General features: G+C 39.3%; 1 protein-coding gene and 5 pseudogenes across 1 annotated transcript; 2 read left to right on the top strand and 4 right to left on the bottom strand.

Moving 5' to 3' along the window:
- Nucleotides 1-18,486: 18,486 nt before the first annotated feature.
- Nucleotides 18,487-23,850, bottom strand: LOC106025638 (olfactory receptor 2M4-like; annotated as a pseudogene).
- A 3,577-nt stretch (nucleotides 23,851-27,427) lies between these two features.
- Nucleotides 27,428-28,364, bottom strand: LOC101789172 (olfactory receptor 2M2-like; annotated as a pseudogene).
- Nucleotides 28,365-32,655: 4,291 nt separating this feature from the next.
- LOC100727178 (olfactory receptor 14C36-like) lies at nucleotides 32,656-33,660 on the top strand. Its single transcript, XM_003479536.1, has one exon. It carries the CDS (start codon nucleotides 32,656-32,658, stop codon nucleotides 33,658-33,660), a length of 1,005 nt encoding a protein of 334 aa, XP_003479584.1.
- Nucleotides 33,661-38,497: 4,837 nt separating this feature from the next.
- LOC100727460 (olfactory receptor 2L13-like) lies at nucleotides 38,498-39,413 on the top strand (annotated as a pseudogene).
- Nucleotides 39,414-42,887: 3,474 nt separating this feature from the next.
- On the bottom strand, nucleotides 42,888-43,869 carry LOC106025639 (olfactory receptor 2L8-like; annotated as a pseudogene).
- A 19,118-nt stretch (nucleotides 43,870-62,987) lies between these two features.
- Nucleotides 62,988-66,017, bottom strand: LOC100728015 (olfactory receptor 2L3-like; annotated as a pseudogene).
- Between the last annotated feature and the right edge of the window lie 6,072 nt (nucleotides 66,018-72,089).

The raw sequence follows: 72,089 nt of genomic DNA, 5'->3' as shown, positions 1-72,089 counted from the left end.
CTCAGTTGATTATTATTTGAGTTGTTTTCAAGATCTGGGTATGACAAACTGAGAAGCTTTTATGACAAACAGGGGTGCACATTTGTCATGGTGGTATGGTGTTTTCAGTTCTTCTGGGAAGATACCCAGAAGGGGAAGAGCTGGGTCAAGTGGAAACCCTAATCCTAGTTTTTGAGGAATATACATGTAGATTTCAACAGTGGCTGTACTAGTCTACACTCCCACCAATGAGAAGGGTTTGTTTTTTCCCTGCAGGACCTGTATCCTTTGTTATTCATTGATTTCTTGGGTTAGCCATTCTTTCTGGAGTGAGATGATAGCTAAGTGTTGTTTTAATTCATATTTCTTGAGTGATCATTCTTTCATATTGTTTTTGCCGTTTTTATTTATTCATCTGAGAATTTCAAGTTCATCTTAGATGCCCATTTTTGGATTGGGTCTTTGAATTTGTAGGTCCTGATTTTTTTCAGTTCTGTATACATTCTAAATAAAAGTCCTTTGTCTAAGGGACATTTTGAAAACAATATTTTCCCAATTCGTTTGTTGGTGTCTTATTTCAATGCACATTTTTTTAAATGAGATGAGATCCTAGTTGCTGTTTCTTTGAAGTATTTCCCATGCAGTTTGGTTTTTGTTCATGAAGTTTTTGTCTACCACTATGTCCTCAATATTTCTACCTACTTTATCTTGCAGAAGGTTTAGTGTTTCTGTCTTAACATTTAGATCTTTGATCCATTTTGACTTTAGTTTAGTGCATTGTGATACTCATGAGTTTAGTTCAAGTCTTCAGCTTGTAGAAAATCAGTTTTTCAGCACCACATATTAAAGAGGCTATCTTTCTTTCAATGAACATATTTGGCCCCTTTGTCAAAGAGCAGGTGGTTGAATGTGTTTGTATTTGTTCTCTATGTCTATGAATCTATTTTAATGATTCTCAGGTCTGTTTTATTTCCAGTACCACACTGATTTTTTTTTTGTAGCAGCTTTGTAGTATAATTTCAAGTCTGGAATTTCAAGTCTGCATTGCCTTTGTTACCCAGCATTGCCTTTGCTACTGTAGGTAAGAGTAGAATATATTAAAAGTAAGGAATTTTCAAAAGGAAGAAAATTCTGAACACACCTATTGAGTACAACTGAGTTATACAGTAGTGTAATTATATTGATTCTTGTTGATTTAGGGGGAAGGTTCTGGATGATTCATGTATTTTTGACAGTGGAGTATGGAGTTTAACCATAAGTATTGTACTGGAGCTCATCTTTTATGTTCATTGATGTTAGTTACAAAAAGTTGAAATTAACAAAATACACTGTATATACATGTACAATCATGTCAGGTTCTAATTGGATTTTTCCATGATGGCATGCAGTGTGTTTATGTCTTTTCTTATTAAATTTAGCTTGACTGCTGTTTTATCTGATAGCAGCATAAGTATTCTGGTTTGCTTTTAAAAGTCATTGGCAGAGAATATCATTTTCCATTCTTTTATTCTCAGTACATGTGTATGTGTGTTGGTGATATATTTCTAGCAGGAAGGATGTGGTGGACTCCTTGTTTTGCCCTGAATTGTCAGTATGTGTCTTTTAACTATAAATTATCAGTTTTAATTGTTCAAAAATATTCCTTGTTTTCTTGGTTTATTCTTCTAATGATATTTATTCTTTACTCTGTACTATTGTGTGTTTATATTCCCTGTAAAGAATATTATCCCTTTCACTACTCCATGCAAAGTTGCTTGAGTATTCATGAATTCCCTTAATTTCTCATTATGTGAAATGTTGGAAACAACTACAAAGCAGGTCTGAGCAGGATTTAAATTTTACTAATTGGCTTTCTGTGTTTATCTGTGAATCTGTCCTAGGCCTAGGCCCCTTGCCTAGTGATAGAAGCTGATTCATAGTAAGTGAACCTCTATGAATCACTGGTCCAGGCTGAGACCTATAGTGGCCTGTAAGGCCAGAGATACCTCAAAGGACAAGATAAGATCACAGCTGCAGACACTATGTCTCTAACTGCAATTAACAAGACAGAGGTTAGAGCTCAATTAGACAAATTAGTTGAAGAACAATTACAGCAAGGCCATTTAGAAAGCTCAGTTATGGACTTATGTCCCTAATTCACCATTTCTCAGACCCACTAGTATCTGGTCTACTTTATAGAATATCCCATTCGCTTTATAGAATATCCCATGTACATTCTGATGTTGTTGGATGGAACACTCTGTATATGTCTACCAAGTCCATTTGTTCACAGGCGTGATTCAGTTCTGTTATTTCTTTGCTGATTTTCTAACTGGTTGATCTGTCCCTTGGTGTCAATGGTGCATTAAGGTCTCCTATTATAATTGTGTTAAAACTAATTTGGTTTTTCATTTCTATTAATATTTGCTTTGTATAGCTGGGTGCTCTGGAATTACATACGTGTGTGTGTGTGTGTGTGTGTGTGTGTGTGTGTGTGTGATATGATAGTTTTCTCTTCCTCTTTAAGTTTTCCCCTAACCAGTAGGTAGTGATCTTCTTTATCTCTTAGGATCATTCTTGGTTTGAAGTTCATATTAACTGCAAACAAAATTTCTACCCCTGCCTTTTTTCAGTTCCTGTCACATAAAGTATTGTTTTCCATCCTTTGACTTTCAGTCTGTGAGTTTCCTTTTGGGTTAGATGGGTTTCTTGAAGACAGCATAAAGCTGTCAGAGAGAAAAGATAGATCACCTGTAAAGGAAAGACTATGAGAATCTGAGCAGACTTCTCAATACAAATAATGAAGTCAATAATAGCATGGAGTGAAGTATTTCAGATCCTAAAGGAAATGCTTTTCAACCTAGACTGGTGTACCCTGCAAAAATGTCCTTCAAAATAGGTGGAGAAATAAGATACTTCCATGACAAAAAACAGCTGAAGAATTTCATGAACAGCAAGCCAACCCTCTAAAGAATACTGAAAGATAGTCGAGATATACTTAGGTAAAAACCACTAAGCAAGGTCGACAACTAAAAAGAATGGAATGATAAAGATGCAACAGCAGAAAAATAATATGTCAACAATAAGCCAATATATAACAGTTATAATGATTAATGTAAGTGATCTCAATTCACCAATAAAATGAAACAGACTGGCAGAATGGATCAAGAAACAACATCCAATCTATCTTGTTTTTGTTCCTCTAATTTTTAACTGTATCTTCTTTGGATGTGTTCAGCATCTCTTTCATTACTTTTATCATTTCTTCTTTTACATGGGTGATTATTTCTAGTTTGAATTCCTTTAAGGCTTCCAAGAGTTGTTTTTTTTTTTTTTATTTCAGTTGCTATTATACCAGATATATCAGGTGTATGGCATACATTTTCTTCTGTGATATTAGCTCCTAAGCTTTCTTGGGATGGGCTGGAGATTTGAGATTTCACTTTTGTCTTTCATTTTGTCATTTTCCTATGTTTCTCTGTTCAAGTGTTGTTCCAAGGCCTCCCCTGGGCATGTTCAGAATCATCTCCTATGCCCTTGGCTCTTGGGACTGAATGGAGGTTGCTGAATGTGGTCCAGTCAGGCCCACCGGACATCCCATGCCACCTCTAGTGTTCCAGGAAGCTGGGTGGGCAACTATCCACTGTGGATGATGGTCCAAAGCCATCCATGGGCATGGACCAATGCTCTGGAACCCACTTCACATGCCCTCAACTCACCTGATTGAAGAAGGTCACTGGATGTATTCTAGTGAGGCCATAAAACCTCCCACAAAACCTAGTCTAGTCTACGTGGCTGGAAGCTGGGTGGGTACTTGACCCATGGTGGTGATGATCTTAAACTCCCCTGGGGCCTGGGATGGTGCCCAGATACTCACCTCGGGCCACCCAGTTCCTTAGAATGAGAGAAGTTCACTATGCATGGCCAGGCAGTCCCAAAACCTGCGGAGCTGTTCTAGTGTGGCAGGAAGCTGAGTGATTCCTTGACCACTGGGAGCGATAATCTTAAACTCCCAGGGCTCTGGATGGTGCAGGGATACTCACCTCCAGTAGCACAGTTTCTTGCATTGAGAGAGAGTCACTGGTGGTTGCCCAGGCAGGCTGAAAACCTACAGAGCCAGTTTGAGTGTGCCTGGAAGCTGGGCCAAAAATTCTTAACAGTAAGGTTTATCATTAAAAGTAGTCCAGTGAGACACATAGTTGGGAGAGAGAGAATATCTTATAAAGCTATAAAAAATGAAAAAAGCCATTAAGTACAAGAAAGTTAAAAATAATAGAGGAGCTAGACAACAGCATGCAATAAAGATTCTGAGTCCGCCTGCAGAGGTGAAGGAATCAGTCTCTTTGTCATGGTTGTGCCCACTATTCTCGGGCCTATGGTCACTGTCTGCAGGGAAAGACAAAGGGCTGGCCCCAGGAGGGCCTCACACCAGCAAAGCTGAACACACCATGGAAGTGTGAGGTGGCAGCCGCTTTTCTGCACACAGGCTCCTGTCTGTGTGCCTGGCTTTGGGGCAGATGCCCAGGCCTCCCCAATTCCACCCACATACACAACTTCAGTCCACACAGCTGTGCCAGGTCACAGCACTTACTTGGTTGCTGACTTGAGTGTGTCCTCTATGGGGCAGCACATGGTACACAGCAAATGTCCCTGTGCCTCTCCAGCCCTCTTACAAGCAGAGCCTTGGGGTTATATGAACCACACTAAGGGGACAGGATGCACTGAGACCACAGACCACAGGGTACAATCAATCTGTGTTTCTGGAGGGGTGGCACCACTCCACACTCAGAAACCCTTCAGTCAAGGAGCTCAGGGCCACAGGAGCCACCCCGGTGAGTGGTGCTCAGTTGGCCTACAAGTCCCAGCCCCTGCACTTGAGAAGTGACAAGGTGTGTGCCATATTTAGCCCCTCACATACAAAGGTTCAGTGTTTCATGGATCAGGCACAGAGGTGGTGGACACACAGCTCCTGGCTTTCAGAACATCAGTGTGTGCACCTTGGGCATCATAGGTGTTTAAGCCATGTCTTGTCCTGGTGATGATCAGAGTGAGGAAACAGAACTGTGGGAAGCCCTGCAATTGGCTACCACCTTATATCTGCAGGCCACACCACCTTAACCCCCTCTAGGTGTTAAGTTTGGTAGTTAGGTAGCTCCTTGCCTAGCCTGTTTGGCTCATAAAGGGATTACGTTAATCAGCCCGCCTTATGAGCGGGCATGGGAAATTTGAAAATTTGATTTAACCTATAACCCTCATTCTTGCCACTGTTGCTAAGTTACCTGCTGATATCTCAGAATCCAACTTCCTCCTCCCCCAATATCATATATATTTGTTACTTTTTCCTTGAATAAATGAGACTTGATCAGACTTCTGTCTTGTCTCCATTCTTTAAGAGTCTTGTGCCCTTTCATACCCACTCCTCTTCTAGGGTCTCCATGGACTTACCCACAGCCCAGAGCACAGCACCTGACCTCTGATTTGTGCACTTATCAGTGAACACAGACAACAAGTCATCTACCTCCCAGAGTCTGGGCACCACTCACTCTGGCTCCTTACTGACACCTCACGTACCCAGGTTTCTTCCTACTCACGTGTGGTGTGAGCACCAAGCATGGTGCCCCCCATTCCATCACAGCTGTGCTCCCCAGAGTCACACAGGTGAGGCAGCTTTCCAGCCACTGCTGCCCTGTCCAGCCCTGTTTCCTATATAACCACTTCTTTAATAATTATTGCATATCATTATGGTAATTATTAATAACAATTAATATTAACATATTTCAAGGCTTATAAGGTAACATATTTCAAGGCTTATAACTTAACTATTTAAGTTACCATTTAATAACTCATTATGAAAACAGTAATGCAGATGTATTCAAGCAATAGCACAATACTGTGCAATGCTTTTGTTGAATGCTGACCTTATGTAATTCATCCTCCTTTGATGTTGAAGTGTTCAAAATAGTTTGCAGAAACTACAACTTATTAATAAACACATTCAGAGAGGTACCATAGAAACAAACACAATACCCATATAATTAAAATATTATTACATTTCTGAGTTACTGTGTTATTACTCTGACTACATTTAATAATCAGGACATAATGAAATATCTCTTAATTGTCTTAAAATCACATGTGTAGTTGATGGATCAAAGTAGTCACCTCTTTCAGACCTGTGAGCTGAGTGTTGTGGCCATGATCTTGAGCTATAGCTGGGTGTGAGGGTGATTACTGGGAGTGGTGAGTAGTGAGGTGCTTTTGGTTACAATGAGGAAAGAGTGACATTGTACTCTGTCCCTCTGCTGGCTGAGGTCATGATCTGCTCAGATCTCTCAGCACACAAGGATGCAGGTGTTGTCCACAGCAGTGAGGGTGATGAGAGTTTTTAGATGGGATGGTTACTGGTGTTGCTCTGACTTTGGCTCTTTGGCAGGGGAAAATGCAATCAAGGGCACCAGGTTTGCCCATGAATCTGTTCCCTGGGAAGCTCACAGTGGAAGTAGCACTACTGCCTGGACCATAGCCTCTGTGAAGCACTGATAAGCCTGTGGTCTGGAGCAGGCACTCATGTGGAAAGACCACAGATCTTGGATCTGAACAGCAGTGGTAACAATGACCAGGATATGGGATCCCTGATGCTATGTTAACCACTGTGGGTAATTCATTCTAATGAAGGAAAGCTGGCTGACCTGTAGGGTAAAGTCAGCCTGTAGTGGCCACAACCAAGGATTCTGAAGAAGGCACCCTGAGCTCAGCTATAGTAATGATGTGGAGGATGAGTGTGTGCAGAACAGCCATGGTGCAAGATTCGGGGTGTGCATGTGGAGATTTGAGGAGTGGTGCACCTTTTGTAGGAGGCAGTGAGTGGCTTCTTCTGGAGGGCAGGCAAGGATGCTGGTCATTCTGTGGTAAAATTTGCTAAGGTGTATGACAGGACAAGTAGCTGGAAGTCACAATGTCACTGCCATGTGTGGGTGAGGACCAGTCCTGACTCTTCTTTTTCCCTGAATTTTTCTGGGTATCCCAGGTAGCTCTGTGCCCCTCTGATTATTCTCCACTTTCTACTCCCTTGCATTGCTGCAGGGGGCTAGCTGAGTCACTCAGTCTACTAAGGAGTATTTCTAAGCATTAGTCACTGTCTACCTGCATTTTATAGGAAGATGAGAGACAGAATTTCTCACTCTACCATCCTATTGTACTATTTAAAACATCCTATTGTACTATTATTTACACTATTATGCTATGATAAGATTGTCTTTGAAAACATTAACACAATACTTCTCTGTTTACCAGGAGTCATTTTCCAACCCATGAACAGAAAACTCACAGGAAATGAAGATTCAAATTCTTATTTTTCACTTCAGTAGTGATAAATTATTGGCAAATTGCTGTAGCATTTCAATATTTATGAGAATTATTTTCTTTTTTTAAAATTTTATTTAAGAGGACAAAGAGAAAAACACAAAACAAAACAAAGCGGTGTAAGGGTACACATAATACAGAACTACAAAAAAAAAAAACCATAACAGTAAAAAATCACCTGTTAATAGATTACATATTATCATCTTGGAAATAGTTGCTCAAATCACAGTATCAAAGAATACAAAGTGGACATTCAAACAGAGACTGCAAACAGCTGTGTTCAATGATCCAAAAACATTAATATAGTCAGTTATTTAACACCCCTAAACACACTTGCTGTTATATCCGTTAGAGCTCTTTTTTTCCCCTCTCTTTTTTACAACAAAATTTACACATTTTGGATTTTATTACTCCTTAGTTCTTATTACTTTTTTGGGGGGAGAGAGTAAAGTCAAATATGGCAAAACAAAGCTGTCAGTCAAAACCAAGGATAGACATAGCACATGATGTAAAACAGAGTACAAGGTTATCAACAATGGTTATCAACGTTGTCTCTTGTGGGAACAAAGTTTCACATCTCTGTTGTGGCAATTCATGAACACATGGTCTGATTTATAAAATGAAATGCAGTGCAGAAATTCATGTGGAATCACAAACGCACTGCCTTACTCTAGAGCCACCACACTGAAATCTGTTACGAAAAATTTCAAGTTTACAACACTACACATGACACATCATATGTTTAAAAACTAAACTCTGTAAAGTAATATTAATAAAGCTTTAGGCATTATACCCATTTTAGGTAAGCTTTAAACCCATACAAATTCGCTACAATTAATGGTAAAATCCACGTATTGAAGGGAAATTTTGTTTTGATTTAAACCTGCAGAGCTACTCTAATTTCTGTTGCATCTGTGAGTTTAAATTATCCCCTATTGGCATTAAGCCTTCATAGTAGGCAGGAGGAGGGCATATTTTAACGTTAGAAGCTTCCCATGGAAGCTGTGACTGCTGAATACCAAGCAGAAGCTGGAAGCATTTAGTGTGGCTTTTTTCAGAGAAAAGTAACTTCCCTGTGTGAGACTCTCTCTCCACCAGCTCTCACCATGGAGACCACACATCCCTGTTTGCCTTTGAGTTTGGAAATAAAAGTCTCTTATTGATCCCTGACATTTTCCCTCTATTCTTCTATATTAAGGCTTCAATTAACCTGGGAGGAAAAAGCCCAGGTTTCACTCTTACTAGTTAACCAGGGAAGCTGTTAACTACTCACTACAGACACTCAGATTTAACAAACTCATTAGAAGTCTGCAGCCACATTCCCAGAGGGCTGATTAATGGGTCTCTGAATAAGACTCTTACCATTAAGGCCTCTCCCTCCATCCTTCCTACAGGACTGCGTTTGGCAGGGTTAGTGCCATTGGCCTTATTAGTCACCACCTCCATTCCCACTGCTCCAAAGGAAAAAAAAATAATGAAACTCTCTGCAGATCTAGGCTTCTAGGCAGTCAGATGTGTCCTCATAGATTCTTCCCCACTTTACTGATGGCCTCATGCGCAGTAGGGCTCACAAATCCTCAGTTTAGATTGCATTGAAATTTACACATGTTCAGGGCAATACAGGGCCAGAAACACACCCAGCAGTGGTTAGGAGGGACTGCAGTGCCCACCTAGCTCCCTAGAGAGCTGGTATAATGTTGTTATTCCTAGTATTTCCTAGTATTCTTAGTATTTCTTGATGTCTTATTACTTAATATGGGAGAATTTAATGACACTAAATAGTCATCTGATAGCCTTTTAACCAATGTTTTTCAGTTGTATTAATTAGTACGAAAAGCAAGAGAGTAGAAAGCATTTATCCTGAGATGGTTTTCACCTCTAGTAATTGCAGCACTGCTGACCATTTGCCTTCTATGTAAAACAGACTTCGGAGTGCTAAGACACTGCAGGGGAGTGTGAGTCATCATGTGCATCTGTCTTCTTTTACCCCTTGTGCTAATTTATCCTTTGCTTCCTCTTATCCCCTCACTCCAATGGGATCCCTAAAAAACAAATACACTTGTTGCTCGCTGCAGGCCGAGGGGTCCTGTGCAATCACACTGTTCACATCCAGCCCTCAGAGAGGAGGGATCTTCAGGCAGATGAGCAACTCCTGCCCCTTGGTTTCCTCCTGAACCACAGGCAGGCTGGCTCTACAGGAGCCCGGCTGAGATGGGTGAGGAGGGCCCCCAGGATCTCAGGGAGGATGGCACTGCAAGGACATTTCTCATAACAACTAAAACTCAAAATCTTTTTTTGTTTTAAAATTTGAATTTCAAACATCAGCTGAATCATTCAATTTATGGTTTCACAACTCTGCAGTCTGCTCATAATGGAACACAGCAACGGAAACTCCTAGCCATGCAACCCTGTTTTATGATCCTATCCCAGGTGTCAGGAGAGGAGAGGTGTTTTTGTGCATAGGAGGGGTGCAGTCACCTGCAGTCTCTCTGTGCATCTTGGTTTCTAATCATTGATACTACTGTATGCGCAGGAAGGACATCTCCTAAGGGAAATGCCCTCATCAGCCTTTGTATCACTGGGAACCAGAATCCACAGCAGCACAACTGGAAACACAAGGATTGGACCATTTACCACCCACACTTAAAGATCTACTTCCTCCATATATGATCTTCCCCGATTTCTTTATCTGAGTCAAGCCACCCATTTTCCTTTTTGTTAAAGAGAGAAGGAGAACCAACCCTGTAGACCAGTATTGTCCTTTGCACGGTCACGTTTCATGGACACCGCTGAGCGCTGGCTTCTAGGGCTGTGTGCGGCTATGTCAGAGCTTCAAATGGATCACCGAGGCAGCAGTGCTGAGTCTGCTTATCGTGGATTTATAAGGACGACTGTCCACATGGCGTCCCTATGGTTCCAGGGAAACATGTGCAGGCTCATTTCCTCCCTAGTGGAAATGTTATTAAAAATGATCTCATGTAAACCTTGTACATGCTTCCTGGAGGCCAGGTACATGAGGTTTGTGAATGCATGTAACTAAAAGTTAAATTTTAAATCAGCCCATTAAAGCACTCATTTTCACATGATGTCTGCTGCTTTCCAAAAACAGTTTGCATACACTATCAAGTACAAGATGTTGATTCTTAAAGAACTCTTGATGTCACACAAAATTAATGTGATTTTTAAGTTTGATTGCATTATTGTCTCTTTTAATGTTTATTCCCTCATTATTGCTGCTGACTGACTTCATCTACTTACCTGAAATTTTTATTTCCTTTTCAGGAATGTCTGTATATGAATTTAATCTTTTATTCATCGCATTCTTCTTGTACCCACTGATTTGGCACTGTTGTTTTCATTTCGGGAGAGCAGACCTTCAGGCTCTGTAGACAAGTAGTGTCCCATCTCACACCACAGTACCCTTTATTTCCCTGTTCTGAGACCCTGAACTCTGGGCAAGTTGGGAGCCAGGGCCTACAAACTAGTGCAGCACTATCAGGAGAGGAGACTTCCTCCTTCTCCCCCAGGAGCCTCCTAGTGAATGCATCTTAGGCAGTCTACTCATTAGTGCCACCCAGTGGTGGCTGTCTACACATGCCTGTGTGTCCCTGCCTCACACATTCTACCTGCAGCACCCTAAGGTGGTGCTCTAAGGAAACAGGGGTACCTAAGCTTTTGTAGCAGCTTCACCTCCTGCGGATGCTAGGCTAAGGAGTATGTTAGGAGAAATGACCACGAAGGACAGCACTCAAGAGGGGTAATGGTGCTAAGGCTGATGCCTAAGGCATGTGGTAATCTAGCCTGGGACTGAACTAGAGAAACAGTGGAAATATACAGAATTTGAACCAGCCGTGGCAAATATGAGTGTGTGCTGCTGTGTCCCCCATTGCCTCCTCCCTCCCCAAGGCCGTTTATCTCCGTGCTCATCGCGTTGCTGCAGCCAAGGCTGATGACAGAGAACACTGGAAATCCACAGGCAACGTCATTTTTCTCGAGATATTTAGCACCTCTTCCATGGGAGTGTGTTAAATAGGTGTAAAATATTTTACACTTCCTCTCCCCTAGACTAGATACTTCTTATGTCCACTCTAAACCTCCCTGATTCCAGCCTTACTAACTTTTTACCCTCCCAGCTGTTCAAGTGTTTGTGCCCCTTCACTGCAGACCCTGATGTCTAACCTGAAAGCATCCTCTCTCCGCACAGGAAGGACCACATGTGAAAATGCTGTGCTTTGGGAGGGTTCTCCTGACTACTGACTTCGGAGTCAGCCCTGCAGGAGTCACACTCCTGCTTCCCTCATGTGTACCCTGCTTTCCTGTGCCAACTCTAATCAGTAGACCGCACTCAGGGATGCTCCCCATGTCCTGCTGTCAGGAGTGTCCTTGTGGAGGAAGATGAGGCAGATGTGAGCTGTCTGCGAGAACTTTCTGATCCTGCTCCTGATCCATCTAAAAAATTCCTTTTAACTTACTAGGCCTTGCTGCTGAGTCTAACCTCAGGGCTTGGTGGGTATGAAAAAAAAAATCTCCTCCTCCCAGGATCTGTGGCTGTGTATTCACTGACTCTCACAGATTCACGGTTCCTGGGTCTGCAAAGCCCTGTATCATTTATTTTAGGAAAAACAGAATGTCCTTGTGAATGACATGTTTCTTTTCTGGGATTTTAGTCACTTGACTCTAGGCATGCAATAAATGCCACATGACACCAATCTGAATGATAATTTGGTTCATATTGCAGAGAATTTTAGCTTTTCTACTTCTGCCTTGTGGTTAAGATGACATAATCTGTCTTTTATTTTGGAAATTCCATCTCTACTTGAATAGCATAACCTGCAATTTTAAATTTGAACTTTTGTGCCAAAGCTCTGAATTTAATAAGTCTCATCTCTCATTTGAAGGAAACTTTTTCACAAGGGGTCCAGTACATTAACCAAGTTTTATTCACCAAAGCTATGCAGTGTATTTTAAATAATTTAGTGACTGATTTGTATTTTCTGTTGTGTAACAGGGTGGTTTAGATTTCTCTAACCTATATAAAGGTAGATATAATGCAAAAAAATATGTATTTAAAAAATATCCTAGTGTTTTCCATTTAAAAACAAAATGAAATATAATATTATTTATGTATGATATAGTATTACACTACTGTATATACTATATATAATATATATTATGCTATGCATGTGAATTAACAATACATTTATTAAAACTAATACATCCAAATTATTACTATTTCAATGGGTAAAACATATCAAAATTAATGAAGGGTTATATTACATTATGAAATATTTACAGGTAGGTCATACATTTTATGTTTCTAGTTTATATCAAGTCAATGCAATTTTTTCAAATATAAAATCTATACTTCAATTTACTGAAATTTACTGTTGAAAATGTTATTCACATGTCCACAATATTTAAAATATATTGAAAAGGACTCTTTGATTTGATAAGAGTAACCGAAAGTCGCTTGCAATATTTACAGTACATGATAACACAACTTATTCCTCTTTTTAAATATTATTCGATGTTATTTTGAAGAAAAAGCATATTCATTTCAAAACTTGGCTTTTACAAGTCATTAATGTTAAATTTTTAAAAATTAATAGATATATTAAATAGTAAATTTGTTAATATCAGTAATGTTTTTGAAATATTTTGTAGAATTTAAACAGAATTTGCATAGTTGTATATTAAAATTAATCTCTTCTTTATATCAAGTATGCTATTATTAAAGGTGTAAGACTATTATTGTTAAATATCATAAATATATCAACTTCAACATAAACCTTGACACTTCACCAGAACACTAATAAGTTTTAGCTGCTGTTAGTTCTGTTGATTTCAGTTCTGAGGCACATACAGTAAGACATAGATGAAACCACCTACAGCATGTTGGCACATGTCAAATTATTGATGTTTTTGCTCTACATTTTGTTTGAAGAATTTAAATTATAATAAAAACACATGATCTTGGCAAAATTATTGATTCAGTGTTGATACTGCTATACTGCTACTACAAAAATCATTAAATTCACATATTGTTATAAAATTTAATTGATTTATTAATAAAATTGTGTTGTTTGAATTATTTCTAATTCTATAATTACAGCAATGAGAAATTAATACAGTTAACAGCTACATGCAGGATAGGACCTCCTGGAAACTGGGCAATAATAATCTCTAGTGTGATGCATGTGAGGTGAAGCAAATAGGAAGGAATACTTGTTACAGTAAAAACTATTTTTATGTGCAGCAAAAACACATTTGAAACATAAGGTGAACTTCTAAAAATATGAGTCCACATATTTTAGCTAGATTTGATTATGCTACAATTAAAAATAAGTATGGAAACTTAATTGATCCCAAAGAGCCCCTCCACAGTCCTGCTCAGCATTCAAAGGACAACCAGTCCCATTTTATTCACAGCATATAAAGATGTATTCCAGTTCGGGGGGTTACATTCCCATTCCTTAAATCCAATGCATTTCATGTAGGATGATTCATTTGCTTTCCAGTATCATCTCAGTTCTCTACCGTTCAGTATATTAAAGTTGGAAGAGGACATGGTGCTTCACACCTGTGACGCCAGCACTCTAAGAAAGCTGGAACAGAAGAGTCACAAGTTTCAGCTTAGTCTGGTATCTCAGCAACTCAGCAAAATCCTGTCTCTAAATAAAAGAAGCTTTTGAAATAGCAGAGAGTGTAACTGAATGCATAGGCCCTAGGTTCTTTTTCTAGTATTGCAAAATAATAGAGTAAAATAATACCATAGCCCTCTGGTTTGTCCCAGGGACTTTGTGTGATTTGCGTGTGGCTCAAGCTGGATTTTTCATTGACATCTGGTGATCAGTTGTAAAGCTCTCAAAAGCTTTGGCATTGTGGACAGAAACCTTGGAGATGGGGCAGTGCTCTCACGATTTCCTGAGTTGACTCTCAAAGCCACACTAAGCAGGCATACTTGTCTTCCTGCGCAGGCAGCTCTGCAGCTAAAGCAGCATCTGTGGTGGAAATTCATTCATAAAAGCTGAGAAACAAATCCTTCAGGCACAGGGAAGTCACAGCGCACTTGAGTAGTTAAATATTTTGGAGTTTTATCAGTCTCAGTATGACTGGCACTGCCCACATTTACAGCTTGAGCATACACATCGTGCCTCAGATTTCCTCACAAATGTTCCCATTTGTGTGAAAGTGATATCGGAAATGACAAGTCTTCAGAGAACAAGGGTTCTGGATTTCATGTACACAACGTAAGATCGAGGACACAGAGAAGAGCAATCCTGTAACCCTTTAAGAATGTGGTGCTGCTTGTTTCTCAAGGCTGTCCTGAAGGGTGCATCTCCTGGACCATCTCACTGCTAAGCAACATGCTGTACCTGGCAAATCCGCCCAGCATTCCCAGTTTCCTGAGCCTCTGAATAGCCTCACCAAAATTGACCTGAGTAATAGCAGTGACCTGAGGAATATCAGTTCATTCCCTGTGGGCTGGCTCTTCATCCATGCTTCAGCCAACCAACACAATAAACTGTGAACACTGTTTCTAACCTCCACACACTGACATTAAACCAGAACCCTTGCTTAATGGGACCATATAACAAATGTCAACCTATTGCATGTTTATGTTCCTTCTGTTGTTACCTACCCCATGCCTCTTTCCTGGTTCTAATACTATCCCTATTTTGCTCACTGTTTGTGGAAATTTCACTGTATCATCAGCTGGCTCCAAGGCAGGGTAGCATGGCACAGAGGCAACACTTTAATGCAGCAGACAAGAAAAGCAGCCAGAACAAAAAGGAGCAAGAGCAAGCCTTTACTTATCCTTTACATTGTACACAGGACACACATCCCACTTCCTACCCATCACCCCTGGGCCAGGGGAGGTGTAGCACTCACAAAATCTCTGTGTCCTCCTCTTGCACAGGATAAGAATATTTACAGTGTAAGAATCCTGGAACCCTGCTGAGTCTTAGTTAAACTTCTAAACTTCTCAAGTTAACACAATGTACCAACCATTAAAATCCATCCCTTGTCAACATGGAAGCAAAAATATTTTTAAGCCCATTTGTGGACATAAGACATATTTTTATTAGCATTTTGCAACTTTAACCACAGTTAACAATCATTAAGAACCAATAATATCAACATTATGTACATTAGAAAAGCCATGTTTTGTCCTAGGACCCCCAAAACTCACGTGCATTCCATTATTAAAAAGGTCTTTAGTTGCCAAAATCCTAAAAGCTTCAACATTGCTGAAGAGTCTCATGTCTCCCCTGAGACATAAGGCAAACCTTAGCTGCAAGCCCCTGTACAAATGGAAACAAACACTTCCAACTGCAGTGGCACACAGTACACATTCCCATTTTAAAAGTTACATGTGGGAATACAAAGGATTGGGACCAAAATAATTATAAAACCCAGCAGGCAAATGTTAAGTTTAAAGTGTATGCTCCTTCTGTCACATCTGGGATGCCATCACTCTAAGAAAGCTAGAGAAGGATCACAAATTCCAGCACATGAAGCAACCTGTGGCAAATTGTGAGCTCTACAGGGTTCACGTGGTTTTACCCCATGTCACTTCAGGTGGATAAATCTCATGGATTTTTTTTTTGTGGTGAGGGCTGGCTTTGCTCCTTCCTTGCAGAATTTTTTTATATGATTCACATTTTTGACTTTTTAAACTGTTAGGATCTCCACTGTACCTTTGGATTTTCTCTCACTGCTTTTTACACTGCCCTCTCAGGCACTCACTGTCTGGTATCCCAGGCCTTTTGAAATTGAGGTGGAAGCCTTTTTAGCCTCAGACCTTGTGTATTCTGTATGCACCTGAAACAGTGCCATGTGGATGATGCTGAAGTCTGCTGCCAGCTGGAGCAGTGGCCAGGCTTTTGTTTTTCTCTTGGTTGCAGAGGTCCAGTGCCTGGATCACTAAGCAAACTAAACCTGATTTTAAGGAATAGACTTCTTACTTGCATTCCTAGAATTTGGAGTCGTGTCAGTGGTAGTCACTCAGTGGACTTCCTTACAGTCCAGTGTGAGTCTGTCTGCACACTCTGGGAGGGGAGGTTTGAAATTAACTGGATCTACATTTAACTATAGTGGTGAGCAAGTCCCGTGAGAGGTGGGCAAAGCCATGCCAATCAGTGTAAATGAGACTTCCCTGGAACAGACTCACTAGAATTTAACTTGGGGTTTTGTCTCAAAGTGGGACTGTGTGAATCTAAATTTGTCAGACAACCTAAGTGTGGAGGTTTCAAGGAGGTTGAATGTGCCCTTCTTAGGAAGACAAGAAGTTTTCTCTCAGTATCCTGTTGTTGGTTTTCCAAATCCAGGTTATTTTTGGCTACCTATTCTTTCAAATTGTCCTTACAGGACAAATTGAAAGGAATTAGAGTCCATCATGCCAAGATCCATGTTTCCTTATATGAGTTGAAGAGAGAGAGAGAGAGAGAGAGAGAGAGAGAGAGAGAGAGAGAGAGAGAGCGCAACAGTGAAAGTGGTGCATTTGCTATGTGAAAGGAGAACAGAGGAAGCAAAGAAAAAAAGAGAAGAGTATTAGGGGTAAAATAATAAAAATATTCTGTGTGCATGTGCCAATATTCCAAAGTGAATTTCTTAGTTACATCTTGTTAATATGACATAATAATATAAACTTGGAAACAAGGAAAAATACAGTGATTGCTAAGAACAAGGGCAGGAGTGAACAGGACATAAATGCTAACACTTGTGAGTTCCTGCCTCAGAATAATAAAACTGTAAATAGATTCATGTTAATGTTCACACAAGTATAGGAATATATTCAAAACTACTGAATTATGAACACTAACTATTGCAATTTTGATGTTTGAACTTTACTAAAAATAAAAATAGTGAAACTATTCTACTAGCCACAAAATATTTTGTAGTTGCCTGAGTTGCAATCCATTGTTACCAATGGTTATGTCATTTATCATAAAATTTAGATTTAGTAAGAACATGAAATTAAAATACAAAATATTATTAAATGAAAGACTGGATTGCAAGATAGAAAAATTAAGGCAATTGCTGTGAAGGGATAATTGCTATTTTCATTTCTTGAGGAGCAGGGTCTTTGGGTATGCAGATTATAATCTTGTGATACCACTGGAAAAATAAATGTTTTATCACAGGATAGATCATTGCAGAACATTAAGACAGCTGACTTGGATCGATTTAGAAACCAGAAATATTGAAGAATCATTTTTAACCAGGTTGTGTGGTACATTCCTGTAATTTCAGGAGGCTGAGGCAAGAAAAATTCAAGTTCAAGGACAGCTGGATCCTATTTCAAAATACAAAGCAAAAGGAATGAAAATATAGCTCCAAGGTACTACCACATGTGAGACCTTGGTTTCCATCTCTAGCATGTAAAAGAGGAGGATAGAAAGAGGGAGAGGGAGAGAGAAGATTTTTAAAGTTAATTTATAACAAATGCTTTTATTTAAATTTTATTTAAAAACAAGGTTATCAATTCCAGAAACTGATAGTTCTCTAATATCTCAGGCACATTCTCTTCTGTAAGAATGAAAGATAAATAAAAATAAACACGATAACAAGGGTGACTCTGATGCCAAATGGAAGAGATGTTTTATCCAAACTCATTAAAAATCTACACTTATCATAAAGGTGAAATAGAATACTTGATAGGAGTCATTTTATATAGAATCTTAATTAAAAGAAGTGCCCACACTGATTCCCCACTCCTGTTTGGGAATTAAGTAGAGAAGGATAAAGGTAAAAATATCCCATACAAATTTTGGACACCATGAAAACTGAAGGCACACACTGCCAGGTGATTGATCCATGAACAGAGATGCATGTGTTCAAAGCCTGCACCAGCTGGGACCCTTACTTGCATATGAGACACATGGCATTCAGATGTATTCCCGCCTAGAAATGCAGCATCTCAGAAACAACCAGCATTCATAGCTGAGGACTGAGGAAATGACTGACATTGGAAGAGGTGGACAAAGCTTGATGACTGCCTCAGCTCCTCTCAGTTAAAAGGGTAATGTGTTAACTCCTAAGTCCCAAAGAACAAGAGCAGAAATAAGGAAAGCAACCTTGGATAGGGTAACACACGGGACTCGAGTCTTCTTGCTGTCCAGAATGGACTTTCCTGTGATTGCTACAGAATCATAGGATCTTTCATCCCCCCAGCAGCTTCCTAAGCCACCCAGAGACCTCCTTGTTCCTCAGTCTGTAGATGAGCAGGTTCAGCATGGGTGTGAGTATGGTGTAGAAGGCTGACACCATCTTGTCCTGCTCTAGGGTGTGTGAGGAGGGCGGTCTCATGTACATGAACATGGCAGCGCTGTAGTAGAGCCCAACCTCTACCAGGTGTGAAGAGCAGATAGCAAAGGCTTTGCAGCGACTCTCCAGAGAGCCCATATGGATGACAGCTCATAGGACACAGGAGTAGAAAGTGATGAAGACTGTGATAGCGAATATGAGCATCACCATGCAGGAGATGAACAATAGCCTTTCAAATGTAGATGTATCTGTGTATGAGAGAGTTAGCAGGGCCGCCACATTGCAGAAAAAGTGATGAATTTACAGAGAGTGGCAGTAGGAGAACAACAGGGCAGCTGTGAACAAGATGATACCATCCAGAGAGCCCAAGATGCAGCAACAACAGTCAGGAGCACACAGAGCTTCTGGGTCATCAGGACAGGGTACCTCAGAGAATGGCAAGTGGCAGCATAGTGGTCATAGGCCATTGCAGCAAGCAGGAAACACTCAGCTCCAAACAGGGACACATAGAAGAAGATCTGGGTCACATAGCCTGCCAGAGAGATGGACTTCCTGCCAGACAGGAAGTTGACGGCCATATTGGGCACAGTGGTGCAGATGAGTATGAGGTAGGCAGCTTTATTAGTTCAATTTCCAAAGGTATAACTTCAGCCTGGGCAGGGTATGCAGTTTACATGTGAGTTTCTCTCATCAATGCTTAGTGATCTCCTTTAGAGACGAGGTAGCTCCAAGATTGTATGCTCTTGGATATGCTGGGAAACGTAGTCTATGGTTATTTTCACTGTTTTCATTCATCCTTCACATAGAAAATCTCCAGTAACACTTCCTTAATGTTCCCATGCAAGGCTACTGGAGCTCATGAGAATACATTCATTTACTAAATGGTAGAGTAAATAGAAAGCTTAGGAGACATTTAATATATTTGTGTATACTAAATTATCCCTACCATTGGAGACTCCCTTGTAGATTTTCATTTTGTTAGACTCCTCAACAAGGTAATCACTGTCCTTTTTGTGTTAAAAAAGGCTAAAATGCAAAGTTAAAAACATTGTTATTAGCAAAAAGAGCTTGTCATTCTGTGCTATGCTTATCACCCTGATAACCATGTAACTGGAGCACCGACCATATAGTTATAAATTAACTGAGGCATCACCATACTGTTCTGTATATGTCATCATCTCAGTAACCTGTTTGCTATGTCAAACTTTGTTCCCTTTTGTGAGTCAGAGACAAATGATGCTGTGTCAACCTTCATTCACTTTGTGAGAAACAAATGTTCCTGGAATTAGCAGACCAAAGGTTGTAAATTAAGGAAAGAAAGGGCTAACCACCAACTTCAAAATGTCTCTGACCCCAAACAAAGGGGAACAAAGACCTTCCCCATTTATGCCCTCATCATGTCACTCTTTACTTTGTGGTTTAGTTGCTATAAAAATCTGTCAAAATGCTACCCAATTGCACAGTTATGCAAACTCCATCTACACTGTGTTGCTGGTGCCAGCTTAAATAAAAGTGCTTCTTTTTAAAAGACATCTTGCCCCACTTTTTAATAATATCTCGGGACCTTGTTTTTGGTTTACATTTGGGGGTTTGTCGAGGATTACATGGCGGACCCCTCCCTACATTATTTTTTCACTGATCGATCAGCTTGAACCATCTGTAAGTGTTTGAGTCTTTTGTTCTTTGTAATTATAGTGTGCACATTTAAAGTTGCAGATGAGCCCAGTGCTCCTTCTGCACTGGAACAGAATGCCCTCTGGGAAAGGGCTTCTAGTCCATTTTTGATTTGAGAAGTTTTGCCTTTTTGGTTTTGTGCTTGGTATATTTTTACAGTGAAGCCATTTAATTGTTTGAATCTGTTATCTCAGTACTAACATTAGGATTTCTTTTATTTCTCTTAAACTATTGCTGCAGGTTCCATGTGGTTTATTGGATTTAAGGGTCATAATAAAAATTTATTTCCCTTTAAATCACCAAACCATAGACAGAGAAACCTTTGTGTCCTTAATGATGGTCTTTTCTTTTGTGGCACCTTGTTTAATGTTTTAGTCCTCAACTAATTACTTACAACCTCAGCATGCCTTTAAAAAGTATTTTTCTTTCTGCTTAAAATGTAACTATATATTTACACACACACACACACACACACACACACACACACACACATATGGTTTTTTAAAATCATTAACTTTACAAAGTGAAACCAGGTCATACTGTTATTGAGCTAGTTAAGAAAGTTACAGTTTTTTAAAATGTCGCATTTTAAGGTGGTAAAAAGACAATAAAGTATTCAATATATTTTAGATTACTAAAAGATAGTCAGTTCAAGGATTTTGTTGAAAGTTTTAATGTTGTATAAAGAGTTAGAGAAAAGATAATTGGCTGGTAATAAGTAAAATATACAGAAAAACAAATGTGTTCAGAATTTGACAGAATTGGATCAGTAAACCTTTACTGCAAAATATTTCCATTAAAATAAGATTATATTCCAAAAAGGGGGAGGACAAACTATAGCCCTTGTCATCCCAAGTTTATATAGTGATAAAAAGTCAGTATTTATCTTTACATAAAATATATTTGCCAATGAAAATAAAAATTAAAAATGACTGCAATTCTCAGTCCCTTTTGTACTAGGAGTCATCATCATTCAGAATTGTCAGACTCCTCTCCCTCAATACCCTTTTTTAAAAGACCCTCAGGGCCTTATTTCTCTTTTGAAATCTGTCTTCTCCATTCATCACCCCACTTAGGACAACTGCTAGCAGATTTTGCAGGTTCTGTTTACAGCAGAAGGGAGAGAGAACATTTGTACTGTGGGATAAAAAGTAGTGTGTGATCCAGATGAAAATTCGTGCTCTGATCACGAATGCCAGAACTGTGTTTTCCCTTTGTCCCACCCCTATTGGACAACCAGAGGTAAGAAAGCTCTCCATCAGTATCTCCAGTTGTTATCAGAAGCCCTTAAGAGTGCTGCCAGAAAACCTACCAATTTGTCCAAGGTAGCAGGCATGGGAAAATTGGCTGATGAATCCCCCTTGGGGTTTCTGAAAAGATTGCTAGAGGTCTGTTACATTTATACACCCATAGACCTGGTAGCACCTAAAAAGCAAGGTCCATTAATATTGCCTCTGTAATTGTCGGTGCCTGATATTAAGCAAAAATTGCAAAGCCTTGAGAGATTTGAGGGAATGACTCTCAGTTAGTTATTAGAGATTGCTTAAAAGATATTTGACAACCAGGAGGAACCTAAAGACCAGAAGCAGACGAAGGTATTGGGGATGCTAGCCAACAAAGTCACCCAGTCCAATGAGAAGTCTCCTCCACCCCTAGATAAAGATCAATGTGCTTATTACAAAGAGAAGAGGCATTGGCAAAAGGACTGTCCCAAGCTCTTCCATGGGCTTTAGATCTTTCCAATGTGGCAGCCAGATGGCCGCTTTGTCTGTGGGTGATTTCCTCAGTGGCCCTCCTAGTAAAGGAGGCTAAAAAAATGACTTTTGGATGGAAACTCTTAATTATCTTCTCCCATTTGCTGGAGACTCTCATCAAGGCTCCACTGGACCAATGGCTGCCTAACTCCTGAGTCATGCACCATCAGGCATTACTTCTGGATCTGACTACCATCAGTTCAAGGTGACAGTGGCTTTAAACCCAGATACTCTGCTTCCTGATGATGACCCATCCTTGCCCCTCTGATCATCTCATGAGGCTTTGACCATATTTGACAGGTGAGTCACTATCCAGAGTTACACCATATTTCTCCAATGGAAGAAGTTACATCTATCAAGGTAAGCAGGTCACGGGAGCCACAGTCACTACAGACTTTCAGATTCTATGGGAAAAAACGTTGGAGCCAGGAACATTGGCCCAATGCAATGAACTCATTGCCCTCACTGAGGCCCTCAAGTTGTCAGACTGATGGCAGATACGTACTTACTACTGCCCATGTTCTTGGGGCCATTTATTAAGAGTGGGGTGTATTGACTTCAGCGGGCCAAAAGATCAAAAATGCTTCCAAATTTTGGATTTGTTAGCTGCCATTTAGAGGACAAAGAGGTTGGCTATTCGATATTATTCTAGCAGATGCCACTGCCTGAAAGGCATCCATAAAATAAGTGGGGATTGAGACAGCCCCAGCATTGCTGTTGATTCCACTTACTCTGTCAGAGCCCTTTTGTCAAAAAGACTTGCATTTGCCAGCTCAACTCCAAGTGAAGCCTGATATCCCAGGGGGCTCATACCAACTGCCTGGTAAGCGAGTCCTCCTTCACAAGGGCTGGGGATGAGAACTCATCCAACAAGCTCATCAGTCCACTTACATGGGAGGATCAAAACTAGCTGCCCTTTTTGAGATCATTTATGTTATTGAAGCTTACTCAGTCTGTGAGCCTTAGATGCCCTCATTGCAAGTTCATGAACCCAAAGTGCCCACAAAAATTGGAAACCACTTGTTATCATGGGACTATGCCTAGAAAACTTTGTGAAATAGATTTCACAAAAATGGGAAAGCCTGGACTTCAAAGGAACAAGTACTTATTCATAGTGGTAGATACTTTCACTGGGTGGGTCAAAGAATTTCCTAAGTCTGAGTCACCCCTGATAGCAGTTTCCCTGATTTGGACTCCCTTTATCCATGGGATCTGACAATGGTCCAGATTTATAGCCCAGATAACTCAAAAACTAATGCAAGCTTTGCAGATCAATTGGAAATTCTATTGTACTTACTGCCCTCAAAGTTCAGGACAAGTAGAAAGGAGAACCAGACCTTTAAAAAAGTAATAACGAAAATAGCATTGGAAACTGGCAAGAACTGGATGATTCTTTTACTTTTGGCCCTCTTGCATGTGTGATGAACCCACTATGTTGCAGATGTTTCCCCTTTTGAAGCTCTATATGGGCTTGCCTCTGGACATTGCTTACTAGTGTCTCAATCTTAGTGCCCCAAATTTCACTGCTGACTGTTGGCTATGCTTTCCATCTCGACTTCCCTTCTATATCTCACCAGTTTCCAATGCTATCTTAGTTATAATAGTCCTAGTCCCTCCAGGCCCTTCAACTAGTTCTGACTTATTCTGACAACAACATTCCTCCACTTACAGTCCACTCTGAAAATGAAGTGCAGTGGAACCTGGGACACTATTCCTCATCAAGAGACATTACCATAAATCCCTTGAACCCCGGTGAAAAGGCCCCTATAGCATGGTCCTCAGCATTCCGACCACTGTCAAAGTCGCTAGAAAGTCTGCCTGGATTCATCATTCCGACTTCAATCCAGTTCTGGCCTCTGACAGCAATCAACTTACAGATAAGTGGACTTTTGTCCCCTCCAAGGATCCTTTAAAGCTTAAAATTGCCAAATATATCTGATAATCTTGTTCTTATGTGTTATTCCTTATGGACACCCCAAGGAGATACCTCATAATCCACTGTTTGGAACTTGGAAAATGACTATTTCACTGGTGAATTATTGATTGCCAACACTACTGTCCATGGGATAATTAAGATAGATTTATGTGCCCTATTAAATAACATCCAAGCAAAAATTAGACAGAAGAGAATTTTTTTTTTTGGTCTGCTTGCCATGCTGCATGATTGTTTGCTAATGGAGCCTTGCAGGGACCTCCTTGGACAAAAGAAATTACAGTCCACTGGCAGGTATCTTTGCCCCTAAAAGCAATAGCCAGCCTCTGATCACATTAGTAGGTTTTCACAGTCTGTAGAGGCAAAATATTTTTGTAGACATTTGTGTTAGGAATCTATATCTCCTTGGCAGAGGAACAAAAGAGATCGTTACCTTTTCCTCACTCAGAAGACCTCATTTTCCTGCACCCTCAACCAGTTTAATCTTATGACTTTCAGAACCAAAATTCCAAATGATTCTGTTTAAAAAGCAGGATTACATTATGGTATTAGGATATGGCTCTCAAGAGGAAATGACCCAGCAAAGTGCCTTTACAATTCAGTTCATCCCTGGGCCTGTTTGGACAGCCCCCACCGGGCCCATAGGCCCTCAGGCTCCCCAGCCACCTCGATCTCTTCCTGTCACTCATCTTCCACCCTCCTTCACTAGACTTCCTCCTCCTGGGTCCTTTTTGCCCTCTGCCATTTCTGCACCATCCCTAGACCCCTTCTTGCCTATGGACATTGCTTACTAGTGTCTCAATCTTAGTGCCCCAAATTTCACTGCCTGTCATGGAGAAAAGCTGACAGTGTTTTGGTAGCAAAGAGACAGAGAGAAAAAGGAGTATCCAAGAAGGTCACGATACTGATAAAGATCTTCTCTGACAAGTATCACCTGCTAGCAGAAAATTCAGCTATAGATTCAACAAGTGTCTTCCAAAAGCCCAAATGCTGAACACATGGGTGACATTTTGATCTAAATGATACCATTTCAGCCCTGACTACAAAAACTCATGCCTCTTTCTTTACTCAAAATGCATTTATTCTGCCAAAGTTTTAGTAGTTTCTTCACTGTTGGAGATCACTATGAAGTGACTCTGAGCTGGATTTACATTTTACTAATTGGCTTTCTATGTTTATCTGTGAGTCTGTGTTAGACCTAGGCCCCTTTCCTCATGACAGGATCTGATTCATAGTAAGTGAACCTGTATGAATTACAGGTCCTGGATGAAGCCTGTAGTGGCCTGTGAGGCCAGAGATACCTCAAAGGGCAAGATAAGGCCACAGCTGAGGACACTTGGCTCTAACCCCAATTAACAAGGTAGAGACTGCAGCTGCAAAAATCACTCCTACAGTCTCACTTCTACCATGTCTTCATGATAAGACAGTGCTACTGAATTTGGAGACATCCTTGAAGTGACTCCCTAGGTCCTGTTCATTGCTTAAACTTTCTTCAGTTTCTCTGCCCTTTGTCCTTGTTCCTAATATAAGTGGACTGATCCAGAGAATCCTTTGCTTTACCCTTGAAGCCCCGAGATTAGTTGAAGGGTTTTGACCCACCTGGACCCTAAAAATCATACAGTTTGTTTCTTTTTATTTATTCTCTGCTGTACACTCATTTGGGAGATTGGGGATCTAGGACAGAACTGGATAATCACTGCTGAAACACCAAGCCCAAAGTCTCATCTGAGACTCAAGACAAAACATTAGCTGTGATACCCTCTTGAAATAAAAATGAATGCTAACACTGCAGGCATACAATGGAACCTTTTAAACATTCCTACTCCAAAAAGGGAGAAACAGAGGGATGCTAGGAAAACAGACCAAAGCAACATCCAGGACACAGAAGAGAAGACATCACTTCCTTTAGCTCGTCATCCAGTGCCTGGCTGAGTCATTGTCTCAGTTACATTTTTCTCAATGTTGAGACAAAATACCTGACAGCCTAAATGGGGTAAACAAAGGTTTATTTCTTACAGTTTTTGAAGGCTTAAGTCCGTACTTAGTTGGCTCCAAGTCAGGGTGCCATTGTGGGGCTGTAGTTCATGGCAGCTGCAAACAGCAAGAGGACACAGCAAGAGAGAGAGAGAGAGAGACAAACCTTCTTCCTGCCATTACATTGTATGTAATGCTCTACCCCTAGGTGGGTGTAGCACTGACACCATCAATCCAAGCACTAGACAATGAACCAATCACAAACGCATAATGCAAATGTATGAGGCTTGGGGGCCACTAAGATAAACCATGATATTCCATCCCTGGCCCCCAAAGACTCATGAAAATTCTTTATACAAAAGATATTTAGCCCATCTCCAAGAATTGCCAATATTCTAACATTTTAAGCATTTCTGAGAAGTCCAAGTCCCAAGTATCCTTCGATATCTATGGCAAACTCTTAACTGTAACCCTCTGTACAAAGGAAACAAGGTTAAACATTTCTGAAATGCAAAGGCACAAACATTACCATTCCAAAAGTTACAAACAAGGGAACAAAAAGTATTGGAAATAAAGCAAGTCTGATATCCAGCAGCGTGGACATTAAGTTCTAGAGTTCCATGCTTATCACTTGAAGCAACCTGGTTGCAAGCTCCAAAAGGCTTGGGTGATATGGAATCCCATGGACCCCATGGCACTTTCAGCAATTTCAGCTCCCACAGCTTCTCTCTTAGTTAATTTTACTCATTGTTGAGACAAAGTACCTGACAGCCAAAAATTAGGTAAGGAAAGTTTTATTTCTTAAAGTTCTTGGAGGTTTCAGTTCACACTCAGTTGGCTCCAAGGCAGCATGGCATGGTGGGCTACAGTTCATGGTGGCTACAAACAACATGCAGAAACCTGCAAGAGAGAGACCTTCTTCCTGCCATTACACTGTATGCTTTCTCCACACCTAGGCAAGTGTGGCACTCATCCACCAATCCAAGCTCTACACAATGAACCAATCACAAATGTATAATGCAAATGCATGAGGCTTGGGGGCCACTGACAAAAACCATGACAGTTGTAGTGAGAGAAAAACTCCATAGGATTTGGGGAGCCCCACCATGTTGGCTCCCCTTAGTTTCTGGGCTCTTGCCAACCTCTGATTCATGTTTTTGGCATTTAAAATTTCTGGGTCTTTGCACTTCAATTTGTCTTCTCTCTCACAGCTTCATACACCACCTTCTCATGGGCACCTTGTTTGGTGTCTTTGGCTTTCTTTTGGAATCTTGGTGGAGGCCTCAATGACCCCATCATTCCCACCTTCTGCATTATTGCAAAGCCAACACCATATGCATTCAAAATCTTCAATAATATGACAGTATCAGTTACTTTCCACAAATTTACTATGAAAATACGTGCACAGTGAGTATTTTGTTTAGAACGGAATGTAAAGAAAAGAAAGTATTAAAATAGTGTAGTATGGAGCCAATCAAAGAGATAACTGGACAACATATTTTCAAAGCGCACTCCAATTTAACACCTTCATGAAGGCTCTGCTGACCTCTCCATTGCACAGGCTGTAGATGAGAGGATACAGCATGGGTGTGAAGATGATGTAGAAGGCAGACACCCTCTTGTCACAGGTGAAGGACTGTTCAGAGTTGAGCCTCATGTAGATGAACATCACTGCTTCATAGTACAAGCCCACCAGCATGAGGTGGGAGGAGCAGGTGGCAAAAGCTTTGTGGTGACACTGTCCTGTTCCCATACCAATGACAGCCAGAATAATCCTAGTATAGGAAGCAATGGTGATTGCTAGAGGGGCCAATCATCACTATGCAACAAAAAAAAACATCTTTTCAAATGTGGATGTGTCATTGCATGAGTGGTTTAGCAAGGAAGGTAAGTCATAGAAAAAGTGGGCTATTTCCCAGGACCCACAATAAGAGAAGGAAACTGTAGCTACAACATCAATGATCCCATCACTAGAACCCAAAATTCAGGAAAAAGCACTCAAAGTCCACAAATTTTGAGTCTCATGAGATTGGTGTATCTCAGAGTGTAGCAAATGGCAATGTACTGATCATAAGCCATGACAGTCAACAGGAAACACTCAGCTCCAAGCAGGGACACATAAAAGAAGATCTGGGCCTGTAGCCTGCCAGAGACATGGACTTCCTGCCAGATAGGAAGTTGATGACCATCTTGGGCACAGTAGTGCAGATGAGCATGAGGTCCATGAGGGAGAGCTGCCTAAGGAGGAAGTACATGGGTATGTGCAGCTGGGAATTTAGGTAGATGAGCAGAACCATGGCTGTATTCTCCACAAAGGCCACTCTGAAGATGTCCAGGACCAGTGTGAAGAGGAAGGTGTGAATTGGGTTTTGATCAAAGATTCCTAGCAGAATGAAATCAGAGTTGAAGGTCTGATTATCCCAGCCTATGGTGGACATATTTGTCACTTAGTATGAAAACAGGTGAAATCTGTTTATTCATAGTAAGCTTTTAACTATTATCTTACAAAGTTTCTGATTCTAGAAATTACTGTAGGTCATTAATAAATAGAGTGAAATATGAGTTAAAGGCTCAAAACTTAATAAGTACAACCTCAGAATAAAGCCTGCTCTATTCAAAAGTATCAAATGGTACTGTTGTAAATATATATGACAGCTTGTTTCCTTTAAGTGCATTACTGAACTTTATCGTTGAAAATGTCTATAAATTCTCCCTGTATAATATAAGCCAAGTAAGAATTTGTATTACTACATTTTAATGACAATTAGGATTATTTATCAAAAAATCCAGACTAAGCTATTCCAACCATAAAATCTAAGGTAAAATAAAATACTCGTGCTATACATAGTAAAACTCACTTGAAAAACACATAGAACCAGTAAAAGTCATTTTAATGTACATTTGGAGAATTATGGAAAATTTTTCTATTATCACATATCATGCAGTGATTTGGTAAACCCCAAATAGCTGCTAGCTCATTTGAACACATATCTTAGTGCATCATTTTGATATAACTAGGGAATGTAGGCAAAAAGGTTTAGAGATTTCCTTAATACACAGTTTGCAACAAAGTCATTTTGCTAAGTTTTAATGCAAAGATCATTTTACTTGACAAGTCTCAACAGCATCCAGCTTTCTTACCTTATGCCTGGCCAATAAGGGTTTCCATCGTTTCTTATGACAATGAGTACTGACAATCTTTAATTTACCAGGTTGTGTAAGAGCGAAAATGGATGTCAGTATTTCCAGATGAACAAGTCAGCTGAGGTCCACATCTGGGCCCTGTATAAGCTACATCTGGTTGCCACTGAATACCAGTGTTCTGTGGAGTCCTGCTGAGTCTCTGGGGCCCTGCCAATGTTTAAATTGTTTCTCTAAACCACGTACTTGGAATGATGTAATGATTCTCACATGCTCAAACAAACTACTCCCTGGTGACTACACTTGGACCATAACATTCCTACTTAAGTCTTTAAATGAAGAAACACTGATGAGGTGACATTACTTTGAAAGATTAGTTCATGTGCAATTGGGCATGCAAATAGCGGAAAGAGCTGCTGGAGGGACTGCCCTTCTATTGATGGTGTGGACACAGAGAAGGTATGGTATCTGTATGGATGTCATTACAATCGTCTCTTTTCTTCCATCTGATGCTGAGTGCTCATGCAATTACTATGCATTAATAACTTATTTAAACAGATACAGTGAAATTGAATCCAGCACAATGCTACCTGCAAGTGTTGATATAAATTTAAACATCTGATATTTCAGTTAAATGTCACTCAGAGGAACTATTTTGTGAAAGTGAGTGGTTTATCACAAGTACACAGACACTTAACTTCTTCCCATGAATTGGAAATGTAAAGCAAGGAATGAGTGAGCCAAGGTCTGTCAGCAACGCCATCACATCAACAAGTCTGACAGTGCCAGTGGGCAGCAGTGTTCAAAACTGAACCGCTGTCTGCAGTCACTATCAACTGAGCAATGTAAAATCGAGAAAACACAATCATTCTATACAAATTCTGAGAAGTTTAACTGAGAGGCTGCGTATAAGACTTCTCCTAAGAAGGAAAATTAAAGTTTAAGAGAAAAGTGAAGAAATATAAATGTAATGAAAAACACACATTAGTTATGTGTTTTATATTTTAATCCTTTGAAACAATCTTTTATTAAAAATGCTGCTTGTGGTTACAGCATGAGGTTGAAATTTCTTACTCATTAGTCAGTTCCTCTTAGCGGAGCCTCCGCTAAGAAACGTTAATTATGAATATTAACTATGAATATTAATTTGATGAATTACTTAAAAATAATTTAATATGTAAACAGGTAATATGATGAGTAATTTAATTGAAATTTTATTTAATACATTTTAAGCTCTCCCAACTAAAATGAGGAAAATTTTTCATTTTATTGCAAAAGGTCTGCATTTTATACTTATTTTATAATAAAGGAAATGTAATTCATTTTGAGACCAAATGAGACTACTAATTTGGTGATTCTACATGAGAGAAATGTCTACTAGTTCAGCAAAAGTAAGAGATTAAAATATTATTTAGACTGATTTAATTATTTACTTTACTATGCTGCAATTGGCACATGCAGGATTTGTTATTTTAAACACGAAATTTGGAAATTTTGAGATAAGAGATTAACTTACACTTTCTAAGACTACAGGTATTTTAACACATTATGAATTAATTAAAGCTTCACATATATTGTCTAACCTTTGATTGGCTAATAGTTTGAATTAAGCTTAAAAAGAGATAGCATGTCTAGTCTTCAATATACTCTAATTAAATAGTGACAAAGATTTTTTTCATAATACCATAAAAACATATCATTTATAGAAATTTTCATCTTAACCATTCAGATATTTGCACAGGAGGAAAACACATCAAATCATATAACTTTAGCCCGTGCATCAGCAAAAGGCTTTTGCAGGGTGTGTTTTGCCATTATTTTAGCTATCTAAGGATAAAAAGATCATTGTGTTATTTTCTTAGTTCTTGTGGGATTACAATTTAGGACTCATGGTGTAATCTCTAATACTAACAAAAGTACGAAAATATTTAATATTAATCTAATTCATTAAATCTGTTCACCAGATAAATACTACATTTTTCTCTACAAATTTAAACAAATTACTTGTTTTTGAGCAAAGACGTGGTGCTTTATTTCATTGCCAGTTTATATCTTCCAAAAATCAACACTCAGCTAACCAATTTCTTGCTTTTCTCCTATACATGTACAAATTCTTACTCGTCATAGAATCACCTAAGTTTATTACAGTATTTTTAATCTGGCCTTTAATTGTACAGTGTTAGTCTTTCCTAGTAGGATTAAAATTCCATGCAATTCAGAAATGATTGATTCCTTTACTATTCTCAGATTTCTACAATAGCATAAATAAAGATGTGTTGTAATAATAAAACCAGGGTCAAATCAAAGAGCACTTCAAAGTAACTCTTTATACTTATTCTAGGGAACGGTGTTTACCTTGGGTGATACCATTATGGAGGTAATAAGCTGTGAGTGGAATCAGCGGGTCCCAGAACTCCTGTCTCCCTACCTCGTTCTTCAGAGACCAGAGGCCTCATCCACTGCTGAGTTACTCTTCTGTAAGGATATTCTGGATATGTGCTGTATGTTCCTGGCATAACAATACATGAAAGTTGTACACAGTAAATTGAAACTATATCATCAACATAAAAGTAGAAGTGAGCAAACTTCTTCTCACTCACTCTTCTAGGAGAAACCATGAGGACACTCTGCTGCAGGCCAAGTCCTTGAGTTAGGCGGAGGGCAGCAGATGGCTGCACAGAGCATGATGGGCAGCGCGTTAGAATGGAGCTCTGAGAAGAAGCTGCTCCAAGGACAGGGAGGCAAATCTCACTTTCAGGACTTTTGAGAGATCTGGAGGAGAAGAATGAATTCTGTGTAGCATGCCATGGTAACATGTGCTCTGAAGATGCAGGAAAATGGCAAGTGTTAGAGCAGTATTTCTGACAGTGAGAACAGGAGATAAAATAGTTTCATAATCTGAGTAACTTCTCGCATCATTCATAGCATCACCTAACCCTGACTTGCTGCTGACTGTGGAAGAGCAAGACACACTTGTGTGCACAAACACCCATACAGGCAGGGGAGAGAGACACAGAGAGAGAGCAGCAACATTTATGACAATGATAGTGGAAGATTAATACTCCATGAAAATTTGGAGTTTGAATGAGATAAGCTATGGTTTTAATACCTGGAGCTGTATTTTTTTCCTATTAAAATTAAAATATAGCATTTTTCTCAACTATATGAAGTAATGCCTTTGTAATAACTGAAAAATTTACAACCTTTGCACCAAATGTTAGAGAAGAAAAATAGGGATTACTAGAATGCTTTAACAATATTGCCATTGACCTAATGTTAAAATATGCACATATCAGATACATGTCAATACTTTACTAAACTTTGGAAGGCACAGATTGCATAAATTTCAATGAAAGAGAAAATTATATACATAACAAATATTAAAGTGAAAATTTTCTCAGGTTAAAAAAGTGAATAACTCAGACTAACAGAGAATCATTCTAAGGTTTCAGAATAGTCAGCCACCAAACACACCTGCAAGCCAGGGTTAGGAGTTTAATAGTTAAGAAATAATTTTCTACATTGTGATTCTGCATGGGTTCATACCTTCTGCCTTTTCTTCTGAGGTACCAGTGGCATCTTACAAAGATGTCCAACTCCACCACGATGAAGGACTTTCTGCTGCTGGAGTTCTCTGACCTGCGGGATCAACAGATTTTCTATGCCATGTTCTTCTCTCTGGTTTATCTGGTCACTGTAATAGGAAACCTCATCATTGCTGTGGTCACCACTCTTGATGAAAGCCTTCACACACCCATGTACTTCTTCCTCAGAAACCTGTCTATGCTGGACTCATGCTACATTTCTGTCACGGTTCCCAACTCCTGCGTTAACTCCCTGCTGGGGAACAGCTCCATTTCCAAGGCAGGATGTGCTACTCAGGTCTTCCTAGTGGTTTTCTTTGTGTTCGTGGAGCTGCTGTTTCTCACTATCATGGCTCATGACCGCTTTGCAGCCATCTGCAATCCCCTCCATTATCCTTCAATAATGAACCATCACCTGTGTGTCCACTCCACGCTGGCCTCTCTGCTCAGTGGCTTGGTCTATGCAGCCCTGCACACCAGCAACACCTTCCGGCTGTCCTTCTGCCACTCACATGCTGTCCAGCAGCTCTTCTGTGACATCCCTGCTCTGCTGAAACTCTCTTGCTCCGACACCTTCAGCAACTGGATCACCATCCTCATCTCTATTCTGGTGGTTGGTGGTGGCTGTTTCATTTTCATCATCAAGTCTTACATTCACATCTTTTCTGCTGTGCTCAAGTTACCAGCGGGAGCAGACAGGACAAAGGCCTTTTCCACCTGTGTGCCACACATCCTGGTGGCAGGAGTCTTCCTCATCTCAGGCTCTTATGTCTACCTGAGACCCTCTACGATGTCTGTCGGCACCTGGGACATGGTCCTGCCTATGTTCTATTCTGTAATTCCCCCCCTCTTGAACCCTATTATCTACAGCCACAAAAACACACAGATACAATATGCCCTCAGGAAACTCATGACCAGAATGGTCTTCTCAGGAAATGTGCTGAGAATCAGGGAGGCTTTCCCTACCCAGCTTAGTCATGGTCATGTTGTGGCCCATCAGTACACATAAGTGACCGAAGGTATTCCAGACCCATCTGTGTGAATGTAACACGAGGCTTTTAACAGGTCATACATCAATATCACTTTTTTTCTGAAGCGTTTGAATAAATTTCATATGTAATATGTAAAGTATCTCATTGAAGCAAAAGTCCAAATTGTTATGATTTATGAGTGAAATGTCCCCCAAAAGTCTCTTTTCATTGGAAGTGTGGCTTTCAGAAAGTGAGATCATCACAAAACTTCAATCACTAGGGTTAAAAATATTCAGAAGTATTTTTTGCTCTGACAACTTCAGCAACTGGATCATCATTCTTATCTCTAGTTGAGTGCTTGGTAATGACTTTTCATTTTTATCAAGTCTCATATTCACTCTTGTGTACTGTGTGCATGTTTCCTTAGGGGACAGATAGGGAAAAAGTCTTGTGTACTTGTGTCCAACAGGTCTCCAGTGTGAAGAATGTTTGTAGAGCATTCGCATAACATATGGAAGGCATCATCCCTCTATTAACTAGAGACTCAAGCAGAGAAAAGTAAGCAGCATGGCATATAATACAGTAAAATAGCTGAAATCTACATTGTAAAATGTTGCACACAAAGATAGTCATAATGTTACGGAAACATTTCGCCCTGTATTTTGATTTAATTACTCATTCTGATTGACAAAATTGCATGTAATTATTGTGTTCCACATATTATAAAAAGTGTGCATATATTTCAATGAAGAATGAAGATGTCACTGTGAAAAATTGGTAGTGGATCTAATAAACTCAAGTAAAGGAACAGGCAGTCATGCTTCACAGGGCACTGGAGAGAGGCCAAGCCTGATGTTTTAGACAAAGAGTCTTGAGAGACTCCTATCTGTGTGTTCTCTTGAGCTCTGCACAGCCCCAGGGAGCCTGGACACCAGATATGAGGAGTCCTCACCTCTGCCCTCTCCTCAGAGGTGTGAGTTCCTGATTAGCCTCACCATACAATCAAGTAGGTCTTGTCACTTTGTCTCAGATTCTCACTCAATTCTATGGCTATCCATTAAAAAACAGAACACAAACAATTTACTACATAAGGCAAATTATTACATTAGTGTTTCATTATACTCCTTACCATAATTTCAATTTACTGCATCAAATTGCATGAGCCATCCAGCTCACAATTTGCTCATAAAACAATTATGCTCATAAACACCATATACTGCAGTATAAAAAAAGCTTTACATTGCTGTCAGGGTTCTAAATGCCAGGATGTTTTTATGTTTAAATGCATAATGTTTTATGGGGCAAAATTGATGATGTGGGTTATTTTTGACTGTTGAAAACTATAAAGTGTTGCAAGCCTCAGAAAATATTACATGAAAACGTGTATTAATTTTCGCATTTCTTGAGGGAATAAGCAGAAAAGTGGAGTAGCAGACATGAGGCAGAGACGGTAAGCTATAGTCTTCAGTATAGACAGCTCTGAAACACTATAAAAAAGGCAGAGGTCATTGTTAATAGTGTATCAGGATTTAAAAGACACAGTAGTCTTCTCATCATATTTAATTTGATTTTAATTTGTTCTGGTCTGTCCACCCATGTCAGATTTGAGGGCACAGACATCTGACCCAAAAATAGCAGGTTATACCATGGTAACTATCTTTACTTTCCCATTAACTTAAACTGAAATCGTGTATTACTTACATTGTCTTACTATGACTGATCTTAATTGAATCTGATTCATAAGACCATGGGTTTGTCTTGGCTGATTTTATTTGAATTTGGTATGCTTGTTAGTATCAACGCTAAAAGTAGAGGCAACTACTCTGAAGATGACAAGAAGTAAAGGATATCCATGCTGGTATTAATTATTAAAAGCTCTCAAATCCTACAATGCTTTCAAAGTTGTGTTTTTATAAAAATAGGTAATATTACGTTTAACTATATTAAGATGATGATGATGTGGACAAATCTATTGAAAATAACAAGAGAAAACATAGTAACTATGGAAGATCACCTATATTGTGATCTTATATGTTTATCCATTGCATGTCTTTCTAGGAATTTGTTTTGCTATCTTGTAATGATTTGTTTTTCCCTATAATACAGAGAAGATAGATATATATGTAGAAATTCACACATGAGATTTTTTTAAAAAAAATTACAGGAACAGATTATATAATGCAAGATGTAATGAACAGATACTCTGAAGAACAGACACTAAGAAACCCAATGCTAATTTTGTAGCATTATGATATAAATTCTAGCAATACTATTATTCACTGATCAGAATATTAGTATAGTCTCTTAAGTTCAATTTCAGCATATGTAAAAATGGGGATGGCTACCATGAAGAGAACGAGAGATGTGATAGTAGTTATTATTGTCTTCTCCAATGTTAGATCTTGAAGACCTAAAAAGCCTTCATCATCCTGTAATGATTTGATTAGTTCTATAATATGCAATATGTATACAATGTGGGTGAAGTTGGGGACAACTATTTGTAAGAAACTAGAGACAGTTAGATAGACAGTGAAGATCTCTAGTGGACTTGCTTTGAAATCTGTATTTCTTTAAATTGTTTTTTTAACTGTTTTGTTCTGTTTTGATATGTTTAATCTTACCCTCTTTGAGATGTAAAACAAGTGTGTAGGACTGATAGCCATATTACTGAGTTCTTGTTCGATCATTGAGCAGAACTGTTTGCAGTGTCATTTTTTGAATGTCATTTTAAATATTTTAATTTTGTAACCTGAACAGCTATTTCTAAGATGACAATATGCAAATTATCAAGCAGGGATTTCTTACCATTTATTTTTCTGTAATTTTGTATTATTTCTACCCTTTTTATCTCCATGTAATTTTTTGTTTCCTTTTCTTTAAATAAAAAATAAATAAATAAATTTTCTCATTTCTAAGACAAAATACCCAATGCCTAAAAGTTAAGGAGTAAATGTTTATTTAGCTCTCAACTCTAGAATTTTCAGTCCACAAACTAGTGGATCCAAGGCAGTGTGACACAGCATACAGGCATCACAGAGGAGAAACTGTATGGTGAGCAAAGATAGCAAAGCAACCCAGGACAACCACACATCTGTCTGTTCCTTATGTCTTCTCAAGGCCACTTAGTGCAGGTGGCACTCACACCCTTATTCCCAATATCCTTGATACTAGCATTTCACTAGGAATAAATAATAACAGCACACACTAGATCCAGCCAACACTGAAGAAGCTCCACCTATGCCTGTATGAGTCCTTGGGGGGACATCTAAAACCAAGCCATAACATTCCATTCCTGACCTACAAATACTCATGCAAATACCTTTATGGAAAGGAGTTTAGTCCATGTTAAAGAGTTGCCAAAGCCCTAGCAATATCAACATCGCTGAAAAGTCAAACTCCAAAGTCTCCTCTGATATTTAAGCTAATTCTTAACTGCAAGTCCATGTACAAATAAAAAGAAAGTTAAACAATTCCAACATTAAATGTCACAAGATAAACATTATAGTTCTGAAAGTTAAAAGTAGGGGCATATAATGGGATGAGATCAAAGGAAGCCACAAATCCGTAAGTCAAAATTTAAGTCACATAATTCTATGTGCAGCATCTGAGGCAATCTGCAGAAATATATGAACTCCTGAGAACTTGGGTAGCCCCAACCCTATAGCACTTCCACTAGCTGTAACTCCCATGTATTCTCTCAATTGTGCTCTACTTTCTTCTTGAAATTTTCAGATGACGCATGTTCCCAGTTTCTCCAAACTTCTTGGGTTTTTGCTGCACAATTGACTTCATCTGCACAAATTGCACTCTCAGATGGATACTACCTGGCCTCCCAAATATTCTGAAATCTGAGTGGAAGCCTCTCTAACCCCACAACTCTTGCATTCTGGATATTCTTAAAACCAGTCCCATGTGTATCATGCCAAGGTTGGCTGATGGCTGGTGCAAGAGCCAAGCTTCTATCTCTATTGGCTGTAGGGTTCCAGTGCCTGGATTTCTCAACACTGTGAATCTACTTCTGACAAACAAATACTCCAGGATGCTGCCATTCTGGAATGTGGTGCACTGTGGCCTTCATCTCAAAACAAAGTCTTTCACTTTTCCAATTTTGAGCCTGTAAACTGTGGAGTCCCGCGGCTTCTTGTGATTCCTTACCTATCTTACCTACTTTGCTGTCCTTTCTCATGAATTAAGATCTCTTCTGCTTTATCTTTACAGTCAACAGCTTTAGCAGAGCTTTTGTTTTTGCAAAACTCACATTTTACGTCATTCTGATAAGCATCTTACTTTTGCTTAAAACCCCCAGCAGTAGCCATGGCACAGCTTCAACTTTCCAGTGCCTTGAAGTTTCTTCTGCCTGATTAAATAGGGAATGAATGGGGAAAGGAGCACAAGAGATTTTAAAAAGCAAAGGAAAGCAGGATAACAGACACTTTTGAGTTTCTGGGCACAAGATTCCAAGTCACACACTTGAGCTGCTGTTGAAAATATCCATGATAGATTGAAAGAATCAGGGATCTCTGTCTTGCTCAGTGTCCATGTCTTAGCAGTGATCCTGGGTACTGGGTGAGCCAGCAGCTACTCAGGAAGGAAGGGATGCTTCAGTACTCTTACTGACATTTCTTACCCATGGTATAGACTTTGTAAATTTTCTTACTGACATTATTATCAGAACCAATCAAAAATCAAACCCTCAGTTCTGATATTAAGTTTAAATTCACAAATGGTACACTATTGGAAGAAAAGCAGGTCATTCTACTCAAACATTAATAAAATCTATTTTTATTTATTGTCCTCTAATATTTTGTGTCATACTTATGCTTAGTTGTTAACTCCTTATTTTTTCTTTCAAGGACTTTATAGTGAAATATTTTCATGGATAAATTGAAATAAACTTCAGATGATTTTATTTTTTGGGGGTGGTTTCCTCCAAATCAAACTGGCTGACTTGAGCATAAATTCATCTTCGTATTCTGCCTGGCTTCCTTGAGTAACACAATCATAATTCACTTCATCTGTGTGAATGTCCAGTGTGAACGTCCAGCTGCACATGCCCATGTACCTTCTCCTCAGCCAGCTCTCCCTCATGGACCTGATGTACATCTCCAGCACTGTCCCCAACATGGCTTTCAATTTCTTCTCTGGCCAGAAACGCATCTCCTTGCTGAGTTGTAAGGCACAGAGTTTCTTCTTCCTGATTGTGGCTTGCTCTGAAGGGTTATTCCTGGCTTCCATGACTTATGACACATTCGTGGTCATCTGCCACCCACTGCATTACATTGTCCTCATGAACAGACGGACGCTGGGCTCAATCAACTCCCTGGTGCACACATTCTATGCCCTTCATCTCCCCTACTGCAGGTACAGGGCCATTAATCACTTCTTCTGCCATGTCCCCACCATGCTGGCCATGGCTTTTGTGGACACTTGGGTCTATGAGTACATGGTTTTTGTAAACAACAGCCTGTTCCTCCTCCTCCCTTTCCTCGGCATCTCTGCTTCATATGGACGGGTCCTCTTTGCTGACTTCCACATGCGCTCCAAACAGGGAAGGAAAAAGGCCTTCAACAAATGCTCCATACACCTGACAGTGGTGACCTTGTACTGTGCTCCCTTTGTCTACACTTACCTTCTGCCCAGGAGTCTCCAGTCCCCAGAAGAAGACAAGATCCTGGCTGTCTTCTACACCATCCTCATCCCCATTCTGAATCCCTTCATCTACAGCCTGTGCAACAGGGAAGTCCTGAGGGCCACGGAAAGAGACTTCGGGGTGTTCTCTTCCAAGAAGTGACCCCGGAGTCCCGGGTCTGCATCCACCATCTTCTTTTTCCTTGCTTAGCTGAACACTGTGAAACCATGTGGCTTGATAGATATGTGATAGAATACACTTGTGAAACTTGAAAACTGTAGTGGCACATTAAAACACAGTATTAATTTAAGTAGTATCTTAGTTACTCTATAATACTGTAGTAATTGTTTTTATTCAAAATGATATAGAGGTAGGGGATACAGCTCAGCATAGCACCTGTTTGGCAGATGCAAGATCCTGAGTTTGATTCCTGATACATTTCCCTAAAAAAAGGAAAAAGAAAATTTTATTGTAAGCAGTACAATATTTAAAAAACTCTCATTAATTTTGCATTGACTATAATTATAATTAAATGTTATATATCATATATTTGTTCACATACCATTCTTAATGTGACTTTATGCTAATATTGGCATTAATTTTTAAATTTAAGTAAAATTAATATTAAATTCATGTATAATATTTATTTTACCCTGTCTCATTATTCTTCTGTATGTTTCATATATATATATATATATATATATATATATATATATATATATATATATATTACACCTTTTTTTATACATTCAGAGTAGGCAAATTAACATTAAACCAGTGTCTTTTTTTAAAACCACATATCAAACTCAGGGCCTTGAATTTTTAGGCAGGCACTGTGCAGCTGAGTTACATCCTTTGCCTGGGCCAGTGTCTACTATACTGCAAAGAAAAGAATTGGAGAAAAAATTACTCCTGTCATGGAATTCAGGAAATGGAGAAAGCATGGATGAAACCAGATTGAAAGAGAGGTGAGACAGCTGATGAGCTGATGATGGGAACTTAAGACCATAACTGTCCCCAGTTGAAAAGGACCGGTGACAGTGTCCTGTCATGAGCAATGACATCCAGACAACCAGCATTTGCAATGCCTAACTGTAGCTGGAATACAGAGCTTCCCTGGAGGATGAAAGCAGACACTGGAACAGCATCAGAGAAAAACAGCTGAAGGCCCATGTGTACCTCCCAAGTTTACACCTCCTTGATGCACCAGGACACACCGAGGAGTGCACTCACTGATGTGCTAGGCCTTTCTGCATTCACATGTCTGCAGTTCACATGTCTGGATGAATGGTCAGAGTCCACTTCCCATAAGCTTCTCACCAAACACATCTCCTTAAAGTATAATTAACCTTAAAATAGAGACAACAGCAGCTCACAATTACACATAACTACCCTGTATTTAACCAGAACACAATCATTTCTTCCTGAAAGTTTCAAAAATTTCACCATTTTTCAAAATTTGAAGTTCAAGTCTCTTCTGAGATTCAAGTTAAATCTTAGCTTCAAATATCTTTTTGAAAATGTAAAAAAGAAAAACTGAACTCCAATCTATAATGGCACCGACTAAATATACCTATTCTCAAAAGGGGAACAGGGATTAGGACAGAATCAGACCAAACAGGACCCAAACCCCACAGGACAATCATTACATCATGGAGGCCCATGTCCTGCATACAGTCAAGCTGTGGTGAGACAGATGCTACAGAGGTCATAGGCAGCCTCGCCCCTCAGACACTGCCAGCTGTAGCCAAGTTTATATCAGGAGAACAAGCCTGACAGTCTCCTCCAGGAAATCCTACCTTGCACCATTTTCCCTAAAGATTCTGCTTCCTTATTATTGACAGTGACCCGCAGGTGGGATCTACACCAGATCCATGCTGATTCATTTCAGCTGCTATCACAAGTGAACATTGCAAATTAATGCAGCACAATCCACCCCGAATGGACTTGCTAACCAGGCACTTTTCTTTAAAGCACAGTCTCCAGGGGAAGATTGGTGAAAAGCTAACTCATCTTCATCTATTCAGATTTACATTAATAATAATAAAACAATTATATATATATATATATATATATATGTGTGTGTGTGTGTGTGTGTGTGTGTGTGTGTGTACATTTCACATTGTTTTCATTTTCATTTTAATTTTCACACCCAAAACAAATAATCAAACAGTGCTCAGAATTCAAGGTTCAAATCAGAATGGTTTGACTAAATAATGTCATTCAAAGCATGTATCTAAAAGCTACATTAAAGTCACAGTAAGAGAGCTATTACAATCACAGTTCTTGCTTCCCATTAACATTTAGAAACAGGGCATGCCAACATTAAACACTAAGAAATGCCCGAGGGGTCTTCTGCATGTAGGTCCATTTTTCCAGTGAAAGGCCTCAGTCATTTTTCCACTGTCCAGCTCCTCCTCAACAATCAATTTCTCCTCTGTCTCATTCACAGAATCTATAGCTCCACTGGATCCTTCCTGCTGACCAAATGGTTCAAATCACCTCCTCGATCTTCACTCTTAATTTCAAGCATCAATCTAGCCAAAAGCTTTTAGTAAAAACCATGCTACTGTTTCAAGAATGGACTGTGCTAAAATTTTTCTGTGACCCTGACAATATCTCTAAACACAACAGACATGAACACTGACTTCCTGCAAAAGCACAACATACCCCACCTGAGATCCAGCAGTCCGTGCAGCCCTGCTCTGCAGAAGCTTCCTGGGCCCCTTCCCAGTTGGCAACATTTCCATCACTGTTCTGATCCTCTAGGCTCCAACCAGGGTCCCTCACTCAGTGTATAGGATGTGTGGGCTGCCCCCTTGGCAAGTCGCTCAACACCTTTCCAAGTTAAATCCAAAGTCTCTTCCATCACATGGCCAGTCAACATCAGAGAAAGAACCTCATTCTCAGTACTAATTTTGTTGTAGTCAACTTCACAAGGAAATATGCTTAATAATGGACACATAATTTATAGGATTATTTTGTAACATTCACCCAAAATGTCAAATGCAGAAAAGTATTATAGATCTATCCACACATGAAAGGTTCAGGGAACCCAGCTGAGACACTGAGTTCCATGGGGATAGCCCTGGACGCCATGGGAATCTCCTCCAGAAGACCATCTGAAGGCCTAAATCCCAGGGCAATGAGTCATTCAAATCTAGATCAAGGATCCACCCTAGTATCAGTGCTGATAGGCAGAAAGTCCAAACCAGTAGGATGAAGGACCTGCTGACTGACAGATCTGCACTGAAAACAGGAAGCAGCACTCATGGTAAGTACCAGAGCTCCCTGCAGAGTTCATAGCAGAAAAATCAGTTTAACACACTTTTCCAGAAGAATCAAGAGCATAGGATTATCCAGCATGCAAATCCATCCAGACAATTTACTTTTTATTTAAAATATAATTTTCATTGAAAATAGACTACCAGAAAATAGACACACTCAAAATTTGAAGAAAATAGACCACAAAATGTTTATTTTGCTTATTCACATTTACAAGACAATTTTCCCACACATGAGCATTTTTTCACTTTCTAAATTTTTAGTTATTGTAGGTATAAAAGAACTTTTTACTAATTTCACACTATACAGTGGGCATGCACTTGAGTCCAGGGAACTGGAGCAGAAATTTTCCTACATTTTCACAGAGCAGATTCTCTGAGTCATTCTCGCCAAAGGCCCCATCACCTCCTTGTTCCTCAGGCTGTAAATCAGAGGGTTGAGCCCTGGGGTGAGGAAGAGGTAGAAGACAGCCAGGACCTTGTCCACTGCTGGAGATTGGAGGGACTTTGGGTGGAGATAAGTCTAGGCCAAAGGTGCATATTAGAAAGTCACCACAGTGAGGTGGGTGCTGCAGGTGGAATAGGCCTTCTTCCTGCCCTCCTGGGAGCCCATATGATAGACAGTGATCAGGACCTAACCATAGGAACACACAATACCCAGGAAAGGAAACACAAGAAATAGGATCATGCTAACAAACACAATGTACTCATAGACTCTGGTGTCCCTACAAGTCAGTGTCAGCATGGCAGGGACATGGCAGAAGAGACGGTTGATGGCCTTGGACCTGCAGTAAGGCATATGCAGGGAGTATACTGTGTGAGCATAGGAGTTGACAGCACCCATTGTCCAAGATCCCAGGATCATCAGCACACACTGTTCTGTTCACAACTGTAGGGTAGTGCAGAGGAAAGCAGATAATCATATAGCAGTCATAGGCCACAGATAATAGGATCAGTCCCTCTGAACCTGATAAAGTCAGGAAAAAGAAACTCTGGATCCCACACCCAATGAGGGAGATGGACTTGTTCCCAAATAGAAAACAGAAAGTCATCTTGGGGACAGTTGTGCAGATGTACATGAGGTCCATAAGGGAGAGCTGCCTGAGCAGGACATACATGGCAGTCTGGAGTTGGGTATCCAGGAAGATGAGCAGGACCATGGCCAGGTTGCCAGCCTGGGCCATTAGGAAAATGGGTACGATGAGGATGAAGAGGACAAAGCCAAGCCTTGACTGGGGGAACAGGCCCAGGAGGATGAAGTCAGTGGAGGTCTGAGTGTAATTTCCATGCTGTGTTCCTGTGGACTGTCCTGAATACACACACAGAGTCGACATGTGCAGATCACCATTAGCCAAATTTTTAAATGCTTTAAGTTAATTAGCATCTGAATCATGTATAAAATGAATTTTATTTTCCCCAATAAATTGATGTTTTGTCAAACATCTATTCATTTCTCAAGACATTTTTAGAACCATCAAAAATTGCAGAATATGAGTACTTCCTTTATAATCTCAAGACTATGAAACCAGTTTATTTTCCCTGTGAGCTTATAAATCATCAAATTCTGATGTTAAATTATTCATATTACAAGTGCAGTATAGTTGATGTCATGAAAAGATTTTCCTATTCTCATGGTACGACTTTTGCTCTCACATTTACTTCTTTAGACTTACTCGTAATATTTCAGCAAAATATTGTACGTTTAGAGAAACTGTATTTCTTTTTTAGAGGGCTTTGTCCAACAATCTTTATGTGAAACATCCTTACAGAAGATGTCATTATGATGCTCTTTTGCTTACAAATCTGCAATGGAGTGTTATTGCCACAAGCCTCTTTGACAAAATCATGAGACTCTACTTTTGAGTTTGCATTCTGATTGCCAGTCATTCTATTTTGACAATTCCCTCAATATCAGATCATGGACAGTTCACTGGGGAATTTCACAGAAGACATCACAATGTGTAGGAGCCACTTGGGAAGATGCAAGATAATCACCCGGGAAATGCAAAGTTAAGTCTCAGTGAGACATGATCACCCAATCAGTAGGAAATGATATTAGAGAAACAAAGCAAAGAGAAATTGTATTTTTGAGAAGAATGTGGAATTGTTGGAAGTCTTCATGATTCTTTTTGGCATCATTTCAAATGTGACTGTTAAAATGTAGAAGAAAGTGGCAGTGGCAGAGACTAAACCAGATGTGGATATGAAGCATCTTTGTCTGCGAAATTCTAGGAGGTACAGCAAAAATTCAGATAGGTATGTTTATGCCCTTTAATAGCTTTATAATTCACAACAGCCACAAAGAAGAAACACCTTAATTCTTCATCCATGATTGCAGCCACGAAACAAATGGTTTGCATGCCTAATGCAATAGTGTCTCATTTTTAAAGAAAACGAACACTGACTGGTGCTACAACTTGGAAAGTCTCTGAGGATGTTACACTAAGTGAAAAAAGTACATCTAAAAGGACAAATATTGTTCGCATTCACTTTTTCTGAAATGGAGAGTGTGGAACAATGGGTGTTATGGGATGAGTACACAGAGACAAGACAAGATGTGACTTGAAGAATAGAATTTTTGTTCATAGGATGGAATATTCCAGATGTGGAGGTAGTACCTGTACCACAGACTAGATTACTCCAAGTCTTCCCATCGTGCATGCAGAAATCGTGAACTCCTGAACTTTTCCTTATGCATATTTATGCAATACAAATGCTGTAAAATTACATTTGGTTCCAAATTTGGATTTACAAACATGTTTTAAGGTACTTAAAGCAGTATCTCAAGCCATGTTAGGACATCTCATATTCCATTATTATTGGACCTTGTTCTAATTTTCAAATAAAAGGTTAATAGAAGAAATGGTTTTAAAAATATTATTATAATCCATATAAAGGCTGAAGATTAAAGTTATCCTGATTAATTCATATAATTATTTTTACTGCTAATAAGTAGATAATATAATGATTGAAGTATGAACAAATGTCAGAACAGATGTGATGTGCATAGTGTATCTCATGAGTGTCAATTCAGCATCTATATGATTATCCATATCTCAGTGTGTTACCATTAAAATATAGCACAGTGTCATGTTGTGTGCAGTGTCATGTTGTGTATGTAAAATTTCAGCACTGTTGTCGACAAAGAAGCAACTTCAGTCACCAAATTGTTTCACTAAAAGAACAGTTTTCTTATGAAAGAATATTTTTTTCCATATTTGTATATTTGCTATTTTATTCTTTTAGTGAAATCACTAAAAGTAAATGATCTAAAGACAATTCAAACATTGCCACTTACTTTGATTCCCTTATATCCCCATCAAATAGTGGAACGTGGACCTCAGGAGTGCCGACATTCACTCTGGAGGAAAAAGTGGGCAGGGATATTCTGCAGGTGAAGTCCACACTGCACCTTATGAAGCCACAGATGTTGGGCCAGGACTCCTTTCAGCCCTAAAGAAGAGGCAGGTAATTTACTGTTCTCAATCATTGACACTAAGAATCCATCAAAGTTTGTTGGGATGTGGTGTGATTTAACTCTAACAGTAGTAAACTTTTCAGGTGGATATATTGCTTGGTATTTTATGAGTGAGAAAGCTCACATTCAGAAATTTACAGTAAACTGTCCTATCATGACAGATAGAGCAATGTACATGTACACATCTAGAAATGCGTATAAACTTTTCATGCATGAGAAACTGTGATGTGTATGTTTTCATGCACAGAGCAGTTGTACAGTACTTAAAGAAACATATAAAAAAATAATTTAAACCCTTTAGAAACACCATGGTCAGTTATATTTCAAACATAGTTTGTGTGAGGTTCATATTTTAATCACCCAAAGCAAAACCAAAAATAATATTAATATAAAATACTAAAATACAGAATATAAACAGGTGCTCCATATTTTAAAGTATATTAAATTTTCTTAAACAGAAGTGAACTTTATTTTATGGTTAAAATTTTGGCATCTTGCATTTTCTGAATCGTGATTTTACTCTGTTCACTTGATCTAGCAACAAATATATATAGAAAAATATTGGGGCTGGGGATTTAGCTCAGCGGTGTAAGCACCTGCCTTGCAAGCAGGCGGTCCTGAGTTCGATTCCTGGTACCGATAAAAATGAAAAAGCCAAAAACAAGTGCCCTCATTGAGTTCCTGGAGAACCTGGCGGACAGATAACAGCAACTACCAGAGGCTCTCTGAAAGACTCGGCTCAGAAGTCAGGAATGGTGTGGACTAAGGAGACATAAGCAGGTGGAGATATGCTCTGCTGACTCAGGAACGAACTGGGCTGAGAGAAACCAACTTGGAATGCAGTCCTGGTGCTAAAACAGGAACAGAAAAGCCTCAGTGTGGAGGCTGGACCCCACGACATTGGAAGCCATGATTTGGGTTTCCCAATGCGCGGCGACTGCCTCTACAGTGGCTCGGCAAGGAGAGAGACGCGCGGAAGCTCTGAGAACGGGAGTCTGTGAACGGAGTCGAAAACCGGACTGGCAAGGAGGCGTGCACTGACTTGTGGTGAGGTGAGTGAGAGAAACTGACACTCTACCACAGTGTGACTCCAGTGGAGGACTTTCTGGGCCCGGGCAGTCTGGGCGGGAGCAGGGCGCGGTGGCGACTGCAGCCACACATCCCCCCCTCGGGCGGGATTGGTGAAAAGTGCCTGGCCTGCATGACACTGCTGGCGGACCTGGTAGGCTGGCCTAACCCAGATCCCAGAGCCTGACGGTGGCCGGGAGGGGCGACCCCCGCATAGGCTGACTGGTCCGTAACTCCCTGGTGCGCTGTGGTGGGCGGGAACACCTAACCAGCGCAATTCGATCAGGCTGTGGCTGACAGGGAGAGAGGATGGGTCTCCTATATAAGCTTGCATATATAAGGAACAGAGAATATGGGAAGAGGCAGCAACAAGAAAGGCTCCTCGGCCCCCAATTCTGAGAAACAGGCAATAGCAGACACCACACCAATAGACATAAAGTGCCATATAGAGAGCCTCAAAGACCAATTCAGGAATGAAGTTATCAACGACCTGAAGCTAGAAGTATGCAGAATAGTTAGAGAAATGCTAAGCACCACCCAAGAAAAAACAGATGGTGGAATGGAAGAACAGAAAAAAAGGGGAGAATTGTTTGATGGAGAAAACAGAGAAAGCATAGAATACATGAAGCAGGTTCAAAGGGACTACCAAGAAACTAAGAAGCTATCGAAGACTGGCATAACAGCTTGAAAGAAACTAAGGACAGACTATCTGAACTGGAGGGCAGACTTGTAATATGGGAGAATGAAATGAAAAACTTCTTAAAAATAACAAAGAAACAAACAGCAATAATACAAAGACAAGAAGATGATAAGAGGATCCATAACTTAAGGATTAAGAACATAAAAGAAGAAGTAGGGACACAAACAAGTGAACTACAAAAGCTACTCACATAAATAATCCAGGAGAATTTTCCTAATTTAGCAAAAGGTAAAGATACTCAGATGTATGAGGCATACAGGACCCCAGCTACCTACAACCCAAACAGAGCAACACCCAGGCATATAATAATAAAAATTCCAGAAATTCAATACAAGAACAGAATATTAAAAGCTGTCAGAGACAAGAAACAGACCACTTACAAGGGAACACCCATCAGAATTACAGCAGATTTCTCTGCACAAACCATCAAATCACAAAGAGCGTGGGGGGGAAATAATTCAAGCGTTGAAAGATAATATTCTCCAGCCAAGATTGAGATATCCTGCACAACTGTCCCTGGAAATTGGTGGAAAAACAAGGTGCTTCCAGGATAAAGAGGAGCTGGGGGAATTTGCAACCACCAATTCAACTCTACAGAGAGTATTGCAGAATATTCTAAAAAAAGAAAAATACAAAGAATCCAGAAATAGTAGCAGGGAGGCCACAAAGAATGGAGCAGACAACAAAATGAAGAAGACAAACTGACAGCTACTGAAAGAAAAAGAGCTCAACAGAAATGAGGCAGAGAAGATTGGATAATAGGAACAGCTATTTTGGAGAAAATGACATCTTAATAGGTAATACTGATTTAGTATCATCTTGTTTTGAAGTCTCATCTAGCTTTTGTTCTTCTGTCTCCAATGGTCTAAATAGGTTGTATCTTATTAGATTTTATTATGTATGATAGTATAAGCAAAAACCTTTTAAAGACAAGGAGATTATACAGAAACCATTGTTCATTTTCTGTTAGTCAATTCTAAATACTCTGTAATGCTGTCATTCTCTTAAATGGTTTTACATTGTTTTGATATACTTAATGCTACAGTATACGAAGTTGTACTCAAGGATTACAACGAAAGAGACAATATGGTAACTACTTTTGGGTCGGGATTATCTGGTGGTGAAACACTATTCTGCTTAAATGGTTATGTTTTGATCTGCACTGTTTCGCTGTTATGCCCTCTTTTATCTCAATCTCCACTCCATTATTTACTTTTTTTTATTTTTATCTGTTTAATTAAAGGAAAAAAAGTAGAAGGATATATTATAGTAACCCACTTTGACTTTCCATTATCTCGATTTGAAGCCCTGTATTACTCTCACCATCTTGTTTTTTACTGATGTTTCCCTATTCTGTTTTGCTGGATAGTATCAGGTTTGAAAGTTTAGGCATCAGCTGTGAAGATAATGAGATTCAATATAATGCCCATTCTCGTTGACTTTTATCTACTTTTGAAGACCTACAATGTCTCCAATGTTTTGGTTTTGTCGGTTTTGTTCTTTACTGTTTTGTTCAATTGTATTATAACTAATGATATAAAATGCTATTAGAGATAGTGGGAGGCATTATGGTAACCATTGTTGATCACCTTGTATTATGTTTTTACATTATCTCTTATGTCCACCCTTTTGACTTGACCGATTCTGTTCTGTTATGTCACATTTGGTTTTACTCTCTTCCAAAAAAGTAATAAGAACCGTGGGAGCAATGAAACCCAAAATGTGTAATAGTCATTGTACAAAAGAGAGGAAAAGAAAGTGCTTTAAACTATATAACTGCATGTATATTTAAGTATATAAGATAGAAAATGATATCACAGAGTTTTATTGGATCATTGAACAGAACTGTTTGCAGTATCATTGTTGGAATGTCCACTTTACAAGCTTTAATTTTGTGACTTGAACAATTATTTCTAAGATGACAATATGTAATCCATTAACTAGTGATTTCCTACTGTTCATTTTTTTTTCTGTAAATCGGTATAACTTGTACCCATTCTCTGCTTTTTTTTTTCTTTTCTCCTTAAATAAAATTTTAAAAAAAGAAAAATTAAATATTTAAAACGGTAAATGGGAATTTGTATCTTATTACCAATGACAAAATGTGCTACTAGGAAGATCTGTTGCAGAGAAATATCCCTGTGATCCCCAGTGTAAGTCAGGCACACATTAAGCTTCGTTAATAAAGTTTGTCAAGCGCTGCTCACATATTAAAATGAACTTTGCATTGTGGGTAACGCAAATCATTTCATTGTGTAGACTGGTGTTTTGCAAGCTTCAATTTAGAATTGAAAGTAAGATAATGGAAAATGTCTCTGTGCTTCTCACATTAATAAAACACTATGATTTTTGCAGTGTAACATCCTTGTCAGAGCATTAAGACCTGAAGTCCACACATGTTAAGTCACTGGTGCCCACAGAAGGACTGAGTGAAAACAGCTGGTTACCAAGGAGCAGCGCCCCCTAGAGTCCGCACTGTGCAGTTTTCACAGCTGCACAGACCTCCACACCTGCTCCCTTTTGATTAGAGTCTCAGAAACAGAGCTTTACAGAGTAGTACTGCTTTCCCTGTACTTTTTCTGATCACGTATAGAGTTAGAACATGACTATGATTTCTCAGAAATAGGTTTCCTCAATTTCTCCTTGCAGGACATTATATATGAAACACCAGATTCAAATTTATAAACCTCTATGTGAAATAAACTGCCAAGAACTGAATAGTAGTCAAATAAATACGTACATGAACATTCATGAACGTATCACATTCTTGAACACCATTTTGCATAAATATGAATCATTTTGCACTTTATATGATGCTGAAGTATCCCCTGTTCCTGACCTTCCCCAAGGTGACTCTCCTGTGTCACAGGTCAACCTGAGGATGGAGTCAGTTTTATTTGGAGCCCATAAAGTCACTGATTTTGCAAAGCCAGCCAGAGCTCTGTACACAGAGCTGATCATGTCTGAGACTATCTACCTGTGCTGAGACATAGTCTGCATTTTTGTCAGTTAACTGGAATTCACTGATTGTGAAATGGCTCCTGTAGAATCTCAAGAGACACAGTGAAGTTCAGGGAGGATGTTTTCACAGTGTGTGCACAGACAGTGAGACTCCCTTCTCTGCAGTGTTTCCCAGCTGATTCTACTAAAGATGGCATGAAGAGTACACATTGCTCATCATTTCACTCACTAAGATGACTCACCCTGTCTCACCTTTGCCACCATTTGTTTTCAATTGTTTACATGAAACAGAGTCTGTTTTTAGCATAGGAGGAAAACTACAAAGCCCCTGAATTTTGGTGTACTTATTTGGACATCTCCATGTTGTATACCTCTAAGACATTTTACAATGATGTCTTAGTATTTCTTTTTTTAAAGTTTTTATTTTAAAGATACTAAAACAAAAGAGGACTAAAAAAGCAAATCAGAACAAAACAATGTAAGCAACACAGTATTTCATCACAAGACAAACTGTAATTAACAATAACTACCATAATGTCTCTTTCTTTGAAATAGTTGAGCATAATTTCATATACAATAGTATCAAACATAACAAAATAGTATAAAGCCATTCATGAGAATGAAGGTATTCCAGGGCATTCAGAACCAAATAACAAAATGAAAAAGGGCTATTATATTATCTCATTTTCCATAGAAAATTTGTTTATACTACCACACGTAATAAAATCCAAGAAGATACAACATGATAGAACCAATGGAAACAGAAAAAAAAGCATGGTAGGACTTCAGAGAAAGATGATATTAAATCAGCAATGGCTGCCATAATGTCTTGTTTTCTTTAAAATAGCTGTTCATACCACCATAAATAATAATATCAAAGAAAACAGAATAAAACCATTCCAACTATTGAATGAAAACATTATAAGTCTTCAAAGCAGTGTAATGGGGAATCATTATTGCCACAAACTATTGTGTACTCTTACCATTTCTTAGCACTAGTGAAACTATACAATATTTATGCATGTGAGTTTGGTTTATTTTGCATATGAGTATGGTCTCAAGTTGCATCCATTTATTTATAAATATCTCAGTGTAATTATTCTTTATAGCTGAGTACAGGAATCAAACCCCACGGGAAATATTTCCTGGAATCAATAACTGGGATCACGTCTTATTAAAAAAATTTCTGCATGTCCAAAGAAATCTCCAGCATAGTGAAAAGAAAACCCACAAACTGGGAAAAAAATCTTAAGTGAACTGTCCCTAAGACAAAGGACTTCTGTCTAAAACATGTAAAGAATTAAAAAAATCAAACCCCCGAAATTCAAAGACCCAATCCAAAAATGGGCATCTGAGATGAATACACAGTTCTCAAATGAAGAAATACAAATGGCAAGTAAATACATGAAAAAATGTTCATCATCACTGGTCATTAGAGAAACACAAATTAAAACAACACTGAGATTCCATCTCACTTCTGAAAGAATGGCCAGGATCAAGAAAACTACCAACAACAAATGCTGGAGAAGCTGTGTGGAAAAAAGAACTTCCCTGCACTGTTTGTGGGAGTGTATGTAGTCTGGGGCAACCACTGTGGAGGTCAGTCTGGAGATTTCTCAGAAAGCTGGTATTGTAAGTCCCATTTGACCCAGCTATTCCACTTCTAGGCATATTCTGAAACTGAAGAACTGAAAACATCATAGCACAGTGATATATGTACACAAATGTTTATAGCAGTAAAATTTGTAATAGCCAGATCTTGGAAACAATCTAAGTATCCATCAACTGAGGAATGGATAAAGAAGTATCTTATCTTTGATAAATGGGCCAAAAATGTTCAATGGAGGAACAACAGTCTCTTTAATGAGTGGTGCTGGAAAAACTGTCTCTCCATATGCTGAAAACTTAAAACCAGACTCATGCCTATCACCACATATTAAATGAAAATCTAAATAGATCAATGAACTGAATATTAAAACAGAAACACTAAATCTGTTGGAAGACAAATTAGGTGAAAATATTGATGCCATAGTATTTCATGAACACATAGGAAACATGTGCAGAGACACTCTCTCTCATGCACAATAATTGATTGCATTAGGGTTTCCTTTCAGTTTTGTTTTCAAGTGAGAACATAGTCTGCTTACTGGACATGTTGCCAGCAGAAATCTGTTTTAAATCTTCATGTAAAAGTAAGCCTTTAGCTATAGAAAGGTAAACTCAGAGTGCTAAAGTTGCTCTTAGTGTGTAGAGAAGCAGACATGGATGCCTGCAGGCTGCCTGTGATAAACACAGTGCACCATTATTGTTCGCCTTGATCTATGGCAGCAGTAATCAGTAGCTGTGAATCTAGAGTCTCCACATGTAACATTCTCATCTACCAGTGACATTAGCATCATACGTATTAACCCAGGTCCTTTCAACTATGATTGTTCAATAAGACACATTTCAGATTATTTCTCCAAAACATGCTTATTTAATTCTTAAAACAGATCTGTGGTCCCTAAATTAGACATTCATTGACACTGTTTGTGCATTTAGTAGAATGACAAATAAGTGTGGAAAATGAAAAGTATGAGCATTACAAGGTGGCACAAGTTGAATTTGATCACAAACCCTGGAAAACCATCGCACAACTATTACACATGCATTTGCTAGTATCACTTCTAAATGACATTTAAATTTTAAAGCTAAATTATTGCTTCAGATTATGGTGATGTTAACTTGTAAGAGTCTTCTTTTATCACTAGGTCCATTACTTATTCTCATATTGAAACAGTATTTACAATTACCAGTTATTTGACTACAATATAATGGACTCGGTGAAATTAAAATAGAAAGCAGGATTCAGTAGTATGTTAACAATTTCTAAGATAATCTCTCCTCCCACACAGAAAAAAGGAAGAAGAAACAAGCTTGAAGAAAAGAAAACAAAGTCCAAAAAGGCCAAAGAAACAGGCTCTCTATGATCGTTACTCTGAATTTGGAGTTAGAGTGCTGATTTGATTCAAGAGTCATTTGAATCCCTGGACAGCACATGCAGTGCAGTGTCTTCTCACTGTTTCTGTTGACACCATCTGTCATCAATAATACGCTTACGATTAGTTCCAAAATCAGTTTCTGTGGTCTGCACCCTACATCTGAGGATATCTGATTCATAAGGATTAGTCCTCAAATTCAACTTGCACTATGTTTCTGGAACTAAGTTAGCTGAAGCACACAACAGAACTTTTCCTTTCATATAATAAATAAGTAAAGTAATTTGCAGTAATTACTTTACCATCATCCTTTGAAAATCTCAATGCTGGCCTCTCTGTGTGTCTGGAGGACTGTGGATATCTCCGCCCAGACTGTTGGAGTCCCTTCAGGCTTCCATGTGCAGTGAAGGGGAGAGGTGGGTTTGAGGCCTCTACTTCCACCTCCCCATCGCGGCTGCACTTGGAGAACTGCTGAGCTCCTGATGGGTGGGCAGGCCCACACTATCACCAGAGCCCAGCCTGTTTTGCTGCCACGCCTAGCCATCAGTGTACAGAGGAGGAGCTGGGCGGATCTGGGATGCCTGCATCGGCCTCTCCGTGTGTCTGGAGGACTGTGGATATCTCTGCAAGCAGGGAGGGATCACAGGTTCCTGAGGCACCACAGCCTGTGATGAGTAGCCTAACCCGGCTGCAATTGAAGAGCTGTGGAGCTTCCAAGGGGCAGGTGGGCACACAGTGTCCCTGAGGCCCAGCTTGTCTGAAAATGCAGAGTTCTGAGCAGGCAGAGGAGGGCCACTGGTTCTGCAGGCCCAGTGGCTTAGGGTAGCATAGTGCCAGAGTCTCAGTAGCTGCAAACATAGAACAGGATTTTCAACAGATCCTGAGGAAGCTTTCAATTAACACTTGAAACACAGAAATTTAGGAAAATGACAAAATGAAAGACCAAATTACAACCTCAAACCTCCAGCCCATCTCAAGAAACCCTAGGAGCAATGTATATAGAAGAAAATATATCCCATCCACCTCATATATCGGACACAATAGTGACTGAAATTGACAAGCAACTCCAGGAAGCTTTAAAGAAATTCAAACTCGAAATAATCTCCCAGATAAAAGAAGAAATGATAAAAGAAATGAAAGAGATCCTAATATATCTAAAGAAAACACAGATAAAAAATTGGAGGAACTAAACAAAAAGATAGAATCCCTAGACGAGCAATATAAGAAACAAACAGAATACATAATGCAGATGCACAGAGATATACAGGAAATAAAAAACTCCACTGAAAGTTGTAAAAACCGCCTGAATGAAAGTGAAGATAGAATTTCAGACCTTGAAGACAGGATTGCAGCTAGTGAACAGAAAAGGAAAGATCTTTTGAAAATAACAAGGAATCAGGAAACAACAATTCAACAACTGCAAGACAATGCAAAGAAGAATAACATAAGAATGATAGGGATTAATGAAAGAGAGGGAGACAACATGAAGGATGTCACGAGGATATTTAGAGAAGTAATAACTGAAAATTTCCCAAGCATGAGATCAGAAACTGACATCAGGATCAGTGAAGCATATAGAACTCCAAATAGTCATAACCAAAATAAAACTATACCCAGACATATAATAATCACAAACTCAGAAATCCAACACAAGAATAGATTATTAAAAGCTGTCAGAGAGAAAAGACAGATCACTTATAAAGGAAAACCTATCAGAATCACAGCAGACTTCTCAGCACAAACGATAAAGTCAAGAAGAGCACGGAGTGATGTAATTCAGATCCTAAAAGAAAATAATTTCCAACCTAGACTGATATATCCTGCAAAACTATCATTCAAAATAGATGGTGCAATACGATACTTCCATGACAAAGAACAGCTGAAGAACTTCATGAACACCAAACCAACCCTGCAAAAAATATTGAAAGACAGTTTAGATACACAAAGGAAAAAACCACTAAGCAAAGCAAATAATTAAACAGAACAGAAAGATAAAGATGCAACAGCAGAGAGATAACATTCCTACAATTAACCAGCATTTAACAGTAATAACCATTAATGTAAATGGTCTCAATGCACCAATCAAATGAAACAGACTAGCAGAATGGATCAAGAAACAAAATCCAACCATATGCTGTTTACAGGAAACCCATCTAACCCAGAAGGATACTAACAGGCTGAAAGTCAAAAGATGGAAAACAATTCTTCATGCAGCAGGAATCCAAAAAAAGGCAGGAGTAGCCATTCTGTTTGCAGACAATGTGAACTTTAAACCAACAATGACCAAAAAGGACAAAGAAGGTCACTACATACTCGTAAGGGGAAAACTCCAAGAGGAAGAGATAACTATCTTAAATATATATGCACCAAACTCCAGAGCACCCAGTTATATAAAACAATTATTAACAGAAATGAAAACTCAAATTATCAGTAACACAATTGTAACAGGAGACCTTAATACGCCATTGACACCAAGGGACAGATCAAGCAGACAGAAAATGAGCAAAGAAATAACAGAACTGAATCACACCTGTGAACAAATGGGTTTGATAGACATATATAGAATGTTCCACCCAACAACATCAGAATACACATTCTTCTCAGCAGTACATGGATCATTTTCTAAAATAGAGCATATATTAGCTCACAGAACATATTTAAACAAATGCAAAAGAGTTGGAATCATCCCTTGCATGTTATCGGATCATAGCGCTCTGAAATTAGAAATTAATGATAAAAGATACTGCAAAAATCCCGCAAACACATGGAAACTGAATAACACACTCTTGAGTAATCAGTGGGTCACAGAAGAAATTAAAGAAGAAATTAAACAATACCTAAAAGAAAATGGAAATGCAGATACAACTTACCAGAATCTGTGGGATGCAATGAAAGCCGTCCTGAGAGGAAAATTTATTGCAATGAGTTCCCACATCAGGAAAACAGAACAAATACAAATAAATAACTTGATGCTACACCTCAAACAGCTAGAAAAAGAAGAGCAAGTCAAGCCCAAAGCCAAAAGAAGAGAGGAAATTATAAAAATCAGAGCAAAAATCAATTCAATAGAGACTAAGAAAACAATCCAAAGAATCAACGAATCAAAGAGTTGGTTCTTTGAAAGAATAAATAAAATCGATAAGTCCCTAGCCAACCTTATTTAAAAAAGGGAAGAAAAAGCTCAAATTCATGCAATAAGAAATGAAAAAGGAGAAATCACTACAAACCCAATAGAAATACAGAAGATCATCAACACTTATTTCAAAAACCTCTACTCTCAAAAGTTTGATAACACAGAAGAAATAGAAAGATTCTTAGAAGCATAGAAGTACCAAAGCTAGATTAAGAGGATGTAAAACTGTTGAATAACGCAATCTCTGCTAATGAAATTGAAAATGTAATTAAGTCCTTACCCACCAAGAAGAGCCCAGGCCCAGATGGATTCACTGCAGAATTCTACAAGGAATACAAAGAAGAACTAATGCTGACACTCCTCAAACTATTCAATGAAATCGAAGGGAAGCAATCCTTCCTAAGTTATTCCTGGAAGCAAATATTACTCTAGTACCAAAACCTGAGAAAGACCCAACTATAAAAGAGAACTATAGCCCGATCTCCCTAATGAACACAGATGCAAAAATCCTCAATAAAATATTGGCAAATAGGATCCAGCAAATCATCAAGAAGATTAAACACCATGACCAAGTGGGATTCATCCCAGGAATGGAAGGATGGTTCAACATACGCAAATCAATAAATGTAATCCACCATATCAATAAAGCCAAAAATAAGAATCACATGATCATTTCTATAGATGCAGAAAAAGCCTTCGATAAGGTCCAACATTTATTCATGATAAGAACTTCACAGAAAATTGGAATAAATGTTCTTTACCTCAATATAATAAAGGCCATTTATGACAAACCAACAGCCAGCATCATACTAAATGGCCCAAAATTGAAAGCCTTTACTTTAAAATCAGGCACAAGATAAGGATGTCCTTTATCACCACTCCTATTTAATATAGTACTGGAAGTACTAGCCAGAACAATTAGGCAAGAAAGAGAAATAAAAGGGGTAAAGATAGGAAAAGAAGAAGTTAAATTATCATTGTTTGCAGATCACATGATACTCTACATAGAAGACCCCCTAAACTCCATTGAAAGACTCTTGGATACAATAAATAAATTCAGTAATGTGGCTGGATACAAAATCAATACTCAGAAATCAATAGCATTCCTATACACGAACAACAAAATCACAGAGAGGGAAATAAGAGAAACCGGACTATTCACATTAGCAAGCAAAAAAATGAAATATTTAGGAATTACTCTTACGAAAGAAGTGAAAGAATTATATAGTGAAAATTATAATACACTGAAAAAGGAAATTGAAGATGATCTCAGAAAATGGAAAGACATCCCTTGCTCATGGATAGGAAGAACAAACATTGTGAAAATGGCCATTCTCCCAAAACTGTTATACAGATTCAATGCAATCTCAATAGAAATACCATCAACATACCTTATAGATCTAGAGAAATCACCCCTAAATTTCATCTGAAACCAGAAGAGACCTAGAATCGCAAAGGCAATTCTAAGCAGCAAAGACAAAGCAGGAGGCATCACAATCCCTGACTTGAAGTTATACTACAAAGCAACAGTAGTAAAATCAACATGGTATTGGAATCAAAACAGAACTGAAGATCAATGGAATAGATTAGAAGATACAACCACAACTACAAACACACTCAACCACCTTATCTTTGATAAAGGAGCCAAGCAGGTTCACTGGAAGAATGACAGTCTCTTTAATAAATGATGCTGGAAAAACTGGCTCTCCATTTGCCAAAAACTAAAGCTAGACCCATGTCTATCGCCATGTACTAAATTAAAATCTAAATGGGTCAAAGATATGAATATTAAAACAGAAACACTAAATCTATTGGAAGACAAATTGCGTAGAAACCTTGGAAACATAGGAGTACGTAAAGAATTCATGAACAAGACTCAAACCGCACAGGAAATACTTCCCAGAATCAATAACTGGGACCACTTCTTATTAAAAAGTTTCTGCATGTCAAAAGAAATCTTCAGCATAGTGAAAAGAAAACCCACAACCTGGGAAAAGATTTTAGTGAACTCTCTCTCAGACAAGGGACTTTTGTCTAAAACATATGAAGAATTAAAAAAAACTCAGACCTTCAAAATTCAAAGATCCAATCCAAAAATGGGCATCTGAGATGAATACGCAATTCTCAGATGAAGAAATGCAAATGGAAAATAAATACATGAAAAAATGCTCATCATCATTGGTCATTAGAGAAATGAAAATTAAAACCACACTGAGATACCATCTCACTCCTGAAAGAATGGCCAGGATCAAGAAAACCAACAACAACAAATGCTGGAGAGGCTGTGGGGAAAAAGGAACTCTCCTACACTGTTGGTGGGAGTGTAGACTGGTACAGCCTTTGTGGAGATCTGTCTGGAGATTTCTCAAAAAGTTGGGATTCGAAATCCCATTTATTCCAGCTATTCCACTTCTAGGCATATTCCCAGAAGAACTGAAAGCATCATACCACAGTGATATATGTGCACCTATGTTTATAGCAGCATAATTTGTAATCGCCCGATCTTGGAAACAACCCAAGTGTCCATCAGCTGAGGAATGGATAAAAAAGTTGTGGTATTTCTATACAGTGGAGTATTATTCAGCTATAAAGAAGGATCACATTGAGATATTTATCAATAAATGGGCACAGCTTGAGACCATACTCATAAGTGAAATAAATCAATCTCGCATGTGTGAATACCGAATAGTTTCCCTAATGTAAGTAATGATTCAAATATATAAAATTATGTAGTAATCATGATTCCCCATTATGTGGCCTTGAAGCCTTATAAAGTTTTCACTCATTAATTAGGAAGGCTTTATTCTGGGCTTCTTGATATGGAAATATTTGAAGCCATAGTATATGAAATTTTATCCAAATATTTCAAGGAAAAAGACAGACACTATGGTAACTACTATTAAGTCGGGTTATATGGTGGTGAAGTACTAGGTTGCTGAAACAGTCATGCTTTGACCTCTATTGTTATATTGTTATGTCCTGTTTTGTCTCAATCTCCCCCTTATTCTTTAAAAAAATTATTTAGTTATTTCTTATGTTTGATTTAATTAAGGGGAAAATTTTTAAAAATTAGGATATATAATAGTAACTCTTTTTGATTTCCTATTAACTTGTTTTGAAGTCCTGTAATACTCCCACGATCTTGTTTTGACTGATTAGACTCTGTTCCATTCTGTATGATAGTATCAAGTTTGAGGGTATAGACAACTACTTTGAAGGCAATAAGCTTCACTAAGATGCCCATTCTGGTTTGACTATTGTGTCCTTTGGAAGTCCTGTAATGTTTACAATGCCTAAGTTTTATTGGTCTTGTTCTCTACCGTTTTGTCCAACTTTATAATATCTAATGAGATAGACAATTCTTTTTAAGGAAACACGAGACAACGTTGATAACCATTATTGATAACCTTGTACTCTGTTCTACACCATGTGCTATGTCTATGCTTGGTTTTGACTGACGGCTTTGTTTTGCCACATTTGACTGTATTCTCTCCCCCCCCCCGAAAAAAGTAATAAGAACTAAGGAGTACTAAAATCCAAAATGTGTAAATTTTGTCGTAAAAAAGAGAGGGGAAAAAAAAGAGCTCTAATGGATATAACAGCAAGTGTGTTTAGGGGTGTTAAATAACTGACTATATCAATGTTTTTGGATCATTGAACACAGCTGTTTTCAGTCTCCCTGTTTGAATGTCCACTTTGTATTCTTTGATACTGTGATTTGAGCAACTATTTTCAAGATGATAATATATAATCTATTAACAGGTGATTTCTTACTGTTATGTTTTTTTTTTTTTTTTTGTAGTTCTGTATTACGTGTATCCTTACACCGCTCTGTTTTGTTTTGTGTTTTTCTTTTTCCTCTTAAATAAAAAAAAAGAAAGAAAATCTCAATGCTGTTGTTAACTGTTGCACTGACCAGCTTTCAGCTCACTGGAAAATATTCCTGGCACACTCAGCATAAAGAAGAGAGGCTTATTTTGTCTAATGGTTGCCTTGTGTGTGAAGCTGACTTCAAGACAGAATCTCAGAGCTGGAGGTTGAGGAGAAACAAAGCAGCACAGTCGGTGGTGCACAAAGCTGAGTGTGCAGGACAGAGCATCACCAAGACCTAAGCTCCAGAGTCAGACACCAGTGTCCACTTCCTAACCCGCCTCCCTGCTGACACCAATTTCAGCTATGAAATTGGTCTGTTAGTCCATTCTCCATCCATCACCCCCATGACCTGATCACCTCTTCTGATCTCTTAATCCCATCAAGATCATCATTAGCCGAGTCACGGGTGAGCACCATCAACCATCTGAATAGTTGGTTCAGTAACTAGTTTAGTAAACTTTTTGAGCACTGTCCTGACAAATGTATGTTCTCAACTCTCCTTCCTGTACTTGGCATTGCAGGGACCTCCAAGGAGCCTGAGCAGCACCATGATTCCTGTCCTTCTGTGCTGTGGACTGAGGCTAACGATGGACTGAGACCCAGACAGGAGAAGGCCAGTCACTGAGAACATGGCTTGGCTTGAGGCCAAGGATAGGGCAGAGTTATGACAAGCACTGAGATGCTTTCCAGGCTTCAGGGCCAATGGCAAGGAGAAGAGCAGACAGGGTCCCTCAGAGCATCCCATGCCATCCTGCCTCTGAAATGCCAGGGCATCTTTTGTGTCCATGGTGTGATTCAGTGCATGTGTGGTTACCTTCACCTGATTGTATTATTTACTTACCAGTTTATTTGCAAGCAGGTACATCAAAATTACTAATTTAATAAGAGCACATCAAATAAAAAATTTTAGGGTATTAGTACAGACAGCTGAGACTCCTAGGCAGCATGGCCCTGGGCAAAAACACTGAGGTCTCAGAGTCTGTAAGATGCTACTGTGAAGCCTTTGCTGCTGTAGTTTTCTGGGGCGGGCAGTAGGATGATGTTGTCTAGGATCTGGGAGACTGCCACAGGGAGGCTTTTTGATACTGTGTTATTGCCAGAGAATGCAGAGGATCCTGGGTTGTTAGCCATTGCTCAGGGTGTTAGAGAAGCTGAAATAGATAGAAATACTGTAGGCAGTCAGAGAGGAGTAGGCCCATGAGAGAGTCAGGGCAGAGATGAAACTCACTACACCTGTGGCTGGAGGCACACGTGTGGAATGTGCAATCTCAAAATAAAGGACAATGACCAGGCTGAAACAAGAGATAACACTTGGTCTACTAAAGTTAAACTACACATCAGTAACCTCCATGACTGACCAAGAACTCTGGCCTCATCACTTCCTAAAAGTTCTTTATTCTTTCCATGTACATTTGCTGCATGACTTGCATCCCCACTGGGTCAATATTAATAAGCAGCTATAATTATAATCTTACTGATTGATCATAACTGTAACCCACAGTGTACACATGGCTGTGCTCTATAAAACTTCCCATGAGAAGTGGGGTCCCCAGGAATCCCCTGAGGACCCCTCCTGCCTCTCTTGCAGGAGCTGTCCCTCTCCTCCCAATGAACATTTACCACTCTTACCTCTGCTGTTCCTTAGAATTCACCCTTTGATTTTGGGAACAAGAAGTCAGCATGTCAAACAGCTAGCAGATTGGGAGATGTTACGTTTCTCCTTTATCATTTGGATGTCCTGTATGATTCCTATTCCAGTACCACACACATGGTATTCTAAAGATCTCAGTTACTTTCTTTAGAATAGTTCCTTGAGTTATGAAACTGTTTTTTTTTAGTATACTGAAAATGATGTTAATAAGGATATTATAGGGATTTTTCACAAAATACTCACTGATTTTTGCTACAAATAGAAGCACGATCATGTTCATAAACATTTCTCATTTCTAAGAAATAAATTGTCTATGTATTTTCTTCAGGAATGAATAACATGGAACTATGTTTTTGTGTTAGGATCTAAAAATATTTGAACTTGCAATGTTCCTGTCAGAAACAATATTCCAGTGTCAAACTCCACAGACATTGAATACCCCTACCTTTGAAAAACTGAAGCTCCTCTTTATTACAATCATCAAGTTGCCCTGAGCATTAAAGCCTGACCCTGTTTGGTACTCCAGGTCCCCATGGGACTGAGCTCTGAGGAGGGAGGAGGTGCAACCCTGCTGGACATGGAAGGTGGGGCCTGAGGACGATTCCACATCCTAGAGCTCTCCGGCTAGGGGCTTCAGCTCCCCTGGGACAGGTCTGAAGCTCAGGACTGGAGGAGGAGATGGAGCTGAGTGTGAACCCAGATGCTGAAGTCTGACCAGGGTGACAGCATCTCTAGGGAGCCCAGGGATTTGTGTGGGTGACACAGAGTGAGGCAGCCAGGAGGCAGGAAGACCAAGGCGTGCCCTGTAGATCCCATTTGTTCCTGGAAACACAAGGAGGTGCAATTACCCTAAGTGTGCTATGCAGAAGCGAGGATGGAAACTTCACCTTCCACACTGTGACCACGCAGTGACCACGGAAAGACATGATGTGAGCTCAAACTGGAAGACATCAGGAGTGAGAAGTTACATAAAAGGCAGCTGTTGCTCTCAGTGTTTTCTAGATACCTTTGTTCAGCCCAAAGCAATTATGTACCATATCGCACAGCCATTAAAAAGAAACTCACACTCACTTGCTTAGAAAATAAAGCCATATTTCTTGTGTTCAAGAGCAAGACCCAGATGCCAAACATTTATTTCCTGCAGTGTTACATGTCTGTGGGGTTCCACACTGAAGAGGCTGAGGTGGGAGGACCGCTCCAGCCCAGCAGTTACAGGTTATCTTGGGCAAAACTGTGACACTTTCTTTCAGAAAAAATAGGAAGGACATGGGAAATAAAGAATAATGTTTTTCCACAGATTAAATGGGATATGGATGGATTTCTGTGCTTTATGAGTGGACATAGAAGTGAAAAGCTGAATTTCACTGAGAAATGAAGAGTTAACAGATACTACCACATTTTTTCCTGTGTTATCCTCTACTTTTATCCCATGACACTTCCTGTGTTTTAGGGAGGGAATTTTTTAATTATTTAGAGTTGCAATGACTGAGCACACATTCTGCAGGTCAGCAGACCCTGGTGTAGGAAGTGATCACAGAACTCAGGTGGTTTCTGAGCTCTGTGCTGTCACACTCAGTGACATGAGACCAAGATGGATAACACAGTGCTGAACACAGAGGTGAGGATTGGATTCAGGAAAATTTCCCTTGTGTGTTCCAAGGAAACTTAACAGAAAGGAATAATATGATTTAGACCATCACTATATTCAAAGAGGCCAGTGTGTCAGCTAATGAAAATGTAGGAAAACTAGCATAGATGGTGGGATAAATGTGTTCAAATGAGTGTATTCTGAGAGGAATTTACAGCAATGTATTCTTTATTGAAAGTTTTGAAGTTAAAATTCTCAACAAAGGTTTTTATCACACAACAGTAAACGGGTACAAGTAATACAGAATTTCAAAAAACAGTAAGAAATGACAAGTTAACAGATTACATATTGTCATCTTAGAAATAGTTGTTCAAGTTACAAAATTAAAGCATACAAAGTGGAGATTCAAACAATGAGACTGCAAACTGTTGTATTCAATGATCCAACAAAAACTTAGTAATATGGTTTTCTTCTTACACACTTGAATATACATGCAGTTATATCCATTAGAGCACTTTCTTTTCCTCTCTGTTTTACAATAACAATTATACATTTTGGGTTTTATTACTCCCACAGTTCTTATAACTTTTTTGAAGAGAATAAAGCCATATGTGACAAAACAAAACAGAGTCAGTCAAAACTAAGGATGGACATAGTACATGATGTAAAAACAGAATACTAGGTGATCAACAATGGTTGCCATAATGCCCCTTGCTACCTTAAAAACACAGAACACATTTTAAACAACTGAAAATTTCACTTTATTTTGCTGAATTTCTCACCTTATTTTCTCTCATTAATATATTGTTCTCAATTTGATAAAAAAAAAAACTCAAGCTAGTAATTTTATTGGAAATTTGAGACAAAAAAAAACCCCAAAAATTTACACAGGTGAACAGATAATTACTATTGCATCATACCTTCAATTTTTGTTTTTTGTATGGAGAATTGAAGTCAGGGATTCACAGTTGTCACACAGGAGCTGTGCCTATGACCTCCATCCCTGGTAATATATCTTCAAATTTTCAAATGTTAAACACTAACCATCTGAGGCTTCAACATTCAGTATTTTTCTAGAGATTCCCCACTGCTGAACACACTGATGCAGAAATTGATCTACATTTCAGCAAACAGAAATTTGTACTCTCTGTTCCCTGGACTCCCATCGCCTCCTTGTTTCTCAGGCACTAGATCACAGGTTGAATTTTGGGGTGAGGGTAGTGTAGAAGACAGCCAGGGTCTTGTGCTCTGCTGGAGAGTGGAGAGACTTTGGGTGGAGATAAGTGTAAGCAGAATGTGTGTAGTAGAAAGTCACCACTGTGAAGTGGGTGCTACAGATGTAAAAGGCCTTCTTCCTGCCTTCCTGTGAGCGCGTGTGGTAGACAGTAAGGAGAACTTTTCCATAGGAAAACACAATGAGGATGAAAGGGAGCAGGAGAAAGACAATAGTGCTGATGAACACAGAGTACTCAAAGACGCTGGTGTCCATGCAAGCCAGATGCAGCATGGCTGGGACATCACAGAAGACATGGTGGATGGCCCTGGACCTGCAGTAAGGGAGACGCAGGGCGTATACTGTGTGAGCACAGGAGTTGACAGCACCCATTGCCCAAGATCCTAGGATCATCAGCACACACACTCTTCTGTTCATGTGGATGTGGTAGTGCAGAGGAAAGCAGATAGCCTCATAATGGTCATAGGCCATGGACATCAGGATCAGCGTTTCTGCACACCTTAAAGTCAAGAAAAGAAACACTGAAGCCCACACCTAATGAAGGAGATGGACTTGTTTCCACATAGAAAACCAGAAACCATCTTGGTGACAGTCATGGAGTTGTAATTAATATCAACAAGGGAGAGCTGACTGAGCAGGAGGCACAGGAGTGTGTGGAGGTGGGCACCCAAGAGGATGAGCAGGATCATAGCCAGGCTGCCAGCCAGGGCCATCAGGAAGATGACAAGATGAGAATGAAGAGGACAAGGCCAACCCTTGATGGGGGGAAATAGGTCCAGTAGGATGAAGTCAGTGGAGGTCTGAGTGTAATTTTCCATCTGGCAGTTGTTTAATTTTTCCTAAAAGCAACCTAAAGGTTGTGGTATATAAAGAAAACAAGGAGCAATTTTCTTTCACTGCTTTTCTAAGTCTGACATGTTCAGCTATTATAGTTCTTATTAGAAAAATAATTTTGGAATAGATTTTCATTGCCCCATACATTCAACTGAAGATATCAAACATGTGCCAACAAAACATAGCACAAATCTCAATGTATCCAAATACCGTATTTCTCTAATCCCTTTATTCAGAGTCAGATATTTTATTCACTTACAAAATCAGCTGTCATCAAGAAGAAGTCTTTTCTTAAAAGAGCAAATATGTAAATCATTGGAAGTGTCTAGACCATATGCCCATATTGTTATGCATTTTAAGGACACACGATGCTTTCACTTCATTTGTGAGAGTAGACAATTTTCATGAAAGTTAACATTCACAAAGAAATATTTAAGCTTGCTTCAGTAGAAATTATACAAAGTACTAAAATATACACCTTCAAAACAACATAAATCTCAAAAATGAGCAGAATAAGGCCACAAAAATTCATCTCTGTGCTTTGCAAACATTCACATCACCTCCTCTGTTAGCATGATCGTGGGCTGTCTTAATAAACTGAACCTTGTAGAACTTCCTTAGTCTCCGGTCAGGCAGAAACTTGTAAAATTGAAACCACATCATCCTTCCCTGGAGGAACAGGAACCTGCAGATTTTCAGAAAGTTTAGCATGCCTCTTAAAGTCTGATTGTAGGTCTACCTGCACGTTCACTTATACAAAGGAGGTGAAACTGTCGAAAGTATGTGAAATTGAGTCTTTAAAATTTAATCCGAATGACCCAGGAAATTCTACTCTGCAGGATCAAGGAGCAAAGCTCTCCACCGTCCTGGAACTGAGTTCTTCCTGAGATGGCTATTTCCTTTAAGGGCTCTTTTAAAAATTCTACTAAAAGAAAGAATAATTCAATTTCTTACATTGTTTTGTGACACATTGGGATAGATTCTTCAAATGTATAAACGGCTTTGCTTTCAGTCATGTAGAAAATACAGAAGCCAGAAGGATAACCCTTCTAGGAGGTGCAGAGATCTGGAATGCGCGGTGAGATCTGGTCATGTTTATCATTGCTTCCTCCTGCATGGTGCACAGCCCTGAGCTACAAGGTGAATAATCAGTGTCCATAGGAGTGGGAAATGAGCAGACACCAGGGACTCAAAGAGACGTGTGGAAGCAGATTACTGAGCCGCGTGCTGTGCTGAGCTCAGGTCAAGGGTGCATTTCCTCCGCCTGTTCCAGAACCCAGATGCACAGACTTTGGTGTTCTGCTTCTCGCTCCCGCAGGAAAGTGCATTTGACTGCATGGGCCTGGCTTTCTGCTCCTCTCTCCTGCAGGCAGGATGAGGAGAACCGGAGTTGCTCCCAGCCTGTGGGAGGCAGCGCAGGGGAGCGCGCACCGCGGAATGGATACCCACCCCTGAGGCCTAGTCTGCGTGACTCCCTGCGATCACCACCTTGGCTCTTGCCAGCCTCCTGCCTCACCAGTGTTTTCGGATTCCTCTGCAGCTGCCGGTTAATAAGAGGCATTGGAGTTGCTAGCTCAGGGGTCGCTGCTGTTTAGTTGAGCCTTCTGGTGACTGCAAGGCAGGAAGAAGACCCAGGGCTGAGGTCACAGGGGAAGGTCAGCATGGGGGAGCCGGGCCTAGAAAGGGTGGGTCCTGGGTCATCTCCAGGACCTTGGGAGGATCTGAACGCTTCCAACAGGGAGTTTTGAGTTTAGAACACGCACTATTGCCCTTTACTCTTTAAATGGGATGCTTAGAAACCAGTAGCCCCTACAAGAAGCTTCCATGGGAAAGTTTCACTACATAGATTTTCACAAAATATCGATGGCAAAGCTGTTATAACCACAGATTCATATTAGCTAAAACGCTGTGGAAATAAACAAGACATTTCCTTAGAGATTCTCTTGTACTTATGGGGGAAATAAACTCCCCAAAATTTACAAGTGAAAGCAGGAAGTAAGGAAAGCTCTGTTCCACAGCTCTCATGGGGATCCGGACTCCCATGTGCGACCTCCATCAGATTCCAAGGGAGCCCCGGCCTATTCGCCCCTCTCCCACGCGGAGCGATTATCACAGAGGCCCCTGCTCCCTGCACACCCCAGAGCAGGTTTGTAAGTCAGTAGGAAAAGCGCTTCCATCTGTGAAGCTACAGGGACTGTGCCTGGAACCCTACAGCGATTTCATCAGGGAACTTCAGCCTCCCGACACACATTACTGCACTCACTATGCAAAATTAGAGTGAGTGTGTAATTAAATGTGCAGTGGTGGATTAGATATGGAATGTTTTCACTGTGAACAGAAATCCAGTGACCAAGAGGAGTCCTGCTGACCAGTGGACCTCTATTTAAACATCCGATGCAGTTACATGAAAATATCAATACTCTTGGCAGAAAACAATTCATGTAAGCAGGTCCAAATTACAGAATTTTCAACTTGCTCTCAATGTTTTCCATGCTCAGAAGGTGCAACGTAAGTCTAAGCAGGAAACCCCTGATCTTCATGTGCATATTTATGTAGAAAATTGATTTAATTTGGGAATGTATTGGTTCATTTAAGAAACAATAACATCTCAAATATCATTTGAATTTAAATAACATTTTAATATATATTTATCATGTCACTATTATTAGAGTAGCCCTACTTAAAGAGGAGAGGATCATTTAATGTATAATACAGTTTTATTATATTTATATGCATAGACAGATAATTTACAGAAAATATCAGCCATCATCTGGATTATCAATCAATTTCACTCTCCATTTGCATGAGGTATTCAAAATCACACTCATCTTCTCCCACATTTTTGATAATTTTTCTTTAGATACCAAGCCAAATGTATGTTTTTAAATACTTTAAAATATTTAAAGAGCAGGTTTACTCTATCTATTTGGAGAAAACATACCTATCAGTCCTGCAGTACCTGTCTATTCATGAATGATTCTTTTTAAGTCATGTTAGCCAAATTAAATCCCTTTTTGAAATTGTCTTGTAAAATCTCTAGTTTTAATTTTCCTATTCCCATATTTTATTATTTTACACACTTTCTAAAGATTCTGTGTATCATATATAACTATCTGTAAGTGCACATTTAATGTAGGCTCCTCATCTCTTTCCACAGATCCAAATGAGGGTGGTGACCATAGTCTCATGCATTGCTCGTGAACAAAGCTGTGTTTCCTGGAAATCCTCTCTGAATGTTTTCCAAGCAACCCACATGCTCCCCTGTGCTCCACAACAGGGACACCTGTGTGGATACCTGGAGACTCAGGAATCCATGTCATCTTGGCATGGTGGTGCTCCACTTTCTCCATATGTACTCCCTTGAGAAAGTCCACAGGGACTTGGACCACAGAGGCCAAGTCCAGAGCACAAAGGGTAGCACTGCACCAAGGCTGGGGAAGGAACCCTGTCTGTTTTTTTTTAAAAAAATGTTCCTAGGTGTGTTACAGGTCAGCTCAGTGGGGAGCTTCTCTATTCAGACTCTCTGAATATTATTATACTTCAGTCTTATGGAACCACATATTTTACCTATTTATTATGCATCCTGTGGATCACATGAATGTGTCACCATGTTTTCATTTTACTGTGTATTGCTGTCTTCATAGTAGTATTCAGAGTACAAGATACAGACAAGATATCTTGTCCAAACGATATTAGCACAAACTTTTCAGTGGACTAAGAAAAACTAGGTGTTTCTCTTAAGAGAAACTGCCTTGACTATCTTATGTATACATATTTCTTTTTGTTTTTCTCTTTCTTCTTTTTCTCTTTGCCCCATTACAATTTCCTTTTCTTTTCAACAGTTTCTTCTAGTCACAGTACCTATTGCATATTTTGATCTTATTTACTTGTTTAATTTCTCACACCAAAGGGACAATCTGTTGTTTATACATATGGATCTGATTTACTGCACTTACAGCATGCTCTAAAGATGCATCCATTTACACATGAAAGCCTCCAGTTTATCTTCCTTATGGCTGAGTAGTACTCCATTGGATAAAGAGACCAGATGTTTTTTATCGGTTCACTGGTTGATGGGCATTTGGTTTGGGGGTTGTTTCCAAGGTTTATCTATTATAAATTGTGTTGCTGTAAACATGGGTGCCCATGTATCACTGTAGTATGATGTTTTTAATTCTTCTAGAGCAATATCTAGTAGGAGAAGAGTTGTGTCAAATGAAACCTGTATTTCTCATTTTTTAAGGAATCTCCTTGTTGATTCCCAAGGTGGTCGCACCAGTCTGCATTCCCATCAACAGTGGAGAAGGCTCCCTTCCCACCACAGCCCCCATCATTTATTATTTGTTGCTATCTATTTAATGGAGGATAGAAAAAAATAAAATTGATAGCAAATTTCAAAGCAAGGTAATAGGAAAGTAACAATTGTATCTATATAGCATATTGTTATCTTCAAAATATTTTCTCTGATTTCCAGATACAGGAAGACAGATTCGATCAAACAGTAAAAGCGCTGACTATTCATTTCAATAACTAATGACATCAGTAGTACAATTGTGATATAACTGATATATATGGTATATATGATGCAAGTTCCCTTGAGAAAGGGTCCAGTTGTGAATCAAGGATCCATGGTTGCCATAGGGACAAAGTCACCTAGTGTACTTAGGGAACGCCAGTGGCCTCTTTGCAGGATCCCTCCTCAGGCCTTACTGGGTATCATTCTAGCTTGCAGAGTGCCAGGCTCGGTCCTTACGGCCCGGGGAGACACTTCCATCCTTCATCTACTGCTGTCCTTGCAGTGCTGGAAATAGAACTGGGACCCTGGGCCAGCAGGGCAGGCTGTGCAACACCCCACCCCTGTGTATTGCTTTTGACGTAATGGTGATGGTGTTTCGTTCTGACACAGGGTCTTCCTCATTTTTGTTCACTGCCTTAGATTTTCCAGTTTTCTCAACTTAGATTACTCGTTGTACCCAGAAAGTTGGCAGGTGTTACTGAGCCTGGCCCTGTCATTTTTCCTCAGTATCAGACCTCTGTTGACTCCAGATGAGTTTATTTACGTGTTTCCATTGTAGCAGCCTTGCAGTTGTGTTCCATTTTGCATTTCATTCAGCTGAGAACTACCAGGAGGCAGAAAGGCTCACTGTCATGTTTGAGCACTGACCTTAATCAGTAAAAACCTCCATTTCCTCAAAATGGGTTAAATTCTGTGATTGAGGGAACTGCTTCAACAGGACAAGTTGATTTCTTCCTAATGAACTACTGTGTTACACATTTACTTTTGAGAAAAAAATTCTACCTTAGACAGATCTCCATTTATGATTGGATTTTTCCCTAAGCTGGGTCAAAGTGAGAAGGAATTGCCTTAGGTCACCTACAGCTCATGTTTTACAGTTAATATATAAGTAGCAAAATTTCCTTATTACATTTTAACATATTATCATAATTTTTAGAATGTAATAAAAGTACAAGTCTAATAGTTCCACACCAAATCTAATGTGATGGCTTAGGGTGGAGATTAGACAGGGAATCAGACTGTCACACTCATTGCCCATGACAAAAGCAAAGCTATTAAGCAGATAAACTAATAAAAATACTTCAGAGTTCACTGGCTTCAGTATGAAACATGTAATGTTGCTAACATATTGATCTGGCTGTGGAGGAGAGATTATGTGCCATTGTACTTCCAGGGTCTCTATCACTGCCCGGATGGAAAATCCAAGCTCCCCTCACACTCTCCTTTTGCCCCCTTCTCCCCATAGCTCTCCAGAAGGAAGCAGCACAGCAGGATTCGCTCCCCACAGGAACCTCCTTTCTCACAGAGCTCAGACGGGCTGGAGGAGGTGGCAGGACCTCCCTGTGTCTGTGAGTATACAGATGGATTCCTTAGATGCTGAGGCAGAGACTGGCTGCAAACAAACCTTCGCATTGGGGTCCGCAGAAGGCTTCCTGTAATACAGGAACAGTGGTATGCTGAGGACTGAGGTCATCCTGTCGTGGGAACAGCCTCTGCTTGGAGTTTGACTGTGCTTAGACATAACCAGCCCTGTGGGCTC

The sequence above is a fragment of the Cavia porcellus genome, unplaced genomic scaffold, assembly GCF_034190915.1.
Source record: "Cavia porcellus strain 051 isolate PalLab524CR breed Dunkin Hartley unplaced genomic scaffold, mCavPor4.1 scaffold_2, whole genome shotgun sequence".
In the NCBI taxonomy this organism is placed as follows: domain Eukaryota; kingdom Metazoa; phylum Chordata; class Mammalia; order Rodentia; family Caviidae; genus Cavia; species Cavia porcellus.
The sequence above is the reverse complement of the archived record's forward strand: the minus strand, read 5'-3'. Positions and strand labels throughout refer to the sequence as shown.

Coding starts and splice junctions, on each gene's coding strand:
- LOC100727178 (XM_003479536.1), top strand. CDS start 32,656: ATGTCCAACTCCACCACGATGAAGGACTTTCTGCTGCTGGAGTTCTCT.